General features: G+C 39.9%; 2 protein-coding genes across 3 annotated transcripts in view; both read left to right on the top strand.

The window, feature by feature from the left end:
• The first annotated feature begins 5,082 nt into the window (after nt 1-5,082).
• On the top strand, nt 5,083-48,347 carry ZNF654 (zinc finger protein 654). Of its 2 annotated transcripts, XM_033942510.1 has the most exons (9): nt 5,083-5,302; nt 11,766-11,911; nt 15,522-15,603; nt 30,841-30,976; nt 31,405-31,604; nt 32,029-32,168; nt 33,383-33,524; nt 41,277-43,590; nt 44,551-48,347. In XM_033942510.1, exons 1-9 carry the CDS (start codon nt 5,201-5,203, stop codon nt 44,559-44,561), a joined length of 3,273 nt encoding a protein of 1,090 aa, XP_033798401.1. In that variant the 5' UTR covers nt 5,083-5,200; the 3' UTR covers nt 44,562-48,347. The 2 variants fall into 2 exon arrangements, with proteins under 2 accessions (XP_033798401.1, XP_033798402.1); XM_033942511.1 differs by lacking the exon at nt 5,083-5,302 and having other exon boundaries at nt 11,773-11,874.
• A 4,687-nt stretch (nt 48,348-53,034) lies between these two features.
• The window catches only part of C4H3orf38 (chromosome 4 C3orf38 homolog), an 8,897-nt gene continuing 983 nt past the window's right edge, over nt 53,035-60,948 (top strand). The window contains exons 1-3 of the mRNA XM_033943800.1: nt 53,035-53,344; nt 55,073-55,269; nt 60,846-60,948. The exon at nt 60,846-60,948 is cut by the window's right edge and continues 983 nt beyond it. Of these exons, the coding sequence (XP_033799691.1) occupies nt 53,218-53,344; nt 55,073-55,269; nt 60,846-60,948 (427 nt within the window). The 5' untranslated portion in view covers nt 53,035-53,217. The remainder of the gene's footprint in view (nt 53,345-55,072; nt 55,270-60,845) is intronic.

Below are 60,948 nucleotides of genomic sequence, written 5' to 3'. Positions count from 1 at the left end.
ATACTGGATGGAAAAAGGGGATAAAGAAAAAGGGAGTATGCTGGATGGGGGGAAGAAGTTAAGTTACTGAGATAGTGGAAGGGTGAAGGAAAGGGGGGCAAGCTGTGAGCAGACACAGTGAAAAAAGGGACACCAAGGACTAAATAGTAAGAAATAATTTAATTTAGACGGAGGCAGAAAATAGAGAAGGAAGACCAGAGGGATGGGAGAGATGCCAAGCGTATAGAATCCAGAAGGACGTAACAGAATAGGTGATTAATTTCCCTCCTATCTGCAGAGGCACAGCTACCGACCTGGCATCATTGAGACTTTTTGGAGGCCACAGGGGTGTGTGGACTGGAGGACTGAGTACGCCTTGATTTTCCGTACCTCTGCCAAGAACTCAGATTATGTTCTTTGTGTACCAATTCCACAGTTTTGTAAAAATATTAAAAAAGAGGGGGGAGGACTATTTTATTATTCATCCACTACACAGTTTAGGTTCTCCTCTATACCCATGTCTAAAAGACAATCCAGTTACCTTCCCAAATGATATAAAAACATAGGCAACTGAATCTTTGGTAAGGTTGTACCAAATCCAGATATAAATGGAAGGCTCTATTTGTGATCTATAAACAGTTGTACAGAATATTGTCCCTTTTTATAAAAATATTTAAATATAAAATCATAAGTGTTTAGTTCTTCTGCAAATGAGAACAGAGTTTGCGGGGACAGAGATGGAGCCCGTGGGGATGGGGACAGAACTTGTGGGGACAGGGAAGAGAAGGGGACAAACTTTGCCGCCATATCATTCTCTAATTCAAAGTCTCAGTCTCCCCAGTCCTTATCTGACTGGGCTTCTGGACACTGCCCAAGCATTCACATTGGAGGGTGTGCCAGAACCTGGGAACCCTGATAATTTAAGTAGGCTGTTTACATTAGACTTACAAAATCAGAGGTAAAGCCCTAAATGGAGGGCTCCGAGGACCTCCTCAGGACATCCCACAGTCTTCTCTTGGACTGTGTAGTGTCTAAGCACCTGGGCTTTGCCTGATCACTATCCAAAGGCTCTCTGGAGGGGATTTTTTTCCCCCATACAAAGTAGCTATCTGCAATCCCCAAGCCCTGGAGGTATAAGGAGATGCCAAGCCCAAGGCTCCTGTGGCACAATGCACATGGCTGCTCCTCAGCCAACATTCCAGTACAAATGTGGCATGATATAGGAGAATCAAAGCCTGAAGGGTTCATCCCAAGTGATTTCTTGAAAAATTGAAGGATTTTGAGGCAGATGGAGGCTTTAAACAAAAGTCAGGAAATAAAAGATGGCCACCATGGCAAGATGGACATGTCAAAAACAGTTCCGTATCGAAAGTGCACAGGACATTGGCATGCCGGCAATCCTGCGCAGGATTTATGCGCGCCACCTTAAAAGAGTTCCTGTTAGCACTGTGAGGTGGGGGGGAGGGTTGGGGGGGAACCCCTCCAGTAAACTTACAAGTGTTCACGCTCATGTTGGGTGTGTGTGTGGGGGAAACCCCCCCATTAAACTAGAAACTACCATTTTCTTTCGGGTTTTGGGTATTCGACAGTTTTCAGTGTAGCAGCAGGGGGCAAACACTTGTAAGTTTAGTGGGGAGGTTCCCTCCCCCACATACACACACCCTCAGAGCACTAACAGGAACTGTTTTAAGGTGGCACACAAGTCCTCCGTGGAATTGTTGGCACGCCAATGTCCTGTGCGCTTTTGACGGGTCACCGTCAAAAATAGCCTGGGAAAACTAAATAAAAAGATCAAAAAATTCTGGGGAAGGCGTTTTTGGAGGTGGTAACCCTAAATCCAGCACAAGAAGTACTTGAAACATGCAATTTTAGACATCTCCACACACCCCATTTTTCCAATAGGCTTCAATAGCCTGTACTCAGTCTGTCTGTGCTAGCCTGCTTCAGCTATCACAGGAGCTAGGATGTGGAGAACACACTGTCTCATTCAGCCAAAACAAGTCATGTGCTGCTATCTTTGGATTGCCAGTCGGACTGAGACCTCAACCCCCATGGATCCACACGACAAGGAGGGTGTAAAACACATCCAGTACCTGCCAAAGACCGACCGGACTGCCAAGGGAGCCAAATAGCTTGCACTCAAGCACCTAATAAATCAGGCTGCGAGCCAGCTATCAAGGGAACATGCTCTGAGCTCCAAAAGTGTGACTGCAGGCTAGCCAGAGAAGTCTAGCTTGCAAACTTCTTTCCCAGAGTCTGCATCTTCTCTCAGGCAGTGTCCAGGGCTACTGGAAACCTCTGGAGCACTGAAAAACCTCTGGATGCAGACAAAGCCCCCCAAAATAAGACCACCACCTTCTCAACTCGCTTGCAGAAGGAAAAAGTTAAGGGGGCACTACAGTCATTGGAGGAGGAGGCAGAGTTGAAGACTGTAAATCTCATCTTTCTGCAACACAACTTGCAAGAAGGGGGATACTACCTATAGTCAGGACTCCTAGATACATTGCACCAGAATACAGCTTACAATGGCATATCACGGGACATCCTCGACCACCTATGGGGGTCGAGCTAAGGATCTGGGTCATTGACACTCAGACTTGATGGGGTGGGTCAGAAGAGTGGGCAGACTTGATGGTCTGTAGCCCTTTTCTGCCATCATCTTTCTATGTTTCTACCCGCAAGCATCCTGGTGTAAGTGCCAAATGTGTGCGTGCTAACAACGTGATAAAAAAGTTTTACATTTTTGAGGGAGCGTGTCTGGGGGGATAGAGTGGGCATTCCTGCTTTAATCTTTTAGTACAGCTACATTAGCACGTGCTGATTAGCACAGAAATAGTATACGAGCCCTTACTGCCTTCAAAATGTCTGGCATTAGGGGCTCCTTTTACAAAGGCCCATTAGGGCTGTAACGCGCGGAATAGCAAACGCTAAAATGCCACACGCGCTAGGCGGTAGTTTTTTGGCTAGCGCGCACTATGGCGCTCGCTAATCTGGTGCATGCGCTAAAAACGCTAGCACACCTTCGTAAAAGGAGCCCTAAGTCTACATGTACTAATTTTTTTAGTGACCTCATGTTAATACTAACATTAGTGCATGGTCATTAATATATGAAATAAAGGCCTTGATATGCGGGAGAAACCCATGTTGGGGTACACTATGACCACTTTGTACCACAGCTTAGTAAAATGACCAGCATTATTCCTTAGTCTGTGCTTTTAAAGTCTCATAATCTCCTGCTCTGTAACTTCTTTCCTTTCCACTTAAAAAAAAAAAGTTTGCTTTTTGTATATTCTTTCAGCCTCATGTTTTTCCTCTTTCCTACTCTATAGCTCTTTGGTGTACACTGCATTCTACTTTGGTAGCCGTTCCATGCACCTCATTCTTTCATTTATAATTTTAACAAAATATAAATATATATATATATATATATATATATTTATATTTTGTTAAAATTATAAAGAATTAAATAAATAAATATATTTACATTACATTAGGGACTTCTATTCCGCCTATACCTTGCAGTTCAAGGTGGATTTATATTTATTTAATTCTTTATAATTTTAACAATTGACAATCTATAAAAGTCAAAAAAGCATATCAATACAAAATATTTCATATTACAGGAAATAATTAGAAAAATACAGGTTGTAATTAGTCCACCATATATATGGAGGAGCTGAAATTAATAGAAGCAAATAAATTTTAAAGGAAAACTAAAGATGAGGCGATACAGGTCCTAAACTTTTCTTTCTTTTCGAGAGGCATTACTATATTTACTATAGTATATTTACAAGTGGGTGTCATCAAGTTAGTGCCAACTAGGTCTGCGCACATGACTTGTCAGAAACTACTTTCGAAAAAATCTGCATAAGTATTAATAGCTTCTTTGAGCCATTTATCCACATCATTTTTTGACATGTGGGAGTTAAGACTATCCTCTTATGACATATAAGTATTTCTTCAAGTAATGATATTTGAATACAAGGTCTTCACAGTGCTTCTGTACTGGTACAGCCACTCACAAGACTGTCATGAATGCACAATACATATGGGTAAAAATTGCTAGTTTGTAAATTCTGAGTGGCACCTAGTGTCCGATTTGAATAAACTATATATAATACAATAAGGAAGTGGTCAAGAATGCTACTTAAATTTAAATACGTATGAACATGAAAAACAAAATCCTTTAAATATTGCACATGATTCGTAGCACAGTGCTCGTACAACAGAATGAATCAAGTATACCATAATTTAATTTCTGGGCTCTTTTTAAAATTTGTATAATGGTGTAATGGAGCTGTCTCGAGTACTTGTTGAAACAAGTTTGTACTAGGCACGTAAAACTACTAGAATAAAAAGGGTACTTATCTGTTGTTGAATTTTGTTACCGAGCCTATGCAATTAGAGACGGAAGCAGAGTTCTCTACCCTCACCAGTCATCCCTCCTCCCTCCACCCCCTCCCCCTCTTCTAAGCATAATGAAGGGTCACTTCTTCTCTTTACGCAACTCCTACAAACGAAAAGAAAGAGTATTTTAGAGCACCGAAAACTACATGAAAGTGAGGGAAAAATATTGTAAAAAAGATAATAGGAAAAGAAATTACTAACGCCCTCTTTCACAAAACCGTGCTACGGTGCTACACGAAAGCCACACTATTTTGAGATGTTTTGCATTGCCTATCAGTTGACATTCCTCTTATTGCTCAGCTATCTTTGGAACCTCAGCGGCCCAGCCAGGACTCCGAAAGGTTTGGATGCAACAAGTCCCAGTGTTCAAGCAGTTAGAAAGAATAACATACTGCAAATCCATGGAAGAAAATCGAAACGAGATGCGTGCACTGCTTGTAGTCTCCTCCCACAGTCAGCTCATAGCATTAAAGGGGTACGTACACATTTCTCTAATTAATGGCATTTGAATACGAGTAGCTCGCCCTTATTTCTACTTCCGCCCTCATCTCCCAGGATGCATCAGGCAGAGTGGCCCCTCGCGCAGAGCGTGTCGCGTATTCTCCAATCAATATTCTTCTCTCCAAAGTCGGCCAATGGTAAATCAAGCGGTGGAGGCAGTGCGGTGGGACTTGGCTTGCCCAGGTACTAGATTGACGGCGTTTCAGACCTATAGCAGTGGAGTAGGGTCAAATGAGGGGGCGGAGCAGGAAGTAGGGACGACTGCTGTCTGGCGGCGGCTAGAAGTGGATACGCGCAGGTCGGCTGGAGCAGCATGGCGGAAGATGAAAGCGACCAGGAATCGGAGCGGCTAGGAGAAGAGCTGGAGGCACTTCTTGGGCTTGGCAGCCGCGAGTATTGCCGCCGTTTCTGCCAGGTGGGTGTGCGGCTGGTACAACTCCGTTAGTTATCGCGGGGCCTGGGCTCCTTCTTCTTCTGCCGCCCCGGTTCTGGTGGAGGTGGGACGGGCCCGCTCAAAAACATCCTCTAAAGTGGCTGAGGGGCCGCCAGAGTTCGACGCCTCTGTTCTCTGCGTTCCTGGCCATTGTGGTTTTGTTATCTCCAGTAGGTGTGGGATAAATTCACTGTTGTTGTAAGGGTTATGCCAGGGGTAAGGAACAAAAGTTGCAGGCTGCGTTATTCAGCTATCAGGGAAATGTCAAACAGAACGTGGTGCAGTGGGAGCAAGGAATCTTTCCCTTTCTTGTTAGTGCATAACTATTTTGTTCATTTAATTAGGGTTTCTTTATTTTCTTTTTTTTTTAGGGGGGGGGAGTGGAAGAAGCTGTCACTGTATCACATTGGTTTCATTGATCAGCTGAGGCGGAAACGTCAGTGAAAGAAGTTAATTTTCTTTGTTTCATATTGTTCACTGTAGTTGTTTACTAACGTTGCTACAATATGTCGGAGGTTTGAGGGTCCTTGAATTTTCTTCTCCAGTAAAAGACAACTTGACATCAACTGAATCCAAGAGCCAATACAGTAGTAATATTTACTGCTTGCCAAAGTTGTCGTTCTAAGCGTACTTAAGATTATTTATTTAAAAATACATTTGTGTTTGAGCAAACTACCAGAATAATATAGTGTAGTTGACACCGAGTATACATTAGCATTCTATAAGAGATCATTTTATAACAAAAAGTGCAGTAATTCAGAGGGTAGTTCTTCATTTCTGGGCCTAAAGTTTTACTTTCAAACCTTTTAAAGATTTCTAAATATGTTTGCATACATCTGTGCAAGTGTTTGGCTGCTCAAGAGTTTTAGGAGCTTCCCAGAATACTCTGTAGACCTTACTCACAAAGTGGACCTTTTTCCAAGCTATGGCAGGGTTATCCAGAAAAACTGTGTGAATTTAAGTTTTTCCCATTAATTTGATCAGAAAATTAAAAAAAAAAGTAAAAGTTTTAAAGCCCATCCTGGGGTTGTTCAAAACTACTGATTATATAAAGCAACATTTTTCTTAAAATTTGCTATTATTTTTGCTTAATGGAGCAAATTTCTTGGAATTATGACTATAACTTTTATGTTTTCACACTCAAAGCATTATTTTATTAAATGAACTTTCAATATCTGCAATTTATTGTGGATAATAACAGAAATTTAACGTACTTCTCTAATAGCTAAACACGTACACTTTGATCATCTACGAATGGTATGCCAAACACTCAAGCATTCACTGGAGAATTCTTTAGATAGCACCTCATTAGGTGCCCTAATTGTAGCTGTCTAGCAACACCTTTTTTATTTTTTAATTGACTTACCCCCCTCCTTTTTTTTTTTTTGCTGAACCACAGTAGCGGTTATTAGCGCAGGGAGCCGCGCTGCTCCTGACGCTCATAGATTTCCTATGAGTGTCAGGAGCAGCGTGGAGCATTCAGCGCAGCTCCCTGTGCTAATAACCACTATCGCAGTTTAATCAGCGTGATAATTGACCAGGACAGTTTTCAGTTAATCAATCAAAAAATAAAACCCCAAAAAAAACAATAATCAATTTAAGAGTTTGGTGCCAAATTCTTAGGACACCTAGCAATACATAAATGTATGCATTCTCTCACACCTAAAGATGCCAAAAAGTAGGCATAGTTACAGGTGGAGAATAGGCATTGTTAGGCATCTGACATAGGTGCTAGGCAATTAGTCGAGTGAAAAGCTGGCCTAATGGAGAAGTGCCTATGATTAGGACGTCCAAGTCTGTTTTGGCATAGCTAGGCATGATTCTATAAACGGCACTTTTTTTTTTTTAATTGACAACTGCACCACTCGTCACTGTTTATACAGTCTGGCCCTCAACTGTCTTCTTGAGATAGGATAAAGCCTGCAAAACTGTTCAACTCCTTGCAACAGGCCCTCACATTGCACTTGGGCCTTGCTGACTATCTCAAGAAGACATTGAATGCTTGAGTGTTTGGAATGCAATTGGTGGATGATTACACCAAAGTGTATGTGTTTAGCTATTAACCCTTTAATTGGCAGATGGTGAAATGGTTGCTTTATGTGACTTGATGTTGAACGAGAGTAGCAGTGCCAAGTAAACAGGCATTTGAAGATGCAGCTCTCCCATAAGAGCCATAGAAGACACATGTTGCTTCTGAGCAACAATGCCAAATAAAGGGTTAATGAATATGTTAAATTTGTTATTTTTCACAAAGTGCAGATGTTGAAGGTTCATATAATGAAATACTGCTAGATTTTTTTTTGCATTAATTGAAATGTCTCTTATCAATGTATCGTTGCTGAGTGTGAAAACATAAATTATAGCTATAATCATTGGCGTAGCGAGAGTGGGTTGCACCATGGGTGGTGGCGACTACTGCTTCTTCCCTGCCACGTGCGCGCACACCTTCCCTATATCTCTTTAACTTCACCAGCATGAGCAGCATTGCCAACCTGCTGCCCGCGCCGGCTTCGGCTCTACTTCTAACATGGTAATACACTGCAACTTTTTCTTGTCCTTCTGTTTTCCTTGATGAGATGGGTAAAAACTATGATTTAGAAGTAAAATCATTTCATAGTATTTAAAGTATTAGGGTGTTACCAGAAACTCAAGACTTGAAAGTAAATACTAGTTCTTTTTGATAGAACATTTACTTCCATTTTGTGCCAAGAAGAAATTATTTATTTAAGGGTCCTTTTACTAAAGCTTAGTGTGTACTAAATGCCGCACATCTAGTTTTGTACCTGTGGGTCACTTAGCATAGGTTGATGTCTGTTAGTGTATGCTAAACTTTAGTAAAAGGGCTTCTTATGGGCCTTTTTACTAAGCAGCACTAAAATGTGGTCTGTGCTATCCCCAGTGTAGGTCTTTTACTTGGACTAAGGCAACTTTTAGCACTGCCAGAAAATGGCCATTTTTATTCTATTTTGGCAATAATGAGCACTTACCAACACCTATGTTGTAGGTGGTAAGGGCTTGCACGATAATGTAGCTGTGCCAAACTGATATTAGTGTAGAACATGTCTACTTTCTGCCCCCACCCCTGGTACTGAAAAATAAAAGGGAAGACTTCCGGGTCAGCTGCGAGCCATGTGTAGGAGCCAATGTTCACGGCTTTGTGAATAGAAACGAGTGTGGCTGGGAGGAGGAGGAGGGAGCCGGCCAGAAGAAGGTAAACACCCGTGGGTGGGAGGCATGAACTTAGGACACAGGATGGCTGGAGGGAGGGAGAAAGGGGCATGTTGGGGCGCAGGAAGGAGAGGGGTGTGTTGGAACACCAAAGGGAGAAGCAGGACTCCAGTTTGTAAGTATGAGTCCTACATAAGTTGGACATTCGTAATCCATGGACTGCCTGTACTCAAGGTGCAGAGGCACTTTGTGTGAAATACACATTTACTTGTATGATATTTTCTGTTTTATTTATTTCCTAATAGAAGTTCCTAATATTCTATGTGCTTTCATGACCACTGCTGCACACTGGCAGAGGGTTTCAATGTATTATCTACATTGACACCTACAGTAAATCCTTTTCTTGGATGGTGGAACATTGCATTGTGTAACTCTAGTATGGATTGGTATTCCCTATGTGCATCACTTTGAACATGTCCACAATAAATTTATTTTGTGGGGGCAGAGTAAGATAGCGAACTCCACATCCACATCATCTCCCTCTCTCTATTTTGATGGGAAAGAGGAAGGGTAGCAGCGAAACAAGTGCTGTAGTCTTTACTGCAATCCTGTTATCTGGTCCTATGGATCACCATGTTTAGCGCTTACTCCTATCTGCGACATTTGATGGCATGTTGCTGGAAGCATCTTTGTGGCCGGTTGTGTAGAGGCATCTCCCTTGGCACATAAGATCTCATTGAGCCTGGGCAAAAGAGAAGCTCCTCCAAACCCAGCTATTGCATGAATGTATACAAGTACGTGTACTCGTCGACTTACGACCTATGCAATTTACGACTGTTCGACTTTATGAAGCGTTTACGACAGTTTCCAGCACTCCCAAATCTCGCTATGCAGCAGTACTACGCAGTGCAAGAGTAAGCTGGCATCAACGGCTGGTCGCCTCTTTTCTGTCGCCGTGTTCCCGCTCGGCAGCTAGTGAGAACATTCGCCTAGACACGAAACTTTTTAGACAAATGCATGAGCTCTGCTAGCCAATGAAATGAATGAACGGGGAAGCTGGTCTCGTGCTGCCGGCTAGTCCGGGAACTTCTTTCAAAGTTTAGAAGGGGCGCAAAGTAGCTTGTTGCTATCACACCCTTCAGTATTTAAAGGATGAGTGAGCTGTTGGTTCAAATCCATTAAACATAATCTAACATAGGCCGACTTGATCAACTTAAGACCTGTCGGTTGGAACCGATTGCAGTTGTAAGTCGACGAGTACCTATATTATAGTTGGATTAATGTTGCCAGAGCAGGTGGTAGTATTAGCTACTGGCTTAGTGGATCAGACCAGGTTGATGGATGGTAGACTCTTCCATTAAGAATTATACTCAGCATGCTCTGGAGCTAGTAAAAGGTGGAACTGTGTCAAGGGTAATTCCTTCAATTCTACTTTTTCTTACTTCAGAGACTTACTACAGTTTCATTAGAACCAATTTGGTTAGCTGTAGAAGAGCTTGGTAATACTTTACAGTATACAGATTTCCTCTCTTGACTGCAGAAGCACAACTAATTTACATCGAGACTAAACTCCTGGAATCAGGATTTGAAACATTAACCCCCCTCTTTTATGAAACTGCGATAGCAGTTTCTAGCACAGAGAGCCGCGCTGAATGGCCCGTGCTGCTCCTGACACTCATAGGAACTCTATGAGCGTCAGGAGCAGCGCGGCTCCCTGTGCTAGAAACTGCTATCACAGTTTTCGTAAAAGAGGCCTAAATCTCATGTAGATTTGCTTGAAATAAAAGTAAAATCTGATTTTCAGCAAAGATCAGCTTTTATGAAGGATAATTATACCCTCTGTATTAAAATTGAAGATTTCAAAAATAATTCATGTAAAAAAAAAAAAAAATCTGCCTTTAACTTTCCTAGTATTCACCTTTCTCCATTGGCATGCAGCCATGTCTTAAATTTAACACTGGAACATTTGACATCTAGTTCATAGGTGGTAAGAGCTCCTGAGTTATCCGTGTGCTAACCAGGTATCATGCAATAATGTAGATGCAGTACCTGATTAGTGCAAGAGAACCCATTCTTTGCCCATTACTTGCCCCCTCAAAAAAAAAAAAAAATTATTTAGTGCGTACTTAGCATGCACACATTCACATCTATAATAATCCATTTTTTTGCTATGTTAGGCATGCCTAATGTAGCTTAGTAAAAGAGCCACAGGTGATGACCAATCATCTCTGAATTCCCCTTCTACCCTTTATACCTTTTCAACCTTTCAGTGCTTTGTCAGCAGTGATTCATACCTTTTGCTTGCATTGGTTCAGAGCCTTCCCTCTGACCTGATACCAGTAATGAAGAAACAGACAGCTATGTCAAAGGGTAGGCTCTGGACCCTTGTGAGCAGTGGGTATGAGTTGCTGCTGACAAAGCACTGCACAGTTGAAAAGATATGGAAGGGGTTAGGAGTGGAGCTCAGAGTTGCCGGAATGCTTGCAGGGGAAGGAAAAGATGTCGGGAGTCTTCAGCTGGCACCGCCAGCCACATCAGAGATGCACCGTTTAGGGGTGGGCCTGTGTCCATCCATGGCTACATCACTGATGCACCCACTGCAGCTACACAAGGGAAAAGGGAGGTGGTGGTAAAATTATTCCTTGTCAGTTGGCCTCCTTTGTTTGGCTGTAATCCAGGCGGGAGTGTGCTATACAGAGGCATGCTTCTGAGTCACTACGCTCCTTAGGGTTCTGTTTGTCTGTGTTGGTACTTTTAGTTTCTGATTACTTGTGGTATTCTGTATTTGAAGAGGAACTAGCTGTGTTGTGCATGTGTGACTGAGGGCAGGTGTTCTGTAGGTGTTTACATGCATTGGTCAATTTCATGTCCCTTATAGGAAGATATATGTTGGCTCTCCTTCAGCCCTTCTGGACCCAAAACAGTCCCCACTTAAAAATTAGTGAAGACCACTGCTAAAGAGGATATTTTGCATCTCATTACTATGGAATCCACAGCAAGTTAAATACTATATTAAAACAAGCTGCTTTTAGGCCCTTTAAGTTGCATTAAGAGGCATATAATGCGGCTTAAATCCATAGCACAGCTTGATAACTTCCCCATTTAGTGTATGGGAACTTAAGTGATGAGTAATATCTCTTCATCTTTTTCCTTGCATCTTTAGTTCTTTGGAGATGAGACACACAAAAAGAAAACAAAATACAGTATTATTAATTTTAAAAAGTACACATGCTATAGCTTTGTAATTGAGAGTATTTTTTTTTTTCTTTTTTCTTAGCTGGTTGAAGACTATACTGGAAGATGGCAGGTTCCTTTACCCCAGCTACAAGTGCTTCAAACTGCTCTCTGTTGCTTTACATCTGCCAGCGTATCATTCCCTGCTGAATGTGAGCACGTACAATATGTTTTGAGTAGACTAGCTTTGTAAGTACAAAGTACATTTTTCCAATTCTTGTGTGAGTTTAGCAGTATTGCCATCATTAGGGTTTGTGCAAGGAGCATCTTTGTAAAATGCCAAAAATAAGTAGCTTTCTTTCTTGGTAATGTTTACATTGTACATACTGCCTCTTTTAAAAAGCCACGCAGCAACAGCCCCGAAGCCTTTTAAATCTCTATGGGCTTCGGGACCATTAGCGCAGGGCAGCTGCTAGTGCGGCTTTGTAAAAGAGGCCCATAGTTTTCAATTAACTCTACATAATTTAGGTTTTAAAAAATATATATATATATATATAATTGTATTTGGGTAAAGCAGGTTATTGAAATAAAGTCTTGAATCTTTCACTGTTCTAAATGTGACTTTTTTTTTTTTTTTAAGATATCACAAATTTTTGTTAATTAAAAAACTTTTCTGCATGGGCAAAATTCCTGTATTCAACAAATGTCTATTGAGATGTGCTTGATTAGCTATCTTGACTCGCTATATGACTGAATAATTTTCTGTAATCGCCTTACTTATGACATCACTGCTTAAGGAAATAAAGTCTCTGCCATAGTTGATTATCAAGGCCATCAATAAATTAAACTCAGCTTGTAGATTCTGCAGGTTACATTTTCAGTAACTCAAAAGAGAGAAATTTAGTGGTGTGCCACTTTCTACAGTGACCATTCATAACACTTAACTACTTCCATTATCAGAAACTGTCCATGTACTACTATTGTGAGAGTTCAATATTCACAGACTTCAAGGAAATTAAATAGAGCAATTAAGAAAAAAGATAAGCCCTGCTGTCAAACTAAGTCCTTAATTTTCGATATTTATTTTTATGCTATTGATCTCCATATGCATTCAGATGCTTTCTGTAGCTCTTGTAATTGGCAGATGTCTTTGGGAAATTTGCCCACTATTGTAAAGTTAACCTGCTAGAATGATGCTTTGGATTGAAACATAGACACATGATGGCAAATAAAAGCTGAATGGCCCATCCAGCCGGCTCCTCCACAGCCTCCACTATCTCCTCTTCTCTCTAAGAGATCCCACATGCCTGTCCCACGCTATCTTGAATTCAGATACAGTCTTTGTCTCCACTGCCTCCACTGAGAGACTATTCCACTCTACCACTCTTTCTGTAAAGAAGTATTTTCTTACATTACTTCTGAGCCTATCACCTCTTAATGTCATCCTGTGCTCTCTCCTTCAACCCCGGAGATATTTAAATGTCTCTAGCATGTTCCCTCTCTCCCATCTTTGTTCTGTCCCCATACAGTTTATAACAAAGGCCACTAACCAATTTTGTAGTAGCTCTCTGGACCGATTCCATTCTGTTATCTTTTTGAAGGTGTGGTCTCCAAAACTGTACACAGTTTTCCAAATGGGGCCTCATGAGAGACTTATACATGGTCGAGTCACATTATAATGACCATCGCCTTCCTCTGACGTCAGGGACGCACAGCTAATGAACAAATGGCAGAGAGTTGCCTTCCATGATGAGTCACATTTTGAGTTCCATCGAATGGATGGACGTTGGCATATCTGACATGAAAATGCCGTGAACAAACACCCAGAAACCACAGCTGGACATACACAAGCTGGTGGTATCAGCGTTATGGTCTGGGGAATGTTTTCTTGGTATGTTCTGGGTTCCTTGATACCTCTAGAGGTTGCTCTCAACCAATATGAGTATCTCTCCATCCTTGCCGATCAAGTACACCTGTACATGTTGACGGTCTTCCCTAAGGCCGATGGGATCTTTCAACAGGAGTGGTTCGCAGAGCATGACCAAGACTTCTAGTTACTTCCCTGGTCTCCGAATTCCTTAGACCTTAACCCAGTAGACCATGTTTGGGACCGCCTTGATCGACATGTTTGACAATTGGATCTACCACCGTGCACCTGTCGGCAACTGTCAGACGCACTGCAGTCTGCATGGTTCCAGATAACCTCTAGCAACCATCCAGCAACTTATTGAGTCACTCACACGATGTCTGGCTGCCGTCCGTGCTACTAGAGGTGGTTATTCTGGATATTAACAGGTGATCATAATAATGTGACTCAACCATGTACTATGGCATTATCACTTCTCTTTTTCTTCTAGCCATTCCTCTCCTTATGAACCCAAGCATCTTCCTGACTTTGACCGTCGCCTTTTCTACCTGTTTTGCCACCCTGAGATCATCAGACACACTCACCTCCAAGTCTTGCTTTTCTTTCTTGCACATAAGTTATTTGCGTCCTATACTATACTATTCTCTGGGATTTTTTTTTCAGCCCAAGTGCATGACCCTGCATTTTTTTGTTTTTAAATCTTAGTTGCTAATTACCGGACCATTTTTCAAGCTTCACCAGATCCTGCCTCATGTTATCCACACCCTCTGGGGTGTCTACCCTATTACAGAGCTTAATATCTTCCACAAAAAACAAACAAACTTTGCCAGACTATCCTTCTGCAATATCCCTTACAAAGATGTTAAATAGAGCCCAAGGACAGTTTCCTGCAACACTCCCCTAACAACATCCTTTTCCTCCAAGCAAACTCCATTTACCACTACCCTTTGTCTTCTTCCACTTAACCAGTTTTTAACCCAGTTTGTCACTTTAGGGTCCATACCGCATGCATTCAGTTTATTTATCAGTCGCCTATGTGATGCAGTGTGACAAGCTTTGCTAAAGTCCAAGTACACTACATCTAGCACCCCTCCCATATCCAACTGTTTGTCACCTAGTCAAAGAAATCGATCAGATTCGTCTGAAAGACCTGCCTCTGGTCCTGCAGTCCATTCTATTCTAGAAATCTCACTATCCTCCACTTGAGGCATTTTCATTAGTTTACTCACTACCAAGGTCAGACTAACTGGCCTGTAATTCTCAACCCCCTCCTTACTTCTGCTCTTATGCAGAGGGACCACATCAGCGCTTCTCCAGTCATCCGGTACCACACTAGACTCTTAAGGAATCATTGAAAAGATGAGACAACAGAGCTGCCAGAACCTCTTGAGTTCCTAGAGCACCCTCGGATGTATCCCATCAGGCCCCATCGCTTTATCTATTTTTAATATAGCTAGCTCCTCACAAACAATCTTCTGAGAATCTTTCCCAATCTACTATACATCAATTTCCATTTGCTTAACCCTTTCAGGACCATAAGGATCGTAGGCCAATTTTTGTGGTTTTGACAACATTTTTATGGTAAAAAGGGCTTGCAGATGCCAAAAAATTGATTTTTTTTTGTGAAATATCATTATTTTTATTTAAAAAATCACACTTCTGGCTAATGGACAGTGTGGCAAGTGAATCTTCTCGTCAATCTGGCAACGACGCTAATGAATGAATGTCGGAACCAGTTTGTTTACATAAAGGCAGTATCATATGGAATCCGTACATATCAAATTTAGAACTGTAGACTATCCCAATCAAAATTTATAGGATTTTAAAGTTATGGGACAAATATGTCTCTTGGTCCTGAAAGGGTTAAGGACTGTATTTTGCTCTGCACTGTTAAATGGTGGACCTGAGTTTGATTTCATATTTTCAGAGTTGGGAACTTAGAGTTTTAATTTTATTTCTGTTTCACTATCTTCTGCTTTGTGTTCTTATTAGGAGTCTCTTTGAGCTGCTTTTATTTTTTGGAAAGGATGAGTTCTATGAGGTTCCTTTGAAAGACATTCTTGGCTCAGTCCAGGTAAGGCTACCTGCTATAATATAAACATTTAGATGCAATGACAGGCCAATGCTGAAAACTTCAGCATTGTACAGAACTGCATTGGGAAATACAGCCAGAAAAACACAGCTAAATAATTTTCCATTGGTCAGCACTAATAGCATGCAAAATTATATGCACACTGTTAGCGTTGAGCATTAGGGAGTTAAAGGGGGGGAACATGCCTGGTGCTTGTGCACAAGAGTTGTGCACAGGCTGCAGGAAAATGTGAAGGTGAAACACACATTTGTACCTGTGTTCTGCTCCTTTAAATATGTGTTCCAATTTTATTCACTTGGAAGACTTATGTTTAAGCTGAAAAAGGTGCCAATAGATTTTGAGAGGCGGAAGCATTGAATGGACCTTTTAGCCAGAGATTTATAAAGATAAGTTAAGAAGTTAGCGATAGTGAAACTGGGGCACTGGGAAGATTCTGTTTCTGGGCAACCTTGTAGTAGCAGGAGCAATGGCCCAGGCAGGAGCCACCAATCATTGCAAGAGCTGCAGTCTTCAAAACACTCCAGCTCCAAGCTGGCAGTAAATTTCCTCTGTTAGGGCATGGGTTTTTTTTGTGCACTGTTTCTCTGAGCATGGGAAAGGAATAGCTAGTGACCTAATTTGCATCTACATTTTAATACTTTGCAGCCACAGAGGGCACTAGCACTGTTTCCTGAACTAGTACCCTCTGAACATTTAGAGTATATGAATGGCAGTGCTGGTCATCGCCTTTAGCACCAGTGTTAAGTTTTGAGCATCCCTTTGTGAGTGTAGGCACTGATTTGCTAACTTGTTCTGTTTGTAAGAGACTTGTAATGAGTGAGAAAAGCAATGTCTAGAGTCCTTTTGTGTTTTTGTTTCAAACATTTTAATTTTTAAGTCTTTTGGAATGCAAAATGTATAATGAGAGCAGCTTTAAATTGTATTGGATTGTTTATCAGCTTTCTCTCAAACCCTTTCATCCTTTTTGTATCTCATTACACCTGAAAATGAACAATTTTGCTATAATGAACAAATCAGTTTGCATTCTTAGTTTATTCTGCACTGCCTTAAGAGAGCTCTGGAATGTTAGTCACAAATGTACTGTTAGTTCAATTAAAAGGACACACCACCTACTTCTTCATTCTATTGCAAAGACATAGGATTTTGTCCTGAAATTGTTGTTGTTCTCCTTTAGTCGCAAACTTTGCAGACTAACTTTGCCACTCGTATCTTTCAACTCTTCCCCTTTACCAGTGTAAAATAGCTGTCTTCAGTTTTTTCTTCAAGCGAACTGAGAAGGTGTGTTCTGATCTGCTCTATTTCTTTTTATTATTTTAGGGAATTTTTGTCCGTTGGTTCTTTTTTTCTGCATGGCTTTGGTGCCCAGAGGTCTCCTTCTTGAGGTTACTCCACTAGCAAAAGGATGCAGACCCATGAGGGTGGGCTGCTTCTCATAGGCTAATCCCTTGTAGTACTTGTGGAGCCAGCCTGCTTTTTAATCCATCAAAAGCTCGGGTTCTGTACCCCTGGGAGCTTGCTCTCGTGAGGCTTGAGTGCAGGCTGTGGGGCCCCTGTGTAACAAACCTTTGGTTATCAGGAAGCCAGCTGCATATCATCTCCACCCAACACACTGCGTGGATTTTCAGGGGTCGGGGTCCTCTGTCAGAGCTCTCCTTACCTGAAGACTTCCAGTGGTGGATTTGTTTCTAGCAATTTTTGAGGTAGAAATCCTTTCCCTGCAGGCAGGTTGTTACAAGCTGATAGACAGGCACCAGAGAAGCCACAATGAGTACTCCCATTCTCTATGGGGAAAATCAGGGGGGGAGGGGAATCATAAAAGGATAGAACCGAGGGTTTCTAGCATTAGGTTTAGGTTTCCCCTCCTCTAAAACACCCTTTTCTGAGTTTCAAGTGTTTCAGGAAAGCTCTCGCAGGCCATTTTTGTTGCAATTTTACTGGCGGTAGCCATCTTGGATTTTTATCGATATTTTTTTTCCAAAAGCTTCTATCTGCCTCAAAACCTCTCGTTTTGACCAGGGATCACCTATAATGGATTCCCTAGGCCAATCTGCCCCTGTTTCAGGCTGTATGTGAAGAGTTCTACTTCACTCCCTGGAAAGGACCAATGATTCACGTCTCTCTACCCATCTTTTTGTGATGACCAGCCTATCAAGACAAGGCAGGCCAGCCTCCAAGCCTTCAATTGCCAGATGGTTTTGCATGGCAATTTCTTCTTCATATATTGCCTGCGGAAAACCAACCTATCTATCACAGCATACCATACAGTTTTTTATACTCTGCAAATGTCATCAAGGATTCATTGCGACCTACATTAAGATTAAGTTTCCAAGTTTGTCACTTGATATACCGTCTATAAATGGATAACAAAATGGTTTACAATAATATATTGCATAAAAAATATCAAATAAAAGTTGAAAATAAATAACAGTAGGTAATGAACAATAGAATACATACTGGATCCAATGGAAGGGAAGGGGAGACTATTAAGTACATCAAGATTGAAAATAAAATAAGTGGTTGCTCTGGAATCATTTGTATTCCTTTGCTGAAGAGATGGCATATCCTGCATAGGAAGTGTCATCTCGGGAGCTAAAAGCATCTTTGACCAGGAAAGTTTTGATTTGAATTTATCTAGGGAGGATTCAAGTCTAATGGTGGGCATTCCAGAGAGAGGGGGCTGTGACTGAGAAAATGGCTTTGCGGGTTGTGTTATAAAATATCTCGTGGTTGGATGGGATCGTTAGTAAATTTTGGTTATTGGATTGGAGCGAGTGTGAGGGAGTGTAGAGAAATAAATATTTGTCAATGAAAGCAGGGGTATTTGTGTGTGTGTGTATGTGGTTTTGAAAGTAAATAGAAGAATTTTATATGCTGCACGATGTGTAATGGGCAACCAGTGAGCATCACTGAGAAGGGGTAATGTTGAAAAGAAAAGCGAAGTATAATGGCAAGTGTAACATATTAGAAGATAAATCACAAATTAAGAAAAGGATTGCACGAAGGAACAGGTAGCGCTCCTTAAGTGCACGCCTTTGCGGTGTGTGCTGCAGGAAATTTTAAAGGAGGTTGCTACCGGTGATGGTTCCGGGGGTGTAGTCGATCTTCAAGGAGAGAACTTAGCCTAGGAAGATTACAAAATCAACAAAATAACTAAAGTGAACAAAATATAGAGTAATAACAGAACATGAAATAATAACAATTTCCAAAATGAAGAATAGAAGATTCAATATAGATGTAATTGCAAAGTGTAGATGAGAAGGCTATAAAGCAGTGAGAACACACAGCTAGTGAGTATGCAGTGATATGAAGCAGGGTGATGTGCACCTCAGGAAACGGGAAATTTAAAGGGGTTTGCTACCAGTGATGTTTCCAGGGCAGAGTCGTTTGTGGCAGCAATCTTCAGGGAGAGAACTTAGCCGGTGATGTTTCCGGGACCGAAGCGGTAACGATCTTCAGGGAGAGAACTTAGCCGGTGATGTTTCTGGGTGCGGAGTCGTTTGTGCCGCCACTTCATATGGCAGTTACATCAAGAATTACAATAATATTGAGTTTAAGTCTTGGGGATTATAGAAGTGTTGCTGCTTCCAGGACAGAGTCCAGGCTGTTCCACCCAATGAAATCTGTAGAGCAGCTACTTGGTCTACTCTCCATATCTTTTACAAGCTTCTACAGAGTGGATGTGGTGGCCTGGGAAGATGCTGCATTTGGGTCCTTGGTGCTGCGTGCAGGCTCATCTGTCCTTCCCTTCAGTACAGAATCCTATGTCTTTGCAACAGAATGGAAGATTAGGTTCTTATCTCGTTAATCTTCTTTCTGTTATAAGACATAGGATTTTGTATGGTCCGCCCTGTGCAGCATTATGATTTGCCTGTTTACTGCCTCAGATGTTGCTGGGGTCCATCATGGGACTAGTTCTGTAATTTGAATGAGTATGAAAAAAAAGAAAGAAAACAAAATAGAATAACACTATTTTTCTTGACCCTTGGTGTTTTTTTATGCGATAGTGCTAGTTGCAAATAACAGGTTGGTTCCTGCATTCTCCTAAATTACGAGTTCATGGTAATTATTGTTCTTTTGTCATGAGTTACAGAACAGAATAGAAATGTAGTTTGTTTCCAGAGAAGTTCCCCCATTCTTCTCCTTCTCTTTTCTTCTGTTTCAGTGCAGTTCAATTGCTTTGATATTAACTGAAGAGGGAGCTGTTCTCCACTGGTGAAGGGGAGGAATTGAAAAATACGAGTGGCATCCTTCTGCAAAGTTTGCGACTAAAGTAGGACAACAGCTTCAGTACAGCATTCTGTGTCTTAGAAAGAATATTACAGAGGTAAGAACCTAATCTCTCATTATTTATCTTTTGTATCATATGTAAATATTATATTGAGGTTGGAATCTTGATTTAAAGTAAAAAATAATTTATTTTTTTAATAATTCAATGAAACTGGGGGATGGGCCAGAACCATTTTTTTTTTTTTTTAATTCTTTATTCATTTTTAAACTTTCAACAAGTGTACAATATAAGTAATACATAGATTTACTAACATCACTTGATAAATCTAACAAGATAATAACAAATGTATATATATCTAAACCCTTCTTCCCCCCTCCCTTTCCATACAATTACTTAATTGAATCAATCTTTTTCATAGTTCTTTTTACATTTTTCATCATTTATACAAACCTTCCCCTTTCCCCTCCAATCATAAATAATGTTAAGAAAATGGTGTTTATTCATTACAAAAAAATGTCAATGGCCCCCATATTTCATTAAACCTTTTATAATTTCCATTTTGTATTGCTATTGAATGTTCCATTCTATATAGATGACAAAGTGAATTCCACCAGAAATTAAAATTAAGTCTAGTGTGATCTTTCCAATTGGCAGTAATATGTTGCATGGCAACTCCTGTCATAATCAATAAAAGTTTGTTATTACTTGCCGATATCTGACTCTTTTTTTCTCATAGACATGCCAAATATCACAGTATCATAAGTTAATGCTACAGGATTTTATAATAAAGAATTTATTTGATCCCAGATCGAATTCCAAAAGGCTAATATATAGGGACAGAAAAATAAAAGATGATCCAAAGTCCCTACATCAAGCTTACAATGCCAGCATCTATTAGACAATGAACTATTTAATTTTTGTAATCTAACATGGGTCCAAAATGCTCTATGCAAAAGAAAAAACCAAGTTTGTCTCATAGACGCTGACAGTGTACATCTTATTCTCCAAGACCAAATTTGTTGCCATTGAGATGCTGAAATTTGATGCCTAATCTCAATGCTCCAAATATCCCTAAGACCATTTTTAGGTTTTTTATTAACCAATTCACTAATAACTTTATACCACTGTGCGGCCTGGTGACCCAGAAAATCTGCCTGGAAGCATAAAAATTCCATGCTATATTGAGAATTTAGAGTTTTCCATTCAGGGAACCCTGCCTGAATGGCCTGATTCAATTGCAACCATTTATAAAATTGTGATTTATTCAGTCCAAATTTATTTTGCAATTGTGTAAACTCAAGCATATTTCCATTTGAAATAACATCATTTAAAGTTCGTATTCCTGCATTTAACCAATGCCTCCAGACAATCTTAGATCCGCCAATTTTAATCTTGGAGTTTAGCCATATAGATTGATTTGTTGATTTATTAATAGGAATTTCAGTTAAATTACTTACATACCTCAGAGTTTTCCATGTATCTAATAAAAGTTTATTTTCTTTATACAATCTGGGCATCTTGATACTGAGAATGTGACAAAGATGTAAAGGAGACAGGAGTCGCCATTCCAAGTATAACCAATCTGGATTGTATTCAATGAGATCTGGGAGGACCCAATATATACCTTGACGTAAAATATAGGCCTGATGATACCTATAAAAATTTGGGAAATTTACCCCCACCTCCTTAATTGATTTCTGTAAAGATACCAAAGCAATTCTAGGTGTTTTGCCAAGCCAAACAAACTTAATAATTATTGCATTCAGTTTTTTATAAAAAGAGTTCTGAAAAAATACCGGAATCATACACATTTGATAGCAAACCACAGGCAATATCATCATTTTTATGGTTTGAACTCTCCCCCACCAAGATATATGTAACGGATTCCATTCACATAATTCCGAAACCTTTTTTAATAAAAGTTTTTCATTTTCTTTTACTGTATCCTCTATTGAATTTTTAATCCAAATTCCTAAATATTTTAATCCATCCTCTTTCCAAACAAAAGGAAATGAATCAAACATAGATTTTATGCAATGCACATTAAGCGAAAGAATTTCAGATTTATTCCAATTGATTTTATATCCTGAAAACATTCCAAATCTTTCAATCAATTCTAACAAACATGGTATAGTTGAACCTGGATTGCGCAAATATAATAAAATATCATCCGCATAAGCAGATAATTTGTATTCCCATTCTTTCAGGGGAATACCCTGTATCCCCTTTGTCTGATTAATAGCTATCAATAAGGGTTCTAAAACAATATCAAACAGCAAAGGAGATAATGGACATCCTTGTCTAACTACTCTATGTAATTTAAAACTCTCAGATAAATTATTATTAATGTATATTCTTGCCATAGGGGAGCTATACAGAGTTTTGATCATTTGAACAAAACCAGGACCTATACCAAACCAATCCAAAGCCTGATACATGAATGACCATTCTACCCTATCAAAAGCTTTTTCTGCATCTAATGAAAGAGCAAAAGCTGGTTCATTCATCATTTTAGTTAGATTTAAAGTATGAAACGTCAGTCTTGTATTGTTAGAAGAATGTTTGTTAGCAACGAAACCCGTTTGATGTACATCAATTATGTAAGGGAGAGCCTTTGCCAATCTTAATGCCAGAGCCTTAGCCAATAATTTTCCATCCACATTAATTAATGATATTGGCCTGTAATTTGAAACCATAGTGGGATCTTTATTTGGCTTTGGCAAAACAATCACCACAGATTCTGCCATAGTACTTTTAATACAACCTTTATTAAGTTGAAACTGATATAAATTTAGTAAATAGGGTAATAAAGAATTTTGAAATGTTTTATAGAATTCCACAGTAAAACCATCCCCACCTGGAGCGGATCCAACTCTAAGAGACTTCAATGTTGTTTCTAATTCTTTTAATGATATAGGTTCTTCTAAACTTCTTTTTATATGATCAGGAAGTTTTGGACCCTCAAGAAGATTTAAAAATTCCATACCTTTTTGAACTTTATCAACAGAAGACTCGGAAGAATACAACTCTTTGTAAAAAGCCAAAAATTGATTTAAAATGTTACTAGTTTGATTATGCGTATTTCCTTTCTCATCTTTTATTGCAATTATTTTTATTCTTCTCTTTTTTGCTTTAAGATAATTTGCAAGTAAACTTCCTGCCTTATTAGATTTTCCATAATACAAGGTTTGCAGAGAAAACAAATCTTTCCTTGCCATTTTTGAAGAAATTTCATTATATTTACCTTTAGCCTTTAATAAAGTTTGCAAATTTTCGTGATTCCATTCATCTATTAATTTGGATTCCAGCAATTTAATTTCTTTTTCCAAATCTGAAAATTGTTTAATAAGTTGTTTTTTAATATACGCAGAATAAGAAATAATATTACCTCTTATAGTAGCTTTAAATGCATCCCATAAAATTTCCGCATTAATATCTGCTGAAGTAGGGGGCGCTAGTGAGCCTTGGAAGTTATGGCTGCTTGAGCGAATCGCTCCCGCGTGAGGATCACTGAAAGACCCGATATCAACTTTTTCAACTGCGCTTTCTAACACTCAGCGCGATATTCAATTACCGGATCGAAATGGCTTCGGGCAAAACCGGAAAACGGAGGAGTTTGGAGCCGGTTTCTCCCTCCAAACCCCCGTTGAAGATCGATGACATCACCGCGGCCTCCCTGCTGGAGGAAATTCGCGCGCTGCGCTCCCTCATGGCTGAGAACAAATCGGCCACGGATGAAATCCTGTCGGAGATCTCAACATTTAAAGCTGAGCTGCCTGACTTAAATGTTCGAATGGACACAGTTGAGACTAAAGTGGATGTTAATGCAGAAAATATCAAAACGCTACAAAGGCAGGTAAAGAAGATAGCTCTACTTGAAAATGATTTGGCAGACCAAAGCAATCGATCATGGAGGAGCAATTTTAGAATACTGGGGATTCCTGAAGCTCGTGAGGGGAGAGATCTAATCAAATTCCTTGAAGATAACATCCCTAAGATTCTCAACTTGAATTTCTCTCACCCGATGGAAATAGAAAGGGCGCACCGCGTCCCATCACAGATGCCCACGGTGTCTGGAAAATATCCAAGACCGGTGATTGTCCGTCTGTTACGCTATCCACAAGTGCTTGAGATAATGCAGCAAGCACGCATCCAAGCTCCTCTCAAGTTTGAAAGCCATTCTCTTCTGATTGTGCCGGATCTTTGCAAGCAGACTGCCAAAGCTAGGAAACAATTGCTAGAATATTGACCACGTCTGAAACAACTTGGTGCCAAATTCGGGATGCTATACCCAGCTAAACTTCGGGTTACCTTAAACAACTGCACTAAAGACTTTACACACCCTCATGAGCTGGCTGACTACCTGGAAAATCTGGTGCCTAGTTCTATTGATGCCACTTAATATAGTGCTTTCTTTTAGCAACTACATGATTTATGCTATTATTTTGCATTCACTGTTAATGCCTATGATGTGACTGAATGCCTTTTCTGATGATTAAACGAGTTACTGTTCTGTTGATAACTTGTTATTTTACTATATACTGATGTTTAAGCTGTTCCCTTACGTGGGATATATTTGTTCCTCCTCTCTTCACAAGTTCACTATCCCATGGTTAACTTCCTCATGGATAGCGAGATGACTTTTCTACGTATGTATGTTATATTTTTGACAGTCATTTGCATTTCACAGTTATATTTTTCTTTCCTAGTATGCTGCAGCATGATTTACAGTTCCAGCCTGTTATTATTATGGTATTTCATATGCCCTTACACTGTTTAACTCTTAATGTTAAAGGATTGAATAACCCTATCAAAAAGAAGAAAATACATGCTTATTTATCTAGATTTCAGGCAGATGTCATTTGCTTGCAGGAAACACACCTTACTGAATCAGAAGCTAAAAACTGGTTCTTTCCTTGGGCATTTCCTGTTATATGTTCTCCTGCTATAGGGAAAAAAAATGGTGTGATGATGTTTGTTAGGAAGAGATCTGACATCTCAATTGTGTCACACCGTACTGATTCTGATGGCAGATGGATTCAGGTGGTACTTGATATTGCTGATTTCAAGCTCATGTTCCTAAATGTTTATGGTCCCAATATTGATGATGTATCTTATTATGATGATTTAGCTGACATATTGAATACGCATAGGGACTGTCACTGTATTATAGGAGGTGACTTTAATGTTATACAAGACCCCTTGAAAGATAGGAAATCCAATATGCCATATAGAAAGTCCAAAAATTGGTTTTTATTGCAGGATATCATTTCACAATTTCAACTACTTGACCCCTGGAGGATTACTCATCTAGATGACATTGAATCCACTTTCTTCTCTACGCCCCATAATTCCTACTCAAGATTAGACTATTTTTTAGTGAGTCCTTCACTGATGAAATTTATAGAATCTGCTAACATTAAGGAAATTAGCGTATCAGACCATGCACTGGTACAACTTAAATTCTTAGAGTTTGGTGTCAAAGCCTTTTCTTCGAGTCCCTGGCGATTTAACAACACTCTTCTACAAGACCCTGCCTTTATTGAATATCTATCCAAGGCAATTGAAGAATTCTTTACCTTTAATGTTTCTACTGAATCCAACTGGTCCTATATTTGGGATGCATTCAAAGCTTATGTAAGGGGGCTGGTTATCTCCTTTTCTGCATCTAAACGTAAAGCTGTTATGTCCGACCTCCTCAAATTGGAGAAAGAGATTAAAAACCTTGAACGATCTCACTACTCACATCCTACTGATATGGTCATATTAGGTAAATTACAAGCTGCACGTTATAATTATAATGTTTCATTGCGCAAATCGGCTGCTAAACAAGTATTTGCTAAATCTGCCACTTATTATGCGGAATCAAACAAATGTGGGCATAGCCTTGCTAACTACCTAAAAGGGAGAGTTGATAAGACTACCATCTCTACTATTCGTACTGAAGACCAATTGATATTGACTGAACCGTCTGATGTACTTTCCACATTTCAAACCTTTTACAAGAAATGGACCCGACTACAGATGTAACTGGATTTCTTTCTAAATTACCACATGATTGTGTGGATGATTCGGATAACTCAACTTTATGTCAACCCCTTAATATTGGTGAACTGAAAGAAACTATCATGTCTATGGCAAAAGCTAAAACGCCTGGGCCGGATGGTCTTACAGTTGAATTTTATTTGGCATTTGCTACACAGATATTACCGTATCTTCTGGATTTTTTCAACTACCTTATTTTTTCGGGAGAAGTGAGGGGTTCATTTACTGAAGCTACCATTATTGTACTACTTAAACCCAACAAAGATCCGCTAGATGTCTCTAATTATAGACCTTTATCGATGATTAATAATGATGCTAAAATATACGCTAAATTGCTTGCCATGAGACTTCAGAGCATTCTCCCCAAACTCATCTCTGTGGATCAGAATGGTTTTCTAGCTGGTAGATTATCAAACAATAACACTCGCACATTTCTTAATGTTATAACTCGTGCTCAATCTGTAGCTGAACCTATGGTGGCAATGAGTCTCAACGCAGAGAAAGCATTTGATAGGATTGAGTGGTCATACTTATTTCAGGTCCTGCAATGGTTTGGTTTCCCATCTGCTTTTATTGCCATGATAAGAGTATTATATACAGCTCCGTCTACAAGGATCTACATCAATGGCTCTTTTTCTGCACCTTTTTCTCCAGCGAGAGGAACTCGACAGGGATGTCCTCTCTCGCCCTTATTGTTCAATATAGCATTGGAGCCCTTACTCATTGCGCTTAGAGTGCATACTGATATCAAAGGTATCAATTGTTCTGAACGTGACCTAAAATTATCGGCATATGCTGACGATGTGCTGTTGTATGTCACGGTTGACTCCATTAAACATGTATTGAAGACTATAGATTCTTATTCCAGCATATCGGGTTACAAACTTAACTTATCCAAAACAGAAGTGATGTCATTAAACTCTCCTGAGGTTTTCGATACCGTGCAATAACTTGGTTTACGTTGGGCAGGAAAAAAAATTAAATACCTCGGAGTATATTTCTCTCCTTCCATTGAAGAAACTGTGCACTGTAATGCTGTAACCTCACTAATCGCTGGTCACCTCTTCGGTTATCATGGTGGGGAAGACTCGACACTATCAAGATGATGATTGCTCCTGTAATAAACTACACTTTGAATATGATTCCTGTATACTTACCGAGAGCCATATATAACCAAGTAGAAACGATGCTTTCAAGATTTTTATGGAATAATCTAACCCCTCGCATTAGCCTTCAAAAACTGAAAAAAGACAAATTGGATGGAGGTGTTCGTTTTCCTAGTTTTTACGAATACCACACTGCTATGTTGTTGTGTCAGGGTTCTTACTTACATACTAGTCACTCTTCCTCGAACATTCCTGCCTGGATTCTACTTGAACGGGAACAAACTGATGTGGATATCTTTTATTCAACCTTCACCGAACCTGCAATATCCACTTTACCCGAACCGCTTAAATCCACCAAGTTGGCCCTTAGAGATACTGATCAGTTATTAAAAACGAAATGGGAAGACACTCTATATGTATACATGTGGAATAATATCAAAATTAAAATACAAGGAAAATTAGTCAACTGGCCCACATGGAGAAGAGCTGGTATTGCTTTCCTCAATCACCAGCCGTCCTCTCTGCTTATGTTCTGTTGGAGGCCAGGTTCCTGAAGAAGGGCTCCTCCCGAAACCAGCGCGGTTGAACCTTTCCTCCTGGCGCGGTTTTTCCGTCTGTGTGACAGTTTTGGATAAGTATTGTTTATTTTTGGATATGTTTTTCACCTTTTGGTATGGTTTTTGATTTTGTTGTGATTTTGTGCGTGCTTTTTGAGGGGGTTTGGCTGGCAGGGTTTGTGTGGGGGTCGCTCAGGTCGTTTGTGTTGAGTTTTATTTACTCACTTTGATTGTTGATTGGTTTGATTCTTGCACACACAGGGCGCACGATGATGGTGTGCGGGTGGAGGCTTATCGCCTTGACCCAGAAGTGAAGTGTCGGAGCTGTGCTCCTATCACTGAGGGTTCACACTGAGAGCGCCCTATAACATTATACAGTGTGACATGCTTTTTTGACATGTTACACTGTATTTGGCTTATAAGTTGTGAGACAAGTTTGGCACTGTGAGCTTCCCCCACGCAGACCTTGATGTGACTTGGTTGCCTTCCTTGTTTTTTCTAGTTTAGGATTTGTTTGGAAAATTAGGAGTGTGTTGTTGTTGTTGACTATTAAATTAGAAGCAGCCAGTGGGAGTATTAATTTTTGTATATTAGTAAAAAAATCATTTTGATTCGAGTTCGGGGCATAGATATTTAGTAAAGTCAAAGTATTATTTCCCAGTCTCATTTCCGCTTGTATCCATCTCCCTAAAGGATCAAAATCTATCATTTTAAATGAAGCTAAACATTTTTTGTTCACTAATATAGCCACTCCTGCCTTTTTCCCTACTGCAGGAGCGAAAAAACAGTGTTTCACCCAATTATCTTCTAGCTTCTTAGATTCAACCAGTGACAAATGTGTCTCTTGAATATAGTACACATCAGCCTGTTGTCTTTTTAAAAATGCTAACATTTTTTTCCTCTTTACTGGGTGATTAAAGCCGTTAACATTGAATGAAAAGATTTTAATCTCCATCAATCCAAATAATTTTTACAAAATCTCTTCCATTTATTATAACTAAATCAAAGCCTGAAATCACTTGAAATGAAGAAACACCACTTTCATCTGTAACCCATCCCACAACATCCCTATCCCAATTCTCATATTCCCTTAAACCCCATCCCACCCCTCCCTCTCCCACCCTTAATATAGACTGATACAACCTGAAACTGCACATACAAGACTAAGTAAAGCAAATAAAGCTCTATATAGACCTCAATTATAAACACTAATGTCTGTAATAATCATATATACGTTCACATATATTAAATGTAAATTCTGTAAATATGGAAACCAAAATAAAAACCGAAATAGAGGACTTCCACTCTCAGTATAATAATAAAAGAGAATCTCAATCTCAAATATATTTGTTAAAGAGTTAGACTTATAATAAACCTATAAATATAAATTAAATATTACTAATATATTTTCATTCATTTTTTTTTAACACATTAGTATCTTATCTTCATAAATAAAGTTTTCTAATAATATCTTTACAAGATATATAAAGGATAGGAAAATAATTTCAGCTTAACAGTCATCTTTTGAGAACAAGATATTGAAGGCTCACAGAGAAGTAAACTGTCAGCTGCATCAGTGTTCCATTGCACTGTTACCATTACCATTCAAATAAAACATAGTCAAACTGTCAATAAAAAGATTCTGAATTAAATCAAGGATGTATAAACAAATAAAATCAAAGACAATAAAAGAGAATCATTTCCATGAAGGGAATAAGTTCAATTAAACTGACATCGGCTGTTCCCTTTGATTTAGATACATTTCCAACTTCACAGGCTCATCAAAGCTCATAGTTTTATTGTCAATAGTTATTTTCATAATCGCAGGGTATATCAGCCCAAATCTAGCTCCGATGTCTCTCAATTTCGGCCTCATGTCCAGAAATTTTTTCCTTTTATCTGCCGTTGTTTTAGCAAAGTCAGGAACGATGTGGACTTTGGCATCCTGACATTTTAAATTTGCATGTTCTTTAGCCATTCGTAACACCTCTAAAACTTGTTGGTGCCGTAGCAATTTGAATATTATGGGGCGAGGACCTGTTAAAGTATCAGGTCTTCTCATTGGTATGCGATGTGCACGCTCAATTTCTATCGGGTATTTAGATTTGAGAGGCAGGACTTTCATCAAAAAGTTTTCAACAAATGAGACAGGGTTGTTTTTCTCCACCCCTTCCGGTACACCCAAAAGTCTCAGGTTACTCCGCCTCATGCGATTCTGGCAGTCCTCCACCTCCCTGGTGAGTGTAAAGATTTTATCTCTGTCCAGTTTATATTGCCTTTTTTCATTTTCAAAACTGTACATTCGCATTTCTAATTTTGTTGTTTTAATTTCCAGCACTTCGGTTCTTTTATTTAAGGTTGTTACTTCTTCCTGTATCCCATCTAATTTTTTAGCGTTTTTCAAAAGAATTTCTTTTATTTCTTGTATTTCTTTCCAAAAATCGATGTCGCTTTTGTCCCTTGACAACGGACATTTCGACGGTGTCGCCGGTTCCGGCTTAGATCTCTTGACACTGCCGGTATTTGAAGCCACCATATCGGATTTACTCTGCTTTCCTGAAGCCATCTCGTTGTTATTTTCTTCGTTTTATACTTTAATTGAAGTTTTTATTTTCGCATTTTATGTCAATAATGTCTGTAAATACGGAGCCTCTGCCTTACCCGTCCATACTCGCGCACTCTCAAGCCACGCCGGCCAGAACAATATTAAGAGAGCTAAGGTGGTAAAGGATGTAGGTAGACTTTCTTCCCTACCCACCCTCCCCAAAAACAAAAATCTTTATCAAATCATATCCAAGAGCATGGCCCTCAAATTATGTTGGTTTATTTGAGGTTTTTATGAAAGGAATGATGAGGAGAATGTGCTTGCAAGCTATCACTTTGTACTACTATAGGGCTATCTTTGTTCATCCCACAATTCCCCTACTTGTAGATATGATCACCTGTATAGGTGGCTTTGTAGTGTACAAATAAAAGTTAACAAGCCAGTAAAAAGTCATGTCTTTAATAAATGTATTGCCACAAGATCCCAATTATAGCTGGAGCATGTAATGCTAAAGTTATTATCTCTGTACTTTTGAAGAATTCCACTGAAGTGAAACATTTTTTTTTTAAAATACTTTAATGGTGTTACATATTGAGATAAGAGCCATGTGATTGCCCAATGGCCATTGCTGACAGCAATCTTTTTCGCATTTAGTGGACTGTCATTTTGATAAAATTTCATATTATTATACAGGTCTTGATATTTTAGCCTGATATTCATTCCTTTTTATTTTTTTAGGAATGCCATGATATTTTAAAAAGATATGAAAACCTGGACTTAAAATTGGTGACTCTAATAATAAGAGATGGTGGGCCATGGGAAAATCCAGTATTACAAGCAGTGCTCAACGGAAAACATGAATCTCAGGACTTAGGTACATCTATTTGTGTTTGAAGTATTGATGTTAAAAGGAGTGCCTTACAATGAGCCCTTGAATTATGCATTTTCTAGCCATCTTAAGGTTGTAGGTGGAACTAAGCACATAAAGAATTGGTCCTTGTCTTTTGAAGGATTTTTGCCTTATTGTATGAGAGACATTGGAGAGGACATCTGAAGATGGAATGAATTAAGACCCCCACATGTAGCACATCTGATTTAACTGAAAACCCCTGGGAAGGAACTTTGTGGATGATCCCCACTTCTTTCCCAAGTCTCTTCTCCCCTTTGCCCTTGCAACAACAAAAAAATTGTTTTATAACAAACGTATAATCTGTTAAGATTTCTTAGTAATTTTGTGATGCTTACTCAAAAGAATTTTAATTTGATGGTGTGCGTAAGATAATTTTCTTTCTATTTATGCAGTGAACAAATACTTAAGTTCTGAAAATCAGCTGTTTTTCGAACTACGTGCCAGATACCTGATTGCCTGTGAACGTATTCCTGAAGCACTGACTCTGATCATATCATGCATAAATCACCCCATTATTAAAAATCTGTATTACCATCAAGCATACTTCACGTGTCTTTATATGTCACGTTCAACGGATGAGCTATTCCGAGAGGTACTGTACCCCATTCTTAGGATTGTAGTTGTGTGTATGTGTGTTAAGCTTGTGATCGTATCTTCTATGGTTATGTTATAACTTGAAGAAGACATAGTCTGGGTACTTGTACTCTGTGAACTGATCTCTAATTTGATATCTGTGGCCTGAGGAATAGGAGTAAACTGGTTCCAAAGTGTCCTCTGTTCCACAACAGAGATGAGCTCCCAGAACACAGGTACCTGATGTGAGCCTCTTGAGGGCCAGTGACATACTGTGAAAAAAGAAAAGGTTCCTTAAGCACATATCAAAAAGATGGCAGTGGCCTTGCAAAAGTTATACAGTTAAAGTTAGTGCTGCCTTTGTTTATTTTAGAAGGCTTAGCCTCATACAGAGATCTTTTATAAACTGAGATTTGATTCTTTTTCTTTGTTTCATTGTGTAGTATGTAGCAAGGATAGACTGCAGTGATGGAGTTGAAATTATCTGCAATACTGAAAAAGAAGGGAAGACTGCGTTGGCATTATTTCTGTGTGAAGCATTCCTTATCCCACAACTTCAGCATGGAGACATGTATTGTGTTTGGTGAGCATCCATATTTTTTTTTTCTGTCATAGTCTTTCCTCCTCTTTCCACATGGCCATGTTGGCTGGATCCTGTTTAATCCTCTGTACTTACTAAGTCAAAAAATGAAGTGCAAGTAGCTGCACAGTAAGCATCCCTATAAGAAAGCCTTGTACAATGGATCAGATGTATATTGCATCCCTTGATACTGTTCTTTATCACCAGACTTGAAAGGCAAGCATTTAAGAATGCTGTGGAAGCAAACTGTAATGTCTGCAGCATTATTGGCTAATGCTTTCTTGATGAAAAATTTTATCATTTATTTTTCTATCATTTTTATGGCCAAACATGGCTGAACCCTTAAGATGATAAAGAATAAGCAGTCCACCAGTTGTCTTTGAATTGTGGTGCAATTAAAGCGGTATGTCAAGTTTTATAAACGATAAAAAGAAACTGCCCTGTTAATGCTGTTGATTGTAGACTGCTGATATAATCACGCTTGGGATTTTAGGTTTATTTTAATAGTATTTATTTCTCATACCATATTTTTTGCTCCATAAGACACACTTTTTCCACCCCCCAAAAAGGGGCATGAAGCGGAAGAAGCACACCTGGTGCACCTGGAACACCCCCATGGTTGGCCGCAGCTCTGCGAGACACTCGCACGCACATGTTGGGCCGCTGGCCGGAAGTGAAAGTGACACCTGGGAAGCTCTTGGTCCAGCCCCTCTGTCAAATTTAAGAACCCATTGTGGCCCACAAGTCAAAAAATTTGCCCACTCCTGGGCTAGATGAACTAAAGTCGGCGATTGTTGCTAAATCTGTTTTCACAGATCTGGCCTGGTTTTCTTCTTTTTTTTTTTTTCAATGGCACAGATATTTTGCACGTGTTACACATGCAAAATATCTGTCCCATATAAAAGAAATGAAAAAGTTCCCTATCGCCAATGGCGGCCTTCCCCAACGATCCCTGATCGATTGCTGTTCCACAATTGGCCAGAGAATTGGCCAACAGCGATACAGTCTATATTATCGACAAACTTTAGTGTATTTAGCCCCAAGTGTTTTGCAGAAAATCTCACGAGTGTTCTTTTAAAGTAGTCATATCTATATCTAGTGTCCCTTTATTAATAAATAGGAGGCTAAGAAAATCCTTAGAAATACATGGTTTTAATTTGTGCAAAATTTATATTTTTACTCATCTTAAGCTTTTTTTTTTTTTTTTTTATTTGCAGGGATCTAGTCTTCATTTGGAGTAAATTACAAATTAAATCCAACCCCTCAAAGCAAATATTTGTAAATAAAAGCTTTCAGCTTTTAAGGACTGCAACAAACATCAGAGTAATTTTTCCTCTCATGAAAGTTCTTGCCAATGAAGTAAGTATTGAGGTTTTTCAATGCGGTTACTGCACCATTTTTTTGCATATACAGTAGCTTCTCAGTTAACCGGGTCTCGGTTAACCGGCATTCTCAACCAGCAAAAAAAAAATCACTGGTAAGGAAAAAGGCAAAAAAAAAACCAACCCACCAAAGCAGTAGCGGCAACAGTCCTGAGCTGTAAACCCCCTCCCTCAAGTCCCAAAGCACCAGCGCGGTAGCAGTCCTGAGCCACAAAACCTTCCTACCTCCCTCCCTCAAGCCCCTTAGTGGCAGAAGCAGGCGGCGGTCCTGAGCCACGAAACCCCTCCCTCCTTTCCTTACCTGAGTGCAAATGGTCAGCAGGAGGCAGCCTCAAAACAAGATGCTCGCAGCCAACCCTGGCAGGACCTTACCTCTGACAAGTCATTTCCAACGCATTAAAGGAGAGGCCCTGCTGGAGCTGGTCATGAGCAGCTTGTTTTGAGTCTGCCTTCTGACCGGCTGCGCTTCAGGTAAGGAAGGAAGGGAAAGGAGCAAGGGAGTTTGAGGCTCAGGACACCGCCTAATTCTGCCACTAAGGGGTTGGAGAGTGGGAGGGAGTTCGGCTTTGCGGCTCAGGACCACTGCTGCTCTGGTTCTTCTGGGCAGGAGGGAGGGGAGAAATTGAAACTGTTAGACAAGGTTTCTAAAACACTCTCAATTAACCAGAAAAACAGTTATCCAGTATCAACCAATACCCGTGGGTGCCAGATAGCTGAGATTCTACTATATTAGTATACTACAGTAGTTTTCAACCCAGTCTTGGGACAAGCCCAGCCAGCCAGGTTTTCAGGATTCAAAACGTGAACACATTAGAAAGAAGGCTTCCAGGTCTGCCACTGGCAGTGTATACAAACTGCTGCCAGCAGCTTGGCTCTACTGAGTGGCCTGGCCTGAAACCAAAATGTGTCTATCCTGAAAACTAGACTGACCGACTGGGTGGAGAAATACAGAGTGTTGCTCCTATTTCTTTTTATATTTAGCTCTCCTTTCTAAATGATGCTAAAGGTGGCAGAGAGTGCAATATAAGGTGTTTGTCCATAGTACATCACATTTTATATTAGATTTTTCCAGTGTATTTTCAAACTTTTCTGGAAATATATCGACCAGGAAGAAAGTTGAGGTGATGCTGTGATGAGGGCTACAATGTTCTCAATAGCTGGAGTGAAAATGGAATGCACTAACAGGGAACGTGCAACTCTATGCTGATCATGTAAATTTCAAGAAATTGCTGAAAACACAGCAATTTGTTAATGCATTTATGCAATATTTCTTAGCAGTTAATAATGAAGATATAAAGTAAGATGTTCTTGTCTTTGTAATGATATTTCTTAACGATATGTATGTTTAATTTGAAACCGATTGGTTAACAAGCGGTATATAAATTTTTAAAATAAATTTAGGTAGCCTGCTCTAAGGAACTTGTATCTAAATCTATAGGAGATAACCTGCCCTAGGTAACATGGTGAGAAGTGAGATTTGAAGCCTGGTTTCCCTAGGTCTCATGGGTGCTTAGTGCATTGGTCTGCATATTCCAGATTTTTCTGTGGGAAATGTTTATAATCTTGCAAGGTGTGTGTTTTTAGGATAAAACGCTTATGATAAAACTGATTTTGTCAGCTGAACTGTTGAAAAAAGGCCATTCTAACACAATTAAAATACATGTCATAAGGTCTTTATCTACCTTTATTTTTCTATCTAGTGTGTCTATCTATGCCATCTACTATCTCTTTTCCTTTCCCTGTGAGATCCAATGCACTTGTTCCAAGCATTTTTGAATTCAGATACAGCCTTCATCTCCACTGGGAGGAGGCCGTTATTTGTGCCACTTGGGTATTTAAAAGTCTTTATCATATATCCCTCTCCTGCCTTTCTTCCAAAGTATACATATTGAAATAATTTAAGTCCGTCTCCATAAGCTTTTTGACGAATGCCACCAACCATTTTAGTAGCAGTCCTCTGGACCGACTCCATCCTGTTTATATCTTTTTTTGAAGGTGTGGTGTCCAGAATCTTATACAGAGTCTTATACGGGGGCATCATTTCCTTCTTTTTCCTACTGGTTATTCCTCTCCCTGTGCACCCAAGCATCCTAGCTTTCACCATCACCTTTATACCTGTTTGGCCACCTTAAGATTATCACATATTATTGCTCCCTTTTTTTTGCACAAAAGTTCTTCACCACCTAAACTGTGCCATTCCCTCTGATTTTTGTATTTCTTAGGATTAAATCTTAGCTGCCAATTTCCAGACCATTCTTCAAGTTTTCATAAGGTCTTTCATCATGTTATGCACACTATGGGATGTCTACCATGTTGCAAGTTTTGGTGTAATCTGCAAAGAGGTGAACCTTACCAGACAGCCCTTTGGCAATAATGCTTACAAAAATGTTACCAAGAACAGAGCTTTGCAGCACACCGTTGGTAACACCTCTTTCCTCAGAGCGAGTCCCATTTACCACTAGCCTCTATTGCCTTCCATTCAACTAGTCTTATCCTAGTCCATCATGTTTGGACATACCCACTCTGGAAGCACTTCCAGGCCTTCACGTAGGTGGCTAATGTTGTCTGTTTGTTGGATCTTAAGAGAGTGGCAATCACCACGTCTTGAGTAGCCTTTGGGCTTCATGGCTCAAGCCATGCCATAAGACCAAAGCATTCCAGATTCTCCAGGGCAATCAGGCCCTGCTTGAGCAAACTCTGGAGACTCTGAAGTCTGAGGCCTCAGTCCATCTGTAGACAGATGAGATCTGCATACTATGGCTGTCTTGGCCAGTCTGACACAAGAACTACCAGCCCTGGGTGCAATGTTATTCTCCTTAGGACCACTACCTATCAGTGGCCATGGAAGGAACACACATAAGAGCTCTGCTGTTAGTCACAGCTGCACCAGGGCATACAAGTCTTCGTTTCCTGGCACGTATCTTCAACTGAAGGATCGAGCCACAACCTTGTTGGCTGCAGATGCCATCAAATCAAATGTTGGCCAACCCCACCAGCTCACAATGCAGTTGAATGCCTTGTGAGACAGCTCCCATTCTCCAAGATCCAGAATCTTCCAACTGAGAAAATCTGCTTGCACATTGTCCACTCCTGCTACATGTTTTACTGGAATGGCATTTGAACTTCCAGGTGAAGAAAGGCACTCTTGGTGCCCTCTTACTGATTGACATAGGTCACAGCCATTGCATTTTCTGAGAAAACTTGCATCACTTTGCCCTGTAGTGTGCTTCTGAACGTAGTACCAGGGGATGGCTCTCAGTTCAAGTTTCAAGTTTATTAGGTTTTTATATACCGCCTATCAAGGGTATCTGTGCGATTTTACAATCAGGTACTCAAGCATTTTCCCTATCTGTCCCGGCGGGCTCACAATCTATCTAATGTACCTGGGGCTATGGAGGACTGAGTGACTTGCCCAGGGTCACAAGGAGTAGCGCGGGGTTTGAACCCACAACCCCAGAGTGCTGAGGCTGTAGCTCCAACCATTGCGCCACACACTCTTTCCAACCAGTTGATCAACCATTTTTTCTGGGAGGGGGACCAGCGTCCCTGAAATGGACATCCTTCACAGTGCACTAGGTTGAACCGGATACCAAGATACTCCAGATACTGACTTGGTACTAGGTGGCCATTCTGATGCACTGGACGATTGGCTGATAAGAGCTCCGTCCCTGTTTGAAGGAATGACAGCAGTGCAGAGGGCAATTCAGCTGCTGCAGAATCTAGGCTGGGTGAAGTCTGCCTCCACTAGGGAGAGAGGTATGCTTGGTCACCTGCACCACCAGGGAATCCACCTTTGGTGGAGTAAATAGCTGGTTAAAGGCTGCATCCATTGGATAAAGTATAGTCATGATCCTGGACACACAAAGGGGCCCTTTGGGAATTCCCAGTGGTCCATTAATATTATAGTAATGTCCTGGTGAGAGGGAAAGTATGTGGCCTGAGCCATAGTGCCACTCATGAGCACGCACTGCTTAGCTGAGGTTTACAGAGCCTCTATCTTTAATTTATGGAGAGACTCCATAATTCTCTCCAAAAGTACTGAGGGCTTAAATAGCCTGACCTGGATCTGGACCCCTAGCCATGATGCAGAATCTCCTGACGTAGTCGGAGAGAAGGCAAACGGGGACTCCCCATTGGGTGAAGTTGGATTTAAGCATGCAGCAGGTGTATTTGAAGAATATTGAAAGTCTTGGACATTGAAGTTATGGCGACATACAGCAAAGTTCAAATTTTGTTAACTGTGTTTTTGTTTGCTTTAAGACTGGCAGCTCTCCTATGATTTAATGTGAATATTGAAAAAGTGAAAGAACATTGAATACTGAAGCATCCAATTATTTTTTATGCATTTCTGTGAATATTGCTTGCGAGAGGAGTTTTTCTGAACAAGAAAGTAACTGAGGTCTTTTCTCCAGTAAACTTTTGCTATTGAATATTGTGATTAGTAGGGGCGATTGAATGCAACAATAACAAAGGAGAGCGCTGGGTGGCTTAATAACAAACAAGGGTTGGTTATATTAAGTGATCTTGAATACGTGTTTGTTCTTCTTTAAATAATAAGTTTACAGTAATTGAAATCACCTATTATTATACTGGTGCCCAATTTGCCAGCTTTCCTAATCTCTGAAAACATTTCTTCATCTGTCTGCTCATTCTGTCCCGGAAGATGGTAGTATAACCCTACTTTTATATTCCTTCCCATCACATATGGAATTTCTATCCATATGGATTCCACACTGCTATGTCATGCAGAATGTTTATTTATTTGATTCAATGCCCTCTTTAACATATAGCTCAACCCCTTTCCAATTTGATCTACTCTATCCTTGTGATATAATTTGTACCCAAGTATTAAGTGTCCTGTTGATTGTCCTTCTTCCACCTGATCTCTGAGATGCCTATTTTATCTACTTCATCATTTAATGCTATATACTCTTAACTCTTCTATTATTTTTTAGGCTTCTAGCATTTGTATACAGACACTTCACAAATTGTATTTTTTCCTTGCATCTACAGGCTGCTGAGAAGATGACAGGAAAATTTGAGTCTTTCACTTTGCCTTCCTCTTAAATACTCCTGGCTTTCTTTCACCATTATTGAAACCTCTCTATTGGAACTCCCTAAATCTCCTGTTTCAGTAGTGTCCTTCACACCGAACCAGCCATTCCTGGGCTAGTGTCTGCTTCCCCCCTCCCCCCCATTCCTGTTGTACCTGTTGTACTAGAATAGTCATTAGGTTTGAAGAGTCTTGGCAAGCTTTCCTTAACATCTGAAATTTTGGCAACAGGCATAAAGCGCATCTCCAGGGACATTATATATGGTATGCATATGGACACCTATGTACCACTCAGAAGCGAATCACCAACCACCTTTCTCCCTCTAGTGGTGTAAGATCTAGCAACTTTGGGGATTTTGAGCTTTGGTTTTTCTTCTCCCTGGGATGTTCTTTCTACCTCCACTTCTAGGGCTGCATATAAGTCTTTCAGTTTGTGGGTAGGTGGAGTTAGTGTCGGTCCTGCAGGGTCACATAATGAGTCCAGATGGCCTTTTTTTTCCCCACTGCTGGAAATCATTGATGCTTCATGAAGCATTTCATCATTTGTATTTCTCATTTTATAAGAAGCTTCTCAATCTTGCCACCACTTTTTGCTGTTCTTTAACTTCTTTTATGAGGGATTCAAGCTGAAGACATCTTGAATATGGAATCATCCTCTCTCTTGGATGACATTTTCTATCTGCACAGAGGCAGAAACTGTAACCAAGACAACAGCTTTAGTAACACAAATATTTCTCAGCCATATGTGGTTGCAGAATTACTTGCATCTGATAAAAGGAAAGTGAAAACAATAAAAGCCCCCAGCAGCAGCTATCTTCTTTTTATGTGAGATCTAACTCTCAGAAGGATGAGGACTTCAAAAGTGATTGGTCACCCCTCTTTTTTAAATGGAGGTAAAAAAAGAAATCCAAGCACAAGCAAGCAAAGAAACTCCTTGAAGAGAAAACTGAACAAAGTGTTATCTACTAAAATAAGATAAAGCAAGTTATCCCAATAATATAAAATTAGAATGTAAACCAAGCCTTTCTTAAAATAAATCAGACACAGTACTTGTAAAAAGTCAAAGAAAAAAAAATTTCTCAATCTATAACATCCTCCTAATTGGCTGAAGTCTATAAAATAAAGATCAGCTTTGGGATTGGGGGGAGGGGTGGAATTAAACACTAAGCACAGGCTTTCCTCAGCTGCTACCTGTGCTCTAAACTGATGTTTATTTTACACTCTAAAATGTAACCTAAAATACTAATCTAGACTCTTTCATCTACTATAATAAAATCCTAAGCGCGCATGCGCACTCTTACTGGCATGTTCCGTGATCCTTGATCTGTAGGTTCCTGGCCGGCAAGAGTGCGCATGCGCGCTAGAAGACACCAGGACTCCTCCTCCCGAGCACCAGCCACGCTGACCGGCTTCAGCCCCGCGGGCCTCTCATGGAGCCCACCTTCCCGCCCAGCATGGATGGCGGCGGTGGCAGCGATGCCTGGAGCAGGCCAGTACCAGGGCGACTTGAGGCGGTTGTAGGATTGAGGCGCGCACAGCGGCTGTCGATGGCGGTGGTGGCAGCGATGCCGGGAGCAGGCCAGTACCAGGGCGACTTGAGGCGGTTGTAGGATTGAGGCGTGTGCGGCGGCTGTCGACATGTGCAGGCCATGGCATTTTGAGGCGGCTGTCGGCGCGTGCAGGCAGTTGAGCTGTGGCGAAGTCGGATGCTGGACAGGGGGAGTAGGTAAGGGGTGCTGCTAGACAGGGGGGGATGTAACAGGAAGGGAGGCCTACTGCTGGACAGGGGGAGCAGGGAAGAGGTGGTGGTGGACAGCCGAGGAAAAAGAGAGACAGAAAGAAAGAGAAAGACAGACATATATTCTAGCACCCGTTAATGTAATGGGCTATAAGACTAGTGTTTATATAAAACCCTAGCAGAGACTATAAAGTCTACACTATTGTCTAAACTAACTTTGCTAAATAGTAAGACAATGAAATTATCTACTGAATCCCAAGTTTACCTTTTACCAAGTTTGAATGCTAGCAGGTAAGATACTTCAATGAAGTTTTCCTCCTCTCAGCAGATCCTCATTTACCACCTCTTCAGGAAGTATTATAGTTTATGGTATTCCTGATCACTTAATTATACATTTCTGTCCAATGTATTGAAAGAATCCTGATGCATATTATTAGAATCCTTGTGATTTAGTTATTGGTAAACTTAGAAATTGACAATTTTAAGATCAGTTTGGATATTTTTGCAATACTCCTGATTCCTGGGGTATAAAAAGTTTGGTACGTTGAGGATGAACTTAAGAATCTTTGTGCAAAATAGATTCTGTTGTAGGAAAATATACATGTATGTATCTTCTTCCTATTGACTAAGACCTTGGTCTTCATCTCCAGTTTTTGAGGGCTGCCTATGGGGTCAGGATTTCAAGATGTGTCTAATAGATTTGCATGAGGAAGATTTGTATACAATGGGTGTGGTTGGTTTACAAATTTCCTTCCTGTATATCTGTAAGAGATCCTAAAAACCTGACCTGTTGGTGGCCGGGGAGCAAAGACCAAGGGGCTTAGGTGGTGGTATCTTTATCCCTAAACATATGCATCTTAATGTGCATGTCAAATTTTATTACCTTGATTTTAAGACAATCTTACATATTCCTGTACTAAATCTATTTTGTTTGGCAGCTTGGGGAAGCTGGTTTGCAGATTTCTGTTGAAATATGTGGCTGTGCATTGCAGCAAGATCTCCACGATGATCCCAACACTAAAGCTCTAATTTATAAAAGTATTGCTACTCTATTGCCAACTGATTTGGAAGTCTGCAGAATTTGTGCACTTTCAGTTTTCTTCCTTGAGTGTTCGGTGGAATCATATATGACTGTTGAACGTTTGTATAGGCGTCCTGATGAGGAATACAATGAACATACAAGTTACGTTCAGAATCGTGTACGCTTTGAGTTGCTTCCAATCCTAAAGAAAGGCTTAATGTTTGATCCTGAATTTTGGAATTTCTCCATGATCAAGCAAAAATGTACGGCACTTCTAGGGGAAAAAGCAGCTGTTTTATCACAAGAACATTCCTTAGAAAATGCCCCAACAAATACAGAAAAAACAGTGGATCAGCATGTTTTGAAATGTAACCCTCTGTGTCTTGCAGATAGAAGCAATGGAATATTATGTTGTAGAAGTGCATTCAGAACGCGATCCAGAACTTTTAATAATACCAGGAAAAATCACGTGGTGCCTGGAACGCCTAAAATTGACCACAATGTTCCTATGCATCATTGTATTCTGTGTGACAAGGAATTTCTTGGTGGCCACATTGTGAGACATGCACACACCCACCAGAAAAGTGGGTGTTTTACATGTGTAATCTGTGGTAGGAAGTTCAGAAACCATGGACTTATGTTGAAGCATTTAAAGAATCATGTCAAAAAGATGCAAAGACAATATCTTGCTGCTCTCCATCAGGATGTTCAGGAAGCTCCAACTGCAGATAAAGTCAATTGTTCAGTTCCCATCACAGTGGAAGAACAGTCAGAAATTTGCAGGGACAATGAACTGGTTACTGCTGTAACTTTACCTACTGATAATGAAGAAATTGTACCTAAACCTATACCTGAAGATGTTGAAAAACAACAAGTGAGTGAGCCCGAAGATATAACCAACATGGATAGTCTCAACAGCACTTCAGAAAATCCTCCTGAGCCCCCTGCTGTAGATGTTTTAGCAGAAATTGTAGAAAAGCCAAATAAAGATTTATCTATTCATTGTAAAGTAAATGGATCTATGTCCCCTCCAAAAGAAGTGAGTGTTACAGACCCACAAGGTGATTTCAAGTGTCCAGCTCAAGGATGCAGACGAGTCTTCAAAAAGATACGCTTTCTAAATAAACATGCACGGAAAGCTCATCCGGGAGACTCAAAGGTCCAACAGCATATCATGAACTGGAACAAAGGGAAATGTCGGTTCTGCCAAAGGAAGTTTTCAAGCTCACAACATTTCATAGACCACTTAAAAAAGCATGTCTATCCAAATGTTCATATTTGTTTGCATTTTAACTGTAATCAGAGATTCAAGCTTGCAACTGAACTTGCTGTACACATATCCAGTCATGAGGCTTTTAAAGCTCAGTGTGATTTTCCAAAATGTTGTGAACTTTTTGAAGAGCTTCCTAAGCTATATGAACATGAAGCTCTACATTATTTAAATAAAACACCAGAACCTTCCACAGAATCAGAAGAAAATCCTTCAGATCCTGTTCTAGAGCCACCAACTTTGCGCCCAGAGCCACCAATTATTTGTCATGAGGAAAATGTTTCCAAAAGTGAAAAAGAAAATGTAGATTTGTCAGTTCCAACTTGGAAGGCAAGGAGAGATTCAGTAGAACCAAAGACCTACATTCAGAGCACTGAGAAAAAAAATAATAGCATAGTTCAAAATGGTAAAGCAAACGAACGTTCATCTGATGATAGTGCTTCCCATTTAAGCCCAACAGACCAAACATCATCCACAGTAGAACCAAACCCTGAAAGAAGTGGCACTGTCGGTGACCAGCTTACCAATGGCCACTGTGATCTGGAACAGACTGTTGTCAGTTTATCCAACATTAGTTCAGAAAATGAAGGAACTGTATCTGTTCCTGGTACAGAAAATGTAGAGTTGAAGGGTTCTGATGAGGTTCCACAAGTAGGCAATATTGCTGGACATTCCAAACCAAATGTGAACACGGACTCCAGTTCATATGGCTCAATGTTGAAGCCTTTTACTCGTCCGTTACCTCCCAGTTATTTGGATGAAAGGTACATCAGCATGCCAAAACGCCGAAAAGCTGTGCATAATGAAAACAAGCCATCAGAAGATGATACTGTAAGCAGATCAGTAGAGCGAATCAGATGTAGAAACTGTTTAACCACCTATGATAACTCAGAAGCACTTCAGGCGCACCTTGCACAGAAGAAATGTCGACCATTATTTGGATTTGATTCAGATGATGAAAGTAAGTCTCTTAAATGTTTTAGGATTATGTGTATGGGAATAGAAACAAATAGATGTCTGATTAAAATGCCTGATTCTGGTCAGATTGATTATACATTAGCAAATTGTAGAGTCAAACTAATTGTTGTAAATCATTTAAAATGGTAGTTAATCCTTAGAAACTTTTTTGCAGACTGAAATATAAGATCAGACACTCAAAACTACTACTACTACTATTTATTATTTCTTTCTGCTAGTCTTAATTATTATAATAAATCTGACAGTTGTCTATCCTGGGGATTCAATAATAATGCTGTGGGCTGCCAAGAGGATGTGGAGTGAGATTTTCAGTTGTGGTCTTCTACTCCTCAGGTGGGCTAGGGATACTGCATTCAAACTCTTTGAGGTAAGAAATCATAGCCATCACACAACTATTTGCTGGCCAGATTCAGGATCCATTATTGTATGGTTCTGGCTAAGCCCCTGGTGCTTTGACTCTGATCAAGAGCTCCGTCTCCATTGACTGGATTAAGATAAGTTTAGAGCTAAAAGCACCAGATCCCAGCCTGAGATCTGTCTAATCTGGAAGCCCAAAGGAGCAGGAAGAAACTGCTAGGACAAAAAAAAAATGCAAGTAATTTGGGTTTAATTACTTGCCCTCCCCCCTTCCCAACCTGAGTTCAAGGCAAGTTACAGTTAGGTACAGTAGGTAGCTCTTTGTTCCAGAGAGACTAAAGTCTAAACCCCTACAGATGCAATGAAAAGTGAAGTGATTTGCCCAGGGTCTTAAGGATATGTCATTGGGAGAAACAAAAGTTGAAACCTGGCTTTCCTGGTTCACAAACTGCTATTCCACTGTAGCTAATTATTTTAGAGCTGAGAATACACAATGAAAGATAAAGAAGTGCACTAACTAATAGAATCCCCACTTCCCTTTTTGAAAAACAAAACAAAAACAATTTTGTTCTCATCTGTTTCACAGGTCCCTGGTGAGAATTGAGGAAATCTGTCCTGTGAGAAGGCGCATGCAGAAGCACTACAGAAGATGTGTCAGTTTGATGGTTCAAAATTGGCCTTAATCAGAGCTCTGATTCCTTTTAAACTATAAATCTTTAAAATATGTTTTGCAGAAAAAGCTTAGAAAGGGCAAGGAGGAGAGGTGTAACTTTCAAATCCAGAAAGAATGCAAAAAAGAAAGTCTGTTGCTCAGAAAGCAACATGGTGTTCCTGTACCAGTAGTCAAGTAGATGAGCACTTGTTAGTTTTATGTTGAGTCTTCTGCTGAATGTCCTGCAGGTGCTCATTACCTGGGGGAAAATTAAGGAGCCGCTACCTACCAAACATTTGGTGGGCCATGAACCACACACTACCAACATTCCAAAACTATGAAAACCCAACTGAGCATGAGGAATTTCAGCTCAGTATGTGATTAGCACAGCTAAAATCATGAATCAGGAAATGTCATCACCTGAAAATCTCAGGTCAAGGCCCCAGAACTGTTATCTAAGGAATTAAAAAAATATATTAGTAGAAATGCTTATTTAAATTTGTACACTTTAATATTTCTCTTTCATTTCATCACATCACACTACAGTTTCAGAAACCTACAGAATAGCATACCATTAATAGGTGATTTGCTGAAATTGCTTTACACTGTTCTGTTGTACCCCATGTTACCCAATTTAAAAAAAAGTGGCACATGTAGGATTGTCAGTTCTAATTCTAACCTGGATGCTGTAGTAGCACAAGGAGTCACTTTTTCTTATAGCAAGAGAAAGAACATGCACTATGGCATCTTTTGTTTTAAGAGTAGAATGCATTTGTTTTAGTAACAGGTACTGAGATATAAGATTTAGTTTTAGTTTATTTTTCTGGATATACTGCTTTTCAAAACCAGAATCAAAGCAGTTGACAATACTAAAAATACAGGCATTTGAAATGGACAGGACAGTAGTCAGCCAGAAATGTGAGGACAAAATAGAAGCTAGAGATATGGAGAGGGTGCAGGGCCATCACCATGGCTACATGCCCTAGGTTACATATACAGATTGTACAAGGGCAAAAAGCAGAAATAGTAGAGCCTACTATTAAAAGCACTGTGAAAGTTAAAACAGAAAAGAAGTGAGCTGTAAGTGACATATGAGAGAGACTAAGGCGCCATTTGCTTTTTCAACTACACTTTTTAGCTTTTGAGAAACAGGTGGCTTTTTGGGATAGATCTAATCCTTCAGGTTCTGCATTCTGCCTCCAACAGTGTATTCCTGAGAGCATCTCTTACCTCCTATTCATTCCTAGACATCAGTGGCAGTTATTCCCATGTCAAAATGAAAACAAAAAAAAGGAGAAAATCCTCACAAAATCTTCTGAAAGACATAGCAGTGAGGAAAAGTGCTCACAAACTGAAGTCGCAGAACTTTCAACTTTTTTTTTTTTTTTTAATTAATAGTTCAACAGAAATAATTCCTGAGTGTTCTCGCTAACCCACAGGCCTAGAAGATGAGGGATAAGACTCACATGGCCAGGTTTTGGCAGCAATGCCAAATAAATTAATCCAGTAAAGATATCACAAAAATTTTGTAAAAAGCTTCTATTTATAGTAATCCAAACCACAAACAAAAGCCAGTTCCTCCCCTCCCCAAACATACACACCTTGACATATAAGTATGTCATCATATGGACTGTCAGTGGTGACTTTAAAATAAAAGTCTCTTCTGTGACTTCACTTCATTTAAACTTTTTCCTTGCTGCTCTGTTTTTCAGTGATCCCCACCTTTTCTGCATGGTTAATACACCTGCCCTCCAGAAACTTGTCCAAATCTTTTGGAATTATTAAAATAAGAGGGAGTAAGAAATGCTCTCAAGTAGTGTCCTGTGTTTGACTCCTCTTTAGGCAAAATATCACACCCGGTTCAGCTTTCCTGCTCACGCTATATTTATATTTTTAACATTTAGGAGGCATTACTGGGATAAAAATCTGACAACTTTTGGCTGCAAAGACTGTTTTCCAGAAGTATGAAAAGGTTAACTCTGTGTGCCTGAGGGCCTGTTTACTAGGCTTTTTTTAAAATAGAAACTTTGAGGAAGGGGAGTCTTAGTAGTTCTGGCTTGTTAACTTTAAGTGGTACCTTTATCTGAAAATGAGACTTTGAACAGTTGAATATGAATCCAAACAAACACTAGGTTTAATTGGAGTAAAAATTTGATTCTATATTAGTTCAATACACAAATCTTTCTGGAGATTGAAATATTTCCTTCGAAATGCCTCAGAATTTAAATCTGCTTTCTATTTTGCATATTCTCTGCCCTCTTCCAACCTTATAATGAAAACCAAATATTGTATTGAGATTACAGTCTTTAATTTGAAATCTGATTACAGTGTACTGCAAGTATTATTCATCTGTTGTAAATAAAGGAGAAAAATGATCATAGTAATATGCATTTGTAGAAAAGCATGGAGAAATTTGGAGATAGAATTGTAGCCTCCCCACTCCCCCACCTTATCATATAAGTCTAAAATCATTGAAGGACTCGGGCCTGTTTGCACTTGAGCCTTATCCTTGCAGAATTTGAGACATGCAAGTGGCCTAAGATCAGAAGTTACTTTGCTTGTGGCTTTTAATTCATGTTGCAAGTTAATTTCTTGCACACCTCAGAATTTCCAGAAGAGGAGGGGTTTGCATTCTAAGTTTTAAAATGTAGCCACCGACTTTAAAGCACACATTTCATGGCTTTTATACTACTATTTACATGGCTTTTAATTTTTGCTCTTTGTAAAATTTAGGTTATGCTGTAATCAAAATATCTAATTGTATTTTGATCTTCTCCATATTTTGCAATTGCCAGTACCTGATGATGCTTTGAGGCCTAAACTAGGATTCATGGGTCATAATATTCTTTGCATATAATTGAGGGAATGAACATATATATAACTGTGATCAAACTTTTTTCCTTTATACAAAACTGATGCTAAGAAAGTAGTATCCATGCTTCATTCAATGTATTTAATTTTGAAATGCACTTTTAAATTTACATTTGGGCCAAAGTTCATTTTTTACTGATGGAATGAATGCTTTTAACTACTTGAGAATAGGTGCACATATTTAATGAGATCAGCTACTAAAAAGGTGTGGCATAATAATCCTGTCTGTAGTATGACCACTGTATCAAATTAATACTTGTATCTGCAGTGTGCACTCATTTTAGCATGACACAATGCTCAATCAATGTTTTGGTGAGCTTAGATATGTGCTAGAATCAGGATGAGAGCAAATAAAAGAAGACCATAGTGGTCCATGAGACATTTGTGTTTGTCATTCTAGTAGCTGTACCATTTATGGTTATGGTCATTTAACCCATTCCAGAAACAGTTTAAGCTGCAAATCTAGGAATAAGTGTACTGAAGGGGCTGAGAAAATGCTTGGTAAGTCTGGCCTGTTATTGCATAAATTTTATAAAATATGTCCTTGATTTACTGGACTTCTTAGCATAGCAGCCAACTTTTCAAAATGATTGGGGGGTGCTAAACCCAATGGAAATTATTCCTTACTGGACATAAAGAGTTTTGCTCCATATTGGGGGTGCTTGAGCATTCAAAGAGCTGGTTCCTAAGCCTCTTAGAGGTAGGCTGCAACAAAATAAGCAGGACTGAACTGTGAGTTCTAAAGTTCAGCATTTGTCTGTCCCAAGAATTATAATGTTCTCTGTAATTCTGGATTGTGTGCACCATATAACGACAACAACCCAGACGATAGGCCTTTGGAAGTTAGAGGGTACAGCGCCCAGAAGAAAGCAAAAAAAAAAAAAAAAAAAATCTGAGAAAATAGTTTTAGCTCTTTTTTTTTTTTTCTTCTAAGCATTTGTTTTAGTTTGCTACATCTCTGGTTCAATGAGAATTTTACTTTTAAGAATCAAAACACATGCTAGAAACCTGATTGATTTCAGCATCTTTGTTTAATTCTGGCCTAAGTGTGTGTGTGGGGGGGAGGGGGGTGATGCCAGTATAGGGCCATGTTCTGTTTTGGTAGTGTAACAGCTGTAATTTCAAGGGAATTTTTTTAAGGGAAAAAGGTAATAGAGAATCTTGTTGTTGTTTTTTTTCTTTTTAAAGAAAAGTGGAGGCCAGAGAACTGCCTTCCCAAGCTGCATTGTTAAGCAAGAAGTGTAGATTTACCTCATGACTTACTCCACTCTATTACCTATTTGACATTTGTTGTTTTTTTTGCTTTCATAGGTTACAGTTTAGGGGCTCTTTTTACTAAAGTGTGATAAAGTTATGCACTTATTGTGTCTTCATTTTTACATCTGATGTGTGGTAAGTGCAAAGCCTGTGTGCTAACTGTTGAGGGTGCTCTCAGCATGTTCCTTTATAGCGCAGCTGGTTTTAAAAAAGGTTTGGACAATTTCTTGGAGGAAAAGTCCATAGTCTGTTATTGAGAAAGACAGTCATGGGGGAAGCCACTGCTTGCCCTGGATCGGTATCATGGAATGTTGCTACTCTTATGTTTTTTACTGTGCATTATATCTGCAGTTAGCGTGGATGTACTTGCTGCCTCGTAGTAATAGCATAAAGTAAGGTACTGTTTGCTAACTGAAGTGTGCAGTCCTTGCTCATTTCATGCCCCATAATAGATTATGTAATTTGTGTTCTTTAGTACACTATAGTAAAAGGGCTCCTTAGTGTTTTGTTGTTTTTTTCTTTTCCCTGAAGAACTTTGTTTCCTTTCTTTAAAATACTTTTTTAAAAAATGGGAGAGAAGGGGATTGATGTTTAAGGTTATATCTGAGTTAATTATTTTGACAAAGATTATATATTATAGATTGAGAAGTTGCTCTACACATTTATTTCCCCAACAAAAAAAGATTATATATTGCATCTTGGAGACTGCTTTAACCAGACATACTAATCTGAAAAATAAAATCCAGCAGGGGGCGTCATAGTCTTTTTCAATTTTAGTTACTATGTTGACAGTTCAGCAGTACTCATTGTATTTCATTTTTGATAACACTTGTGGCATTAGGGCTGCTTGTGTTATTGCTAATTTATTTGGTACATATGTAACACTTGTGATTGACTAAATGCAGTTAATGCATTTTGGAATGTTAAACTATTATAGATTCAGCTAAAACAAAATATTTTGTTGCTGAATAGCAGACTGTTTTGCCTTTTACTTTGGGTAAGAATACAACTTAAAACTGAGCCATCGAACTGCAATAAATCAAGAGTAGTGTTTCATTGAAAAAAAATGTTTTGTACTGTGTGTATATAAATATATAAATATCTATATATTTGTTCAATAAAACATTTGTCTCTTGTTAATTCCAAAGACTTTTTTTGGGGTTGGAGAGGGTCAATGAAGTAATTCTAAGTACATACCTAGTTAAATTATTTGTGCTTTTCTGTATGTTACTGGTTTATTTACTGTTAACTGTTTCCTATCGTGTGTCCCGGATGACGGGACATTCCAAAAATAACATAGACAGTGGATAAACAGTCTGTATGGACTAATAAAGAGCCAGGAACACAAAATATTTGAATTTACAGACTTATGACTTATTTACATTATGTTTACAATAGCCGTAAATAACGGTGAATAATACAAAACTTTGCTAAAATAATTACGATTGGAACCAGCGTAACTTAAAATTTATTACAATAGGAAAAGGTTAATACTTTTTCTGAAGACACTCTTTTATAGCTGGTGTTTTTCTGGAGGTTAGAGCTACAGCCTTGGCATCCTGAGGTAGTGGGTTGAAACCCCGTACAGCTGCTTGTAACCCTGGACAAGTCACTTAATCCTCCACTGTGAGCCCGCCAGGACAGATAAAGAAAATGCTTGAGTACCTGATTTGTAACCTGTTCTGAGTTCCTTTGGGAGGATAGGCTAAAAAATTGAATAAATAAATAAGGTGGTCCAGTCAGGTTTTTGGGATATCGACAATGAATATGCATGAGAGAGTGCTTATAATGTAGGCAGTATATGCAAATAAATTTCATGTATATTCAATATGGATTTCCTGAAAACCATGACTGGCAAGAGTGTACTTCAGGACTGAGTTGGGAAATATTGCCCTATAGTGACATTTAAATGAGGTCTGTAGTACCATAAGGCTTAGGGCCTCTTTTTACAAAGCTGCAATATTGATGTTGCTGCTCCTAATGCATCAAAGCCCATAGGAACTGAATGGGCTTCATTGCATTTAAAGTGGCAGCATTGCTACTGTGGCTTTGTGAAAGGGGCCCTTAGTTTGAAGTTGCTTTCTGTTAAGGAAAATTGTTCTACCATAGTCCTGGATATTCTTTAAATTGCTTTGAGACTGGATTAAAAAAAAACCCAAAAACAAGCATGTCTCCGCTATTGAAGCCAGCTATGTGGGTGATTAAGATCTTACCTGATACTGTTATGACTTGGGTTGGAAACGGGATACTGTGTTTGATGAACATTTGGCAACTCTTATATTCAGCAAGCTTCTTTAGTGTGGTTAGAGCCTTTAACAGCATTAGTGCCTTTGAGTGTTTTTCAGTTTGAGTAAATGGTTGGTTGTACCCTGTCTCTGCCTCCAGCCTCATTAAGACTCACCCATAAGTGCTGAGCTCCACTTATTCTCATGGAACAGATTGTTAGAAATGTGCTATTCACAATGGCTAGCGGTCAACTAGTCATGAAGCAGCTAACTTTGCAATAAAGTTTTTAGACATCTAATAATGGAAAACATGCTATCATATAGATTAGTCTACTTGATTTAGAGACCAGTTTAGAATGACATGGGTACAAATTTTTCCCCGTGGAAACCCATTTTCCCATCCCCATGAGCTCTTTTCCTGTCCCTGTCCCTGTCCCATTTCTGCAAGCTCTGCCCTCATCTGCACAAGCTTCAAAAACTTTTAAATTATAAGTGGTCAAGGCTTCTGCGATTAAGGCAGAGCTTACAGCATGGAATGCTGCTACTATTTTGATTTTTTGGCAGGTATTTGGACTTGGATTGGCCTCTGTGAAGATGGGATACTGAGCTAGATGGACCATTGGTCTGACCCAGTAAGGCTATTCTTATGAATGGGACAGTGATAAAACTCATGGGGATGGGCCTGGAAAGTTGAGTTCTTTTGGGGATGGGGACAAATTTGTCCCTGTGTCATTCTCTGATACAGGGGAAGATTCTCAAAACTTTTAATGGTTCCAAACGGTTTAGCATTCATGTACTTTAGTGGTGGATTATCAAAACTGCTTACCATGGTCTTTTCTGAGTTTCCTAGCAGTTTCTGACTCTGCCATGCAAATGTATTACAATGAGGTCATTAATACTTAAACAAGCACTCGAGCCTGACTGCTGATTGGCTCAGGCATTGACAGGAACATAAAGCTTGACTGATCAAACCTGCCAGAAAATTTTGGCACCATTAAGCACCTCCCACCCACACGCAAAATAAAAGCAGGGGGAGAGATGTCCACTCCTGTTCACCGCTGCCATTAAGCAATCCCCCTCCCCCAACAGTTGGAGGGGTATCCATGCCTACTGCTGCCATTAGCAACCCCCTCATCCTCTGCCAGTAGGAGGGATATCCACCCTCTCATGCCACTGCTTTTGTCCCCCGCTGCCCTTTGTATTTTGTTTACGTAGGCTAGCCAGCTAGAGGAATGCCTACTCCTTTTAGCCACCAGGCCTACCTCTTCAAAAGGGCAGGCCTTCTCCTCCCCAGTGCATTCTGGGAGGCACCAGGGAAGGGTCCAGGCTGCTGGTCATCCCTCCTCCTGCTGCTGGGGGGGGAGGTGTTAGGTTTTGCTTAATGGCAGTGGGAGTGGGCGTTCCTCCTGCCAATCTTTGATTTGGATATTTTTTTTTTTTAATCTTTTACTTATGCCAATCGCTATCACCAATGCTCAGCACATGCAAATTTAGTGACCCTCTGTGAACCTTATCAGCATGTGTGTTTTTTAAGAATGACTTGCCTTTTTGAAATTGTGACAGCAGCCTGTCAGATTTTATCGTGAACATTTGTGAATCTTCCCCACGGTTATTGATTTCCAGGTCTCCAAATTAAACAGAAAGACTAAGGCGGAGGACGTTGTAGAAATAGTAACCGGGAGTACGTTCATGGGACTAGTAAGATGCCTGAAGGGAGGAACAACCCTTCGTTTTGGAGTGGTTCTCAAATTCTTTCGTGATTGTTTCGAAGTGCGTGCTCGTTTTTATTTCAGATAATTCACGTTCCTGCCTTGTTTTGCAATGTCCCTTTTTAAGTAGAATGGTGCGGTGGCCGCGATAGTCCATTTTCCAAGGTACTATATAGGTCCCTTTTTAAGTAGTAGCTCAATAATGAACATATGCTACGTCGTACGTTTTAACGTTACCAACCCACGAGCAGAGGCGCCGCAAGCAAACCTCCTTTCAAAGTCTTGCTTAGAAGATCATTTTGGAGTAAGTAACTTGCAAACCACTGCAGTCAGGCACATGCTGCGAAGTGAATAAACCACACCCGCGTTTCACCATAGTTGCAGCATACTGTGTGTTTGTATATATATATATATATATATATATATATATAAACCCCACTTATTTAAAAATAATAATAAAGGTGGACTCTTTGCGGCGCATTGTTAATGTGTCGTCGGAAAAAGGTGCGCGACTACTTCCGGCTGTCACTACTTCCGGTATGGCGGGGCTGAGTGGGAAGGAGAAGGCTGGCTGCCGGGAGCTGCTGGAAGCTCTGTCCACAGCTGATGTGATAACGCTCACCGAGACGGTCACAAGACGCATGATCTATGTGACGAACAAGACAGGTGCGAGACCACCACCACAGGACACTGACCCTTCCGATGGGAACTGATCAGATCCTTCTAGCTGTCAATGACGCCCCGGGGAACGTGTCTAAAGACTCGGACGCACCAGATCCCTTTCCCGGAGCCGACAGTCCCTCGTCACTAATTCCCTGGTTTCCTTGACCTGAAGCTGACGCTCCCCGTTCCGCACCGATGTCCCTTTGTATGTTTTGCAGGCTCCCTGGAACGTTAAGTTGTACTGCATTCTTAAAACTTTAGGGAGTGATCTGCGTACGTCTGGTAGCGGCTATAGAACAAATTAATAGTAGTAATACTGATGGAAAGGGGTTTTCCTCATAGTTTACCTTGTAGTCGGCTTCAAGCCCGGGATATATTAGCCACTTTTGGAAGCTTGTCTTACATATGATATAAACGTTATAGGAGTAAAGTTAGAAAACAAATACTGGAAAATGGGTGACTGTATAGTTTTCTGTTTCTTATCCTGGTTTCTGTTCCCCTACCATCAGATGGAGGAAGAGAAGTTAAAGATTTTAGTGAGCCTGTAATGTAGCCCATTGATTGTAGTCTACTCTAGCTGGTGAAGTCCTCTAGAGATTGGATCACAGTCTCTCCCCTGTGAAAGCAGGGGAGGGGGGTGGGTTACCCCTCTGTAGCCCCAGGCGTTGGTTTAAGGGCCTTTTTGTGAGACTTGCTCGTACAGGTCTGGGGGGCCATTGCCAGCTGAGGTCCCTTGGGGGGGGGGGGGGGAAAGCTTTTGAAGGGATGCATTATTATTTTCCTCAGTGGGCTGCTCCAGTTTCTTTTACTGCTGTGCTCCATGTTTCTGGTATTTGCTAGACTTGAATGTTTTTAAGCACTGATGTTCAGATCAAAATTTGTTGCTCTGCCTCTGTTTACTGGTTGGGGAACAAGTTAGTGGTCTGGACCAGTCTACCAGGAAAACTAATTATCAGGTAAGATCAAATTTCATCTTTTATTGCTTTAATAATACTTTGTAAAATTTAAATTGGACAAAGCAACATTTGGGAGTTCATCTGAGGATCTTAATCAATTTATTGGAACTTATAGTACTAAACGATTGGAAAGGCAGAGGGGAATGAATGGAGCCACATCAGTAGATACTTTTCAAAGTACAGGTAAAACACAGGACTACCCTTTAGCCTTAATAATATCAAAATGGCATGATAAGCATTAAATTGGAAGCTTTTACAATATTTATTGGCTTGGAGTTTCTAACAAAAATCTTTCAGTAATGATAGAGGAAATTGGCTTGTTTTGTGATGGAAGTAGGTTTGTTTGTTTTTGTTAAATTTCATTGCTCACATGTGTGATAAGCAGTTCTGTTTGAGGTGAAAAAGTACAAGTACAATGTATTCAGAATAAAAAAAAAAAAAAAAAAGTCTGAGCTTCTGTAAGGGAGAGCAAGGAATAGTAGATATTGTCGGGCAGACTGGATAGGCCATATGGTCTTTACCTACCATTTCCCTGTTTCAATTCCTTTTTTTCCATGTAAAGTACCATCTAAATAAAAGCTTGTAAGGAAGGTCTCAGTGATTTATATACAAACAATAATTAAATTTTGAGTGACAAATTATTCATCATAAAGACAAATATTAAAGCCCCATAGGTGTGTTGTATACCAGGGTTTTAGCACATTCTAAAACTTGAGCTGATTTGACCATGCGAGGCAGTTTATTGTAGGTAATACATTTTTTGCTCTAATTCCAGAAGCCATTCATGCCATAGTAACCTACAGTGAAAGTGCAAGAGAAGTTTTAAAGCGGAGGAAGGTTCAGAGGGATATAATTTTTGCATACCTTGTAAAGAAGGGCATTGTGGTACTCCCATCATCGGACAAGAACCAGCTCATTGACCAGGCTTTAGAGTACTGGAAGGAGCCAGTCACAGAGAAGCAACAACCAAAGGCAAGTTGTCCACTAGCCCTAAAAGTGGATCAGAATTTTAAAAAAATGGTTGAAGGAACGTGAAATATTAATAAGCTTTGATACATTTTACTGGCTCAGCATAAGAATAATCAACAATGATGGCCAAATGAGCTGTTGAAATCATACGAGTTCTCTCTATTGTTTTGCATTATCTTCTGATTAGTCTTATATTATTCCAATAAAATGTGTCAAAATCTGCAAAGATTTTAATTTTCTGCATGAATAGTATATCTATTAGAACTCTGTTTATGGCTTGTGCTGACTTTTGATATCAAAGCAGAAGTTTCCCAGGTTACTAGGCTAATAATACTTGGAGTGTTGGTCCAATCAATACAGTATTATATAGCTGGTGAACAGGATGAGTGCTGGGAAACTTTGACAACATACCCTCCAGTGACATTTTTAATCAGACACGGGAGGCCTTATAGTAATGTGCAGTAATTATTTATGATGTAGGCAAAATTTATTGTGACAACCAAAGTATATCTAAAAACCTTTTTACCAAACAGGGGACCCAACACGGTCCGTGTTTCGGACAACCTTCATCAGGGGTCCATGGTAGAAAAGGAAAGAAAAATGTGTCACAAAAAGTTGCAGTAGCAAAGTGACTTTAGCGCAATTTGACAATATTCGATGACCCTTGGCGATACATACAATCCGGTTTTTCTACTGCAACTTTTTGTGACACATTTTTCTTTCCTTTTCTACCATGGACCCCTGATGAAGGTTGTCCGAAACACGGACCATGTTGGGTCCCCTGTTTGGTAAAAAGGTTTTTAGATATACTTTGGTTGTCACAATAAATTTTGCCTACATCGTTGTACATATCTGCAGTTTTGGTTTGTTTGTTCCTGGTAGGTTTTTTCACTGCAGACAAGGTTGGAACTTCCTTTTCCTTTGGTTTTGGTTTTGTTGCTCAGTAATTATTTATCACATGACTTGCCATGTAGTAACAAGAAATGTTTGTGATAACTCTTTGCATGCTAGCATGACAGTGTACACCAGCTATATATATGGAATGAGAGAGAAATGGGTGTGAACCAATGTTCCCTCTAAGTCAGGAATGCAGATGTGCAAGTCATGATGTGTTCCGAGCAGCAGTTGGTTTGGGTTGGACTGCCACTTGGTGGTGGTGGGGAGGGAGAGGGGTGCAAAGACAAGCAATTTTTGAAAATTATGCCAAATTATATTTTAAAAATCAAGGTTAAATTATTCTATTGAACTGGACAGAAAATACGAGGATGTATACTCATATACATATTAAAACATTATTAAAAAAGTAACAAATAGTAAATACAGTGGTATAAAAAGTTAGGCCCCCCCCCCTTCTGATTTTCCCAATATGTCGCATTGCATTACAACCATAAAATAATTTACCTAGCAGTGTTTTTGGTAGGTTGCCAAAGGTCCACCAGGCTTCAGCTCCATTAGTCTTTAGTTTGCTAATTACTAAACATGGTTAGAGTAGCCAGATGAGAACTAGGGAAGCCAGGGCTCAAATCCCACTGATGTTGCTTAAGATCTTGGACAAGTCACTTAACCCTCCATTGCCTCAGATACAAAGCTTAAAAATTATAAACCCTCTAGGGACAAAGAAAAATACATACTATATTTGAATGTAACGTGCCTTGAGTCATTACTGAAAAAGAGTTGATCTAGATCTAAATCCAAAATCCAATACCAGGTATAGTGTGAACTTAAGTAAAACAAAACACTACAAATGTCACTCAGGACCTAAAGAACAATTCCAGCTTACTATAATAGCAATAACTTCCACAAGTCACAGAAGCACCTACCTAGGAAAAGATAGGGGGAGAGTGTGGTGCAGTGGTGGAAGCTACAGCCTCAGCATCCTGAGGTTGTGGGTTCAAACCCACGCTGCTCCTTGTGACCCTGTGCAAGTCATTTAATCCCCTCATTGCCCCAGGTACATTGGCTAGATTGTGAGCCCACTGGGACAGACAGGGAAAAATGCTTGAGTACCCAAAGTATTCTGAGCTTCCCTGTGAGAATGGTATAGAAAATTGAATAAATAAATAAAAACATTGCAGTGACCACGATGGATGGGCAGGCTGGATGGGCCATTTGGCCTTTATCTGCCATCATGTTTCTGTGTTTAATAAACCTGTTGGAAAACTAAAAAGCAGATTAAAACAGATAAATTATACATTCAATGCTAATAGAAAGCCATGTCTCTTTTCAAACATGCAGAACACAGATCTTCACCCAGTTTAGAATAAGTAACCAGAATGTAAAAATAGAAATAAAAATTAAACTGAACCCCAAGAAGTTAGACTCTTCATACAGTGCAACACCAGAGAAAAACTGACATATTCCAACCACTGCATTACAAATGAATAAATGCAAATTTAAAAAAAAAAAAGGAAAATGATACCAGTTTTCAGAGGTCAGAACCTCTTTCCTCAAGTCTGGACAGTGTACTGCTATTACGGTATCCACACTACTTTATCTTAAACTAAAAATAAAATTATTTTTTCTGTCTTTGTTGTCTGGCTATCTACATTTTTCAATTGTGATTGGTACCAGTCTCTGGTTTCTAGCATCTCCTCTTTAGCTTCCACCCACTTCCATCATCTCTCTCATCTATCTCTCCCCCCTGTTCTATCCAGAATGTCTTCCCCACTTCTATACAGTATCTGCTCTCCCCTTCAATCCAGTGTCAGCAACCTCTCTAGTCTCTCCCCCACTTTCATACAGCATTTGCAGTGCCTCCTCTCCTTTTCATTCAGCATCTCCCCTTCCATCATTTCCTACTTTTGTCTCGTCCCCACACCATCTGCCCTCTTTTTATCCCCTCTTCCATTCAGTATCTATCTCCCCATCCCCCTCTATAAAGCATCTACCTCTTTCACTTTCATTCAGTTTCTCCTAGTGTCTCTCCCCTTCCATCCAGCATCAGCCCCCTCTCTCTTTCCATCCAGTGTCTTCCTCTCTCTCACCTCCTCCCCTTTTCATCTCTTCCCCACCAGACACCTTGCTGCTGCTTCTTGTGCCATGAGCCAAGAGCAGCACTTCTCCTCCTACCTTCCATGGCCAACTCAGCCAGTGCTGCTGCTTTTCTAAACAAGCAGCCGTAATTGCAAAACAGCCTACCTCATTCTCTCCCATGGGGCTGCAATCGTAGTGTCTGTTCACACAGCTGCCGGTCACGCACCTCTGTCTAGAGAATGACACGGTGGTTGTTGCCCGCCGAAACGGTGAAAAAAAAAAAAGGTCACCGCGAGTACGAGGACAAGGCCATTCACCACCCCGTGGAGCAGTGAATGGTCTTGTCTCCGCAGTTAAAAAGTGAGCGCGCGCGGTGAACGAGCGTGCAGTCTGGCAGCCCCCTCTCCCGCCGGCTGGCTGTGCATCTCCCTCCCTCCCTTTCCCTTACTTTCTCTTTATGGAGATTTCTATAAGACTATCTGTTGTATTGCAGCTGGAGCCTTGAAGTCGTGTTGTGTGTGGCTGCTGGAAAAGTCTCCTCTGATGCAACTTCCTGTTTCCGGTTGCATCGGAGGAGACTTTTCCAGTAGCCAACGCAACACGACTTCAAGGCTCCGGCTGCAATACAACAGATAGCCTTACAGAAATCGCCATACAGAGAAGGTAAGGGGAAGAGAGGGAGATGCACGGCTGGCCGGCGGGAGGGAGCTGCTAGACCGCACGAAGGGTGCAGGGGGTGGGGGGATGGAGAGGAGAAGACGCTGAAGCAGCCTAAAGGGAACTGGGTAAGAAAGAGAGGGGAGAAGATGCTGGGAAATGGGGAAGAGAGAGTGGGGAGAAGACGCTGGGAAATGGGGAAGACAGAGTGGGGAGAAGACAGAAATGTCAAACTATGGGGGGAGCGGAGGGAATAAGATGGGTGCCAGACCAATTGCGGGGGAGGGGGTGAAGGGAGAGGCACAGTAACAGAGCAAATGGAAGACGCTGAGAGAAGACAGACAGTGGATGGAAGGATTCGAATGAGAAGATGAGGAAAGCAGAAACCAGACAACAAAGGTAGAAAAAAAAATTTCTATTTATTTATTTTTTTGCTTTAGGATAAAGTAGTATATTAGTTGTGTTGATAAAAATTTATAAACAAAGCCCTGCCAGCTGAACATCTCTTTCTCTAGTTCAGCAGCCAGAACTTTGATTTATAAGGAAGGAATAAGCTAAATATTGCAATACTGAGGCTTGTATGGATGCTACAGGGACGGGGACGGGACGGTGAAAGGGATGGTGGTCTGGGGACGGGGCAGTGAAAAGGACATAATTTTTCCCCATGTCATTCTCTACCTCCGTCGTCCTCTTCTGGTTCTTGGTCAGAGCCAGCAGCTGATCTTATTGAGACTGTGAGTGCAGCCAGCGGGAGAGCGAGGTAAGCTGTTTTGTTGCTGCTGCTAGTTTAGAGAAGCCACAGAAGTGCCCAGGAGGGAGGTGCGGGAAGTGCTGCTCCTGCTGTCCGGCCGTTCTAAATTGCTGTGCAGGGTCTTTTAAAAGAGAGACGTAGCTTAGAGGGAACATTGGTGTGGATGTTTGGTAACATGTCTTTCACCAATGCAGATAGTGCTTCTGCATGTACTGCCCAGTGAGCATCCATGCTGTCACTGCATTCACCATGTGGTAACTGTAGGGGAATATGCTGGGATCACCCTCAACAGTTCCCACAACTGTGCACTTCATGACAATTTGGGCACAACACACTTTAGTAAAAGAGTCCCAGTCGATTGTTATTTGATAGGTATCTGCCTACTATTGAGTTTTGTTTTTTCCAAGTTTGGATCCAAAAATCAGCAAAGTCAAATACAGTGATATTTATTCTCTTTCCAAATTAAGTATTAAAAAAAGTTTAACACACAAGTTCGGGTCAAGTTGGGTACTGAATGAATAAACCGGTAGCTTGAACTTAAAAGTGGTGGATATATCATGGAGTACTTCTAAAAACCTCAGTTTAAAGTGTCACTGTAGAAATACTTGCTACAGTTTTATATTTTCCTATAACATTTTGAATATATTTCTAGCATTCTCTGTTGTTCCTTATTATACTGTTAATGCTTGTAAGAAAAAAATGTATTTAGCTTTTAAAGCATTTGTTTTGATGTTATTAGATCTAATATTAGATTAAAAAATCTTCAGAGTTAAAAGTTGAATTTAACCACTACTACTACTACTATTATTAATTATTTCTATAGCGCTACCAGACGCACGCAGCGCTGTACAGTCACAAAGAGTAAGAAAACAGTTCCTGCTCGAAAGAGCTTACAATCTAAGCAGGCAAGACAGACAAACAAGATGTCATGGATACAGTTAAGGGGAACGGTTAATCAGCTGGATGGGTTGGAAGGCAGAGGAGTAGGGTTAAGGATTGAAAGCTATATCAAAAAGGTGGGTTTTCAGTCTGCTTTTAAACAAGGGAAGGGCCTTTAAATCAGATGACCTTAATTGTTGCTTATTCTTGACTGTTGGGTATAAAACTAAAAACTACATCTGTAGAATTATGTTATGCAAAATTAACTTCCTGTATTCACTATATGGAAAAATCTGTGATATTTTTTGTTATTTTGCAGCCCACTGAAGCAGACACTGGATCCTTGGATTATCAGCTCCTGGGGGAACAGTTTTGCCAGTGGTTCTTCTGTCTCCTGAATTCTCAGAATCCTTCACTGGAGC

This window comes from Geotrypetes seraphini, chromosome 4 (genome assembly GCF_902459505.1).
Source record: "Geotrypetes seraphini chromosome 4, aGeoSer1.1, whole genome shotgun sequence".
Classification (NCBI taxonomy): domain Eukaryota; kingdom Metazoa; phylum Chordata; class Amphibia; order Gymnophiona; family Dermophiidae; genus Geotrypetes; species Geotrypetes seraphini.
This window is presented reverse-complemented; position numbering and strand designations above follow the sequence as displayed.

Bases quoted from the DNA above. Each gene is read 5' to 3' on its own strand.
- ZNF654 (XM_033942510.1), top strand. From the start codon at position 5,201: ATGGCGGAAGATGAAAGCGACCAGGAATCGGAGCGGCTAGGAGAAGAG. The intron at 5,303-11,765 runs GTGGGTGTGCGG...CTTTTTTCTTAG, and splicing joins ATTGCCGCCGTTTCTGCCAG to CTGGTTGAAGACTATACTGG. The intron at 15,604-30,840 runs GTAAGGCTACCT...TTATTTTTTTAG, and splicing joins ACATTCTTGGCTCAGTCCAG to GAATGCCATGATATTTTAAA.